This window comes from Xenopus laevis, chromosome 6S (genome assembly GCF_017654675.1).
Source record: "Xenopus laevis strain J_2021 chromosome 6S, Xenopus_laevis_v10.1, whole genome shotgun sequence".
NCBI classification, from domain to species: domain Eukaryota; kingdom Metazoa; phylum Chordata; class Amphibia; order Anura; family Pipidae; genus Xenopus; species Xenopus laevis.
In genome coordinates, this window is record NC_054382.1 from 70,668,983 (window position 1) to 70,741,071 (window position 72,089).

Here is a 72,089-nt window from a genome sequence, read left to right on the forward strand (position 1 = left end):
TTCTATATATATATCCCCTGAGGAAGATCACTGTCATGTGATCGAAACATTACTTTAGTTTTTCTATTAAAATCAGTTACTCTAACTGAGCCTGTTGAGTGTGGTATTTTTTCCGCTATTTTATATATATATATATATATATATATATATATATATATATATATATATATATATATATAGCACCTGGCAGTCCTAAAATTTAATTATTTCCTTTTAAAATACTGCTCCCTTTTGAGAAGCACCTGGCAGTCCTAAAATTAAATTATTTCCCTTTAAAATACTGCTCCCTTTTCTATGGCTACTATGCCTGCAGTAAGACTTGTACTTCCCATAAGTGTGGGTAGCTCTGCAGATTCTCAATAGCCGGAGCGCACGTAACCTAAACATTGAATCATTGACGGAATCTGATCTGCCATCTGGTTGGGTTGATTCCAAAGTCTGACTTGTTTCTTCTATGGCTGGCATGAAGCCCAGAACTGGCTAGCCTGATTTTTCCTGCCAGGTAGATTTTCTTACTCAAAATAGTAACTTACTGTATGTTTCATCATTAGACATGATGTAAAAATATATTATACAGGTAAACTGTATTTCATAATAGGTCTAATCACTAACCAAAATCAGTTTCATTACAAAACTGACAACGTCTGAATCACTGTGTGGGCACATTGCTCTCATGTGTGATATAACCTTTACACGCAAGTCAGAAGGGCTCATTAACACCGGGTTACTATGCCTCAGGTCAATAACCCACAGCAGTCAGCTTTCAGTTTAAATGAGCCTGTTGCATGTAGAATAACAAAAACACATCTTGGATTGGTTTTGGTTATAGAATAGTCCATTGATTCAAATACTCATATGGGAACATGTAGGATTTTTCCTTATAAAGGGATAATAAAGCTTAAAAGTTAAAGCAACACTTTTACATTTATACCCTTCCATTTATAGGTATGATGTACTACCACTCTACTATTTCATTAGGTGTTTAAATAATTCCACTTGCAGGATGCATCTAATAACTGTAGCAGGAATACCAAAATGACACAGATGTGTACTTGGGCACATTGAAAAGCTGTACCAGCACCCTGTCGCTCTCCTACTAGAGGTCTGCAAATAATGCAGAAAGCATATTAATTTTGGGGTTGGATGTTGTATGGAATGCAGAGGGATATTTATGTTTGATTTGCTGAAATAATAAATCAGAATGTTCCCAGAGGCAAGTTCTGTGCTTCTGTAGAAGCACCTGACAGGCTTATTGCTATGTGCTTGTACTGACAGATTGAAACATTCACACAACTGGTGAGTCTGTGGAAACTGCATGACAAAATTACAAATGATCTATATGCACAACACAAGTGATTCTATTCTCAAAACCACAAGTAATAAAAAAAGGAAAACCAATTGCAAATTGTCTCAAAATATCACTCTCTACATCATACTAAAAGATTACCTTTAATAACCCTTAATACAGTATTTACAGTGATGGGTAGATGTTGAACTACAACTCACAAAATATTATTACCAATAGCAGAAGTCTATAAGGTAACATGTAGAGAGTTGTGGGGAGGTATTGCAGGTGGAGATGCACCAGTATCAACAAACAACATAACTACTTAAGCCCCTATTTCTGGAATTCAGCCTGCAACTGCATATAGGAAAAAGGGTTACTAATGATAAATGATAAATAGGTCAGCGTGCAAATTAGGAGTATCCACTCCCTGTCAGAACAATTGATGTGACCACACCCACTGCCAGGGAATCCAAATAGGGCTGCAATGCCGCTCACCTGCAAACTGCTTGTACGGAAGGTGAGAGGAAACTGCTGTTAAGGGGACATCAGTGATGGATTTTTCTACGGTTTCCAGTGTCATACGTAAGTGTAAAAATGTCACTCTTTGTTTGCTTGTGAAGCTCTAGGCTGTTTATAGACAAGTCAGTCAATATGCTGAAAAATCACAATCCAGGTGCAATCGAAAAATGCATACCATAGTCCACAAGCCCATACCCATATTACATTTTTAAAAGTAAACTGGCAAAAAAGGTATGTTTCACAGAGGCAATATTTATTTTAAATAAGTATAAACTGATATTTAAAAAAAAAAAAAAAAAATACTATAGTATATCTGTTCCATTGATATACCTACCAATTGCCAATGTTACCAAAGTACAAGCAGACATAGGTCTCGATTGGTAATAGGGGGTTTATTCCCAAGGCAATTAACTGTTGCTGGGTAGGTAACTTATTTGGCACCATTTATAAATATATGGAGATTGATCATTGAAACCAATAAAAAAATAGGAGAATATACATTTTAATTTAGGGAAGCTGATATTTTTAAATCCACTATTATAACAAGAAAAAGGGAGACTCACAGATATGGTGGGCAAAAGAAAGTTCTTGTCTATTTATTCATTAAGCATGTGGAAATCGCCCACCTCTTTGCAGCTGTTTATAGTGGAACAAACCTCACTTGTTAGTTTTACACTCTAAAAAGTAGTAGGAGTGGTATGTAACAGTTAACATGTTACATTTATTAGCACACCTAAATGCATTGTTGAAAAATGTAACCATGTTTCTGTACAGAGACCTGCAAAAAAATGTGCATTATATCACTAGAATGTGTATCTTCCCATAACTAAATGAATGTAATAAAACAAAAATGTAAAATGCAATAAAAATGGAATCTGCATAGAGTTATATAGTTTAGACTCTCTGTGTTGCTATAAGTCCATATTTCACATAAAGTAGAAAAACTTCTCTACAGATCAACAAATTGAATCTATTGTATAAAGACGCTCTACAATCCTTGTTAAACCCAAAGTGAAAAACAGTTTTCCCAAATTAGCAGGATTATCTGCAACAAAAAGCATTATGTAGTTAAAGTATAAAAATATGCTAAAAGTATACATAGTCTTGTATGTTAAATAATCCTTCCTAGTGATATATAAAACACTTTGTTCTGAGTCTAATGATTATACCAAGGTGTTATTATTATGGTAGTATCCAGCCAATGTGGGATTTAAAGGTGTTGTGTACCTTAAATCTTAAATTTTATTAAATGAAGATTGATTTTCTGAGTATCTGGTTGCTTGGGTCCAAATACCCTAGCAACCAGGCAGTGGTTTGAATGAGAGCCTGGAATTTGGAGAGAGAGAAAAAATGTAGCAATCCATTGGTATTTCACAGAGCAATACTTTCTGACCCCCCATCTGACAGCTGAAAAGAGGAAGAAGAAAAAAGGCAAATAACTGAAAATAAAAACTATAAGAAAAAAATGTCCAGATATTGATTAGGGAGGTTTGATTTTTCTATGTGATAAAGGACCACATTGGCTAGTTGATGTGGTCCTCTTCCCATTGGTGCTATTTCCTTTGTTATAATCCGATCATTAGGGCCAAACGATTTGATTAACCCAACATCACCTTGCCGTTGGTGGGCATATTGGGGGGAAGATCCTCTCATTTTGACCTACCCAAACGAGCAGATCTTATAGTGTATGGCCACCTTAGGCTATGTATGTTTTGTAGCAACACTTGAAAGTGAACTTTTGAATGTAAATCGGTAGTGTTTCTGAAACAGGAAAAACCATTTTCAATTGATCTTACTCATACAACCACAAATATTTTAAATTCAAAACTAAAGCAATAAAGGCAATTTCAATATTGTCTTGGGATACACTGTACAACAAACCAAAAGTTGAGGAGATTAAATATTAAATGAGAAAAGCAGTGTAAAGTTTCACTCACTAGGGGGCCGATTCACTAACTTCGAGTGAAGGATTCGAAGGTAAAAAACGTTGAATTTCGATGGTTTTTTTGGGCTACTTCGACCATCGAATGGGCTACTTCGACCTACGACTTCGAATCGAAGGATTCATAGTAAAAATTATTCGATTCGATAGTCGAAGTACTGTCTTTTTAAAAAAAACTTCGACCCCCTAGTTCGCCATCTAAAAGCTACCGAAGTCAGTGTTAGCCTATGGGGAAGGTCCCCATAGGCTTGGCTAACTTTTTTTGATCGAAGGATATTCCTTCGATCGTTGGATTAAAATTCTTCGAATCATTCGATTCGAAGGATTTTATTGTTCGATCGAAGGAATTATCCTTCGATCGTTCGATCAAACTATCTGTGCTAAATCCTTCGACTTCGATATTCGAAGTCGAAGAATTTTAATTCCTAATCGAATATCGAGGGTTTATTAACCCTCGATATTCGACCCTTAGTGAATCGGCCCCTAGATGTTATATAGAATGGCCTGGAGGACAGCTACTCCTTCTATCCTCCTTGGTGGAGCTTAAAGCTGCTCAGAAGCTCACCAACTCCCTCTCTCTAGAGAGTGCTATAACAGTGGCTATCCTGCATACTAGGTAACCTTGACGTCTCTAAAGGGGTTGTCCATTTAGGGCCTAACGCTTCTGGGGCCTTGACTCTAGGTTCAATGGAATATCCTTAATGGTGCAAAGAGAGATGGCAGCGCACTCTACTAAATATCAATTGAAGATTACTTTACCTTTTAAAGGTGGTGCGTGGGATTAGAATATTTTAATATGTTGAAACGAAAAGTGGTGCCTTATGTCGCACTCTTGTAAATTTCTTAAAAGAAATTTACAAGAGTGCGACCATTTTTCATTTCATCAGTGGAACATCCTCCCAGATAAACTGCTGTGGGCCAAAGAGGACTGACTTCCCCCTGCAAATCACTATATTACAGTGAGGCAGGATATGGTCATCAACCTACTGGCCAATGAACCGGTTATATAAATTAGTGCAAATGGATACATGGGTTTTAACCCAGCAACAAGGAAATGAGGCACTGCTAAGCGCATGAAGCCATAGTGGCCATTAGACCTATGGGTCCCTACAGTTTTTTTTTTTTTTTTTTTTTTTTTTTTGAGATAATGGTAATTGCCTTGCTTCATGTCCAGCACTCTTCATGATTTTCACACCACTTATGCTGTGTGCACAGTTTGTATGTAACTGTATATTGTAGTCTGTATAGTTTTGTATGTGTGCTTTACATTGGGGTGTCTTTGCCTCTGTATAATGTATAGCTGTTTAAATAAATAGCATTCTGCTGTTCTTAGCATGAATATTAATCATGATGCATACTGTAGTCACCTTAAGTAAGAACAGAGGTGTCTTGACCCCATTTTAGAGGGAGATTGTGCTCGACTCAGTCTTTTTTGAGAGTGTATTCCATTTTTCCTTTTTGAATAAATGTGAACTAGGCTTAAATAAACGGCTACTATTAAATCCTGCTTTGAAAAAATCGAATCCATTCTTCTATACCTCTGGAATATAACATGGATTCTAATTTGATGGAACAAAGTAATTTGCTTCCCAGTACCACCTCTAAGGGTTTATTAAAACCAATAGTGTCTTAAAAAAAAAAGCCATAAATATAATTCCAGATAAAGCTTTTCTTTAACTGACTCTTTTTAGAGATCACGTGCAATAGTTTAAAATAAATTTGTAGACCAAACTTGTAATTTGCATGCTGCCAAATGTATTGTTCTAAAACATGAGATTACTAATATATAATGTGACACATGTGAGTGTTATACAGGTATGGGATCCGTTATTCGGAAACCTGTTATCTATAAAGTTCCAAATTACGGAAAGGCCGTCTCCCATAGACTCCATTATAATCAAATAATCCAAAATTTTAAAAATGATTTCCTTTTTCTGTGTAGTAAGAAAACAGTTGCTTGTACTTGATCCCAACTGAGATATAATTAATCCTTATTGGAAGAAGGACCAGCCCATTGAGTTTATTTCATGTTTATATGATTTTCTAGTAGTCTAAAGGTATGAAGATCCAAATTACGGAAAGACCCATTATCCGGAAAGCCCCAGGTCTCGATGATTCCGGATAATAGGTCCAATACCTGTAGTAACCAGAGAGCATGCATATGATCATCTGCAGTATAAATCTGGCCAAAGCCTGTAAAGTAAAATAGCCCTAAAAGGAGAGTTAGAGTTCAAATAGTTTTAATGAAAAAGGCCTAACAATGTTCACCTCCCGTTTAACATCTCTAGTAATAACACCAAAAGCATAATCGGTGACCATTAGAGGTGCTGTTTATGGACCATGCAATATGGCTGTTAAACAAAACATACAGTATAAGAAAACGGCACTGTGTGTGTTTGCACTTGTTTGTGAGTGTTTAAGCTAAACAAGTAAGTTTCCCACTTTCTAGAAATACTAGTTTGCCAACACCTTCAGGAAGCACAGGTAAAGTAGAATGTAACTGGTAATAAATTGATGCCCCCCTGTGGTTCTTGCATAATACTAGTGATGTGTGTGTTGACCTAATACCTACACTCTCGGGGTGTGGTTCAGGTTGGGTGTGAGTAAGACTGGAGAAGTGGGCTCCTCCTGTAAACCAGGTTTTGCGTATGGGTTGTTCCTCCTTTAAAAATGTTGCTCTGGGAGAAAGTTACCTGTAATGATTGTACTAGTAATTGTTACATTCAAGTGTTTTTTTTTTTTTTGTTTTTTTTTCCCTTCCAGTTTGCAAAGGCATATTTATCACTCTGTACACAGGCTGTTCTTTGATATGTAGTCTTTAAAGGAACAGTGACACCAGAAAATGTGTTTTTAAAGGAATGGCCATAAAATCTACAGTTGCTCTGCACTGATAAAACTGGTGTGTTTGCTTCAGAAACACTAACTATAGTTTATATAAACTACTGTAGTTTCTATGTAGCCATGGGGGCAGTCCTTCAAGAACAGGATTCATAGCAGATAACATACGTTCTGAAGAATCCCTTTGTATACTACAGGCCTTATCTGTTATCTGCTGTGTATCCTGTGACTTTTTCCTCCTTTCTCAGCTTTGAAAGTCTGCCCCCATGGCTACACAGCAACTTGTTATATAAACAATAGTAGAGTTTCTGAAGCAAACGTACCAGTGCAGCTCGGCAAAATGTGAACAGTTGCATAGAGTTTGCCTTCTTGCCACAGAGGCCAATTGTAGTGCAGAGTGTTCTATTCTTCCTATTATGACATATTCCAGTGAGGGCTAAACTATACAAATCTGTAGAGAATATGATTTGTTCTGTGGCTATCCTACCGTATTCATATTTCTCTCAGTTGCCATTCAATAAAAAATTAGCTTGTTGGTTCCTGTTATTATTTATTTATTTTTTTTCAACAGACAAAATGGAAAATGTTGGTACACACACAGATGAAGGAAACGGTTCGTCCAAGCTGCTCCGTGAAAAACACATTTGCCAAGAGTCTACCAGTGAAGAGAGACTAAAGAGCAATGACAAATATATTTCTGATTTCTCAAACATTTATTCCTCAGGTAAACTTATCATAGTTGTGAGCCATACCATCTTTTATTTTATTAGCAAGTCAAGCATTTTATCTAATCTAATTGTAAAAGTGACTAATGGGCAAGTGAGCAGATTTCCAAAAGAATTGGAGTGTGTGGCCTTGTAAGATGCAATACACATTAATCTCAACTCAGTATGTGTTTTTTTTTTTTTTTTCTAAACCCAATATGCCAAACTGTTACTCAAAGTATATGCATGTGCTGCAAAATCTGAGCCTGACTCAACTTGCATCTTGTAATACATTGTAACAAACTGCAAGGTCCATCAATGTGGGTATTATGTGTAAGGTTCAGTAGGATAATAGAATATGCAAGTCTCGAACTACTGCCTGCTCAAGGCAAGAGGTCATTACAGGACTGCTGTTGTCTACTAAGAGCACTACATGCATCAATGTATGTACAAGAAACAGATCTGTTTACTGTGCAAGTATTGAGGAGCACTTGAAGAGGAAAAGAATCTTCATAAATGGGATTTATTTGGATGCCATGTGCTTATTTTTTCACCAAATGTTTTGCACATGAGTCTTTTAGCCTTTATTCAGAAGGACTGCAGGAAAAAAATTGCCCTTAACCCATAGGATAAATCAAGTGGTGATTCACTTCTGCATAGCAGGGACTGGCTTAACTTTGTCTTCTGCATAGCAGGGACTGGATTAGCTTTGCCTTTAGGATACTATCTTTCTCTAAAGCACTTAATATCAATGTGTAATTTACCTCCATTGCATCATTATGCAATTTTCCATTAGTATCATTTCAATGCTTCCACACACACACACTTGGCATCATTTTCTACTAGTGCCCTCGTGTAGTTTCTAGATTCTCCCTGGCACTCAAAAATCATCATCCTATAACTGGTCTTCTAACAATGGCTTTAAGATAAAAATGTAAAGCACTATTTTAATGAGTTACTGCTACTGGACAAGTAGTGCTTATGGCTTTGAATAATGTGGCATATGATGCACATAACATGTTAATGTGACTGCTATATTGTTAGTTACCTCTAACAATATCAGGATGTACCACTTACAAGCAGCAGGGGCCACTGTTTCTGCTCCGATTTTTATTTGGCTTTTGGGGAGCAATTGTGACCTGCCTAACAGATAATAGTCATTGACTGAAATCAAGCTATAAGCAATGAGATGGAGATGGCATGCTTAAAAATGGGAAATGTATGTTTGTTAACATTCTAGTCAAGATTATATTTGTTGCTTTACAGACCTGCTCCCTGCAAGAAATGGAGAAAACTGCACAGAACAATTTTTAATTGAAGTTTTACATATTCTCTTGAATCATATTAAAAAGACCTACGATGGGGAAAGCAAAGTTCTTGACTTTCATCATCCACACCAGCTACTAGATGGCTTGGAAGGATTTAATTTGGAGTTACCTGACCAGCCAGAGCCTTTAGAACAAATTCTTGTTGATTGTAGGGATACTCTGAAATACAGCATAAAAACAGGTAAGGGCTTTACATCATTTAAAAAAAAAAAAAAACTAAGCCAAAGCTTTGCAATGTCCCCCCCCCCATTTTTCTGAAACAAAGGTTGTGCGGTAACTGAGTGGTTTAAGTTCTTGTCATTTATGATTATGCCATATTTAAAAAGCTCCAAAACAAAAACAAAAAACAAAACTGAATTATGCCCTCATATTAAAAATACTGGCTTGATGAATATAAACATTCACAGAGCAAATAAGTTCACCATACAAATCCTGCTTCGTGCAAATTTCATGAATGACCCCCCACTGACTTAAAAAAACGCACAACAGGAGTATGTATACCTCTGGTGAGGAATCTCTGTAGCTATACCATTGCTGTTTCATGGCTCTTCAGCAGCTGAACCTCAAGATCTCCTGAGCAGAAAAAGTAGATTCTTAAGTGTATTGTCTTGCTTTCTAAAGGTTTTGTGATGACCTAGCTGGCATTTTACTGGTTAGTGAGTATATAAATGATACTTTATGTTAAAGGGGTGGTTCACTTAAGTTTGTGTTTAATAGAATGGCTAATTCTAAGCAATTTTTCAATTCTTTTTTTTTTCTCTGCTTTTAAATGACCACATCTAAAAATTGAAGGCTACAAATTAATTGCTATGGCTACGTTTATTATGTCTCTTCTTATTCAGTATTCCAGTCTCCAAATCAATGCATGGTTGCTAGGATAATTTTGATTGAAATTGCAAACTGGATAGCTGCTAAATAACTCAAACTTGCAAATTGTCTCCATATAACACTCTACATCATAATAAGTTGCCAGAATAATTCTAAAACTTAGAGGCACATTTATTAAATTTCGAACTTGTTTTTTTTTTTTTTTTTTAAACTCCCATGAAGTGGAAATTCAACCAATCGAGGTTTATCAAAAAAATCCAAATTTTTATACTCTGGTGAATATGATTGACCTAAAAACTCAAATCAAATTTCATTAGAAACTCGATTTGAGTTGTGTGTGTGTGTGTGTGGGTTTTTTTGCCCCTTAGTGTTTAGGACTTCTGGTATAATATGCTGATATCAGTCTTTATTAGATGCCATACATCACAAGTTTTCAGGTAAGCAGAGAGTGAGGAAATTAAATCTCTTTTGAGGCAATTGGTAAATTTAACTGTACAGTTATTCCTTGAGTGAATTCCTAGATGGTCTGCACTTGAAGCTATAGTATTAAAGTTTAAATCAAGTAAATTTTTGTTTGCATTTTATTAAGCTTTGTAGCCTTTTTTTAATGATATATAACAAAGATGTTGTAGTGTGTTTGTTTGTTTTTTTTTTTTTTACTTTAAGCTTCAAATTAGAGTTTTAGATTTTTGTTTTGTTGTTGTGACTAATGAGTTATCCAAACTCAATTTTTTGATATTTATCAAACTCTGGCCCTTTAAGAATTCTACTGTTCACCACCTGAAATTTGACTCTTGATAAATGTACCTCGGGGAGGCCCAGTTATCTCATTATTTTCTGAAAACTACTCCGACCAAATCCACACAGGTTGTGTTTTTTTTTTTTCCCTTATTTATCAATACTGTAGTTTTTTTCACAGGAATATTTTTGAAAAACGTACTCGTACAAATATTTTAGGATTTTCCAACTGGAAAAACTACAAATTATTATTCTCTTTTTTTTTTCTTTTTTTTTTTTTTTACAGATTTTTGCCCGAAAACCACATAATCTAAGTATTATTGCATGAAACCCAGTGCAGATCAAGATATCTTTGGGACTTCTCCCATTGACTTAGAACTGCAACTCAGAACTGCTAAGGTTGGATTTGAGATGCCAGATTTTCAGATTCTGACTTTTTCCATCCTCTGGGTTTAATAAATCCCCCCCCAAAAAAATCATTTTTATTACACAAAAAATTTATATTTTATGGTAAACACAAATTTTTGGCATTCGGACTTTGAATACACCCCCTCTCTCTTTTTTTTTTATGAAGACCGTATGTCTTGTTGCTAGTGCTAAATCTCCTGTTCCAGAATTAACAAAGTGTCTGTAAATACCTTTTTGTAATAGTCTAATTTGGTTGGAGAGAAACTGCTGTTGCCATTCGGTAAAACTTTGAAAAAATTATGGATTTTGAGATTTGTCTGCAAAATTCAGTAGGAGTCAGTCTTGGATGGTTTTGCAGTTGAAATGTTTTTCCAGTGGTGTTTCAGATTACCTTTTTTTGTATTGACATCATTATCAGTTTGTTTGCCCATGTTGGAGGAGATTTAGAGCAGGTGGCAAATGTCCTGCATGCAAGGCATTAGCTTGGACTCCCTAGTGCCCTGAGAGTCATAGGAAAGGACATACTTGATGAATAGCCTAGGTGTGAGTAGAACTTTTAATAAATGAAGTCTACACAAGTAGCCCAGTCTAAATTCACTTCTCCAACCTGAACCTGTGGAAAAACCCGTAAATTTTTTTTTCTTCCCCTTTTATAAGGACATCCACGTTACTTCAATCAACTTTCCAGTGGCCTTGACATAATTGGACTAGCTGGTGAATGGCTGACTGCAACTGCTAACACTAACATGTATGGATATAAAATGGCTGAGCTCTTATGTATGAAAACTGTAATATGCCTTCTTTTACCAAATCCTATTCTCAAACAGTAATTCTAATATTCTTTGGCCTTCTAAAATATTTTGGTTAAATGCATATTAAATATTATTAAATATCGTATTTATATACTGCAATAATAAAGTGGTTGGTAAGCACACTTCTGATGATGGGGGGGGGGGATAATCTGGAACCCCTTTATCTTCCCCAAAAATGTATTTTGCATAGGTTTGTTGCATGTGCAGCAGCACAATGCAAAGTCTGTTTTAATAGAAGAATTGCACAGCATTAGTTTAATCCTAGGTACTTGAGAAATTTAGGTTAACTGCTTGTAATAGATGCTAATCTTGAGTAAGTATCTATTCTAACTTCACCAAAAGTGAACCCAGAGATTTGTTCTAAAAATCCAGTGCGAGGAGTGAAAATTTCACACTTCAATTTTAACACTATTTAACAATTTTTAAAGGTTTACATATGAAATTGCACCAGTGTTCATAACCATGGAGGAGACTGTGCTGAAAAAAATGCAAGAGATTATTGGCTGGGGAGAAAATGAAGCAGATGGTATATTCTCTCCTGGTAAGCAAAAACTATAAACCATTCTATTTAAAATGGACCCAGTACACTTAGGGGGTTATTTATCAAAATCCGATTTTATCTGATTTTTATTTTTAATAAAAAAAAAAAAAAAGAAAAAGAAAAAACAGACCAAACTAGAATACACAATTTGCCCTTATTTATTATTAATAAAAGAACACTTTAATCGGATCGGGGAAAAACTTGAAAAAATCGAGTGAAAACCAGTACTCCTCCCACACTTTTCCACAAAAAGCCTGATTTTTTTTATTTATTTTTTTCGTATTTTTGCCCAAATAGTTATATTTTCAGCTAATTCCAACACAGACCACAGAAACTTCTAAATAGGATAGGGACCACCATTCCCATTGACTTTATATACAACCTCGGCAGGTCTGAGATGGTGGGTTTTTGGATTCTGTTTTTTGTAGCCTCGGGGTATAATAAATCTCAAAAAAAATTCTAGTGAAAAATTAAATTTGAGTTTTTAGCAGATTTTTATTTAATGACCCTCTTAATCTTGAAACAAACTGCATCTAGTACTACAATCCTTGACCTTGTCATCATCAAGGAACTATGCGTAGAACTGTAACTTTTTTCTTTTTTCTTGTACACTCCCAAAAATTAGGTTTCTATATTTAGGTTTTTTAATAAACATTCAAATTTTTTTTTTCTTTTTAACTTGTTAGTTTATTCGAAGTTGAATAATAAACTCTAAAACCTCCCAAATGCAATTTTTGATAAATAAGCCCACTGATGTATAGATGTTTAGTAAATTCCCTCCCCTATTCTTCCCCCTATAGGTGGAACAATCTCCAATCTTTATAGCCTTCAAGCAGCTCGTTACAAATATTTCCCCATAGTTAAAACAAAGGGAATGTCGGCACTTCCACAGATTGTTGTCTTTACATCAGAACAGGTAGGTAATTATTTAAAAACCTTTACTAACCTTTACTTTGCATACGTTTTAAGCTAAAACTTTCAATTTTTCAAAATGATTTTCTTTTTCTCTGTAATAATAAAATAGTGGCTTGTACTTGATGGTAACTAAGTTGCACAAATCCATATTGCTGGCACAAGAATCTTTTTTTAGGGTTTATTTAATGTTTAAGTTTGTCTTAGCAGGCTTAAGGTATGGTGATTCAAATTTTGGGACCTCCTTATCTGGAAAACTAATGTATATTTCCTAACCTATGGGTCTCCATACTGTTTGGGTGGGATTCCATGATCTATGGTTACAGTGAAAATACAATAAAAGGTAACATTCTAATTTATTTGAAGGTTGCCTATATCTTCCTTATGACTGTCAAGCAATATGGCCAGGGTCATTTTTGTGAACTATATAACTTCTAATAATTTTAGACAATTTACAGTAACACTGTCTTTAATTGGATCTTTATTAATTTTCTTATTTCAGAGTCACTACTCTTTTCGAAAAGCATCTTCTGTTCTTGGTATTGGAACAGACAATGTCATTGCAGTAAAGTGTGATGAAAGGTGGGTTTCCTCAAGAAGTGTTGGTGTGTTAATATAGTGTATACTGTCATTAAATCAAATCGACTGGCCTTCCTGAATTTTTTTTTTTTTTTTCTCTTGGAAGACCTTCCGCTCAAGTCCAGTTGACTTATTACTATAGATATACCATGACATGGATGAATGAGAACCGTTGGACTCCATTATATTTAAATAAACAAGATTACCCGAAGTGATGTAAAACACTTTGTTTAAAAGGTCAATTGATGCCTAAAATGGTGTGGGGGGGGGGCTGCAGCAGTGGATTACATGTTAACTTAGCTACCGTACTCACTGAACACCTGTGAGGAATGAAGTATAGGTTTTTTAGTTCACTATATCGCTCACAGGTGCTCAATGGATGCTTTTAACAGCCCTGGATGGTTTATACATTTGTATAGCATCTGATATAATAACGTAGAGAACCACAATGAAGTGAGTGTTAGAATAATATAGTTTCTAGGGGATAAAAAATGTAAAGGGATACTGTCATGGGAAAACATGTCGTCTTTTTGTTTTTCAGATTGCATCATTTAATAGTGCTGCTCCAGCAGGCTTCTGCACTGAAATTCATTTTTCAAAAGAACAAATTGAGTTTTTTGTATGGAATTTTTAAATCTGACATGGGGCTAGACATATTGTCAGTTTCCCAGGTGCCCAAAGTCATGTGATTTGTGAAAAACTTCAGTTACTGCTACACTGTAAGTTGGACTGATATCACCCCCAGTCCTCGCCCCCCTCCCTCAGCAGCCCATCAGCAGAAGGTAACCAGATAACAGCTCCCTCAATAGTAAAAATCAATGTCCCACTGCAACTCTTCAGTTACAAACAATAGCCTGTCTGAAAGCCGTTCCATCCTGAAGTGCTGGCTCTTTCTGAAGGCACATGACCGGGTAAAATGGCCTGAGATGGCTGCCTTCACAATATTACAACTAAAAAAAAAAAAATGCTCATTTGATTATTTTTTTTTTTTTTTATCGGTTAATAAAGGATAAGATACTGGACTTCATAGCAAATCATAATACTATGGGTTTGTGCCAGCGTTTTTATGCATAATAGATCTTGCCAGACAAACTTAATTTCTTTTTATGAGAAGGTAAGCAGGGACTTCAATTCTGGGATGGCAGTGGATGTGATTTACTTAGACTTTGCTAAAGAATTTGATACAGTGCCACACAGAAGGTTATTGGTTAAATTAAGGAATGTTGGTCTGGAACATAGTATTTGTACCTGGAAAATTCAGGTTCATTGTTGATAAATGCAAGGTTATGCACTTTGGCAAAAATAATAAAAATGCAAGTTATACACTAAATGGCAGTGTGTTGGGAGTTTTCTTAACTGAAAAGAATCTAGGGGTTTTTGTAGATAACAAGTTGTCTGATTCTGGGCAGTGTCTTTTTGTGGCCACTAAAGCAAATTAAGTTCTGTCTTGTACAATAAAAAAAAAGGAACTCAAGGAAAACATAATTATTCCTCTTTATAGGTCCCTGGTAAGGCCACACCTGGAGTATGCAGTGTGGCTTTGGACTCCAGTCCAGAGGGATATAAATGAGCTGGAGAGAGCAGAGACGTGCAACTAAACTGGTTAGACGGTAGACTGTCAAGGTTGGGTATTGCTTTCTCTGGGGGAAAAAAGGCGCTTGCGAGGGGACATGTTCTCTACTTGTAAAGTGTAATCAAGTAGAGGACATTATAGACAAATGGCAAGAGACCTTTTTTACCCATAAATAGGATCACCGCACCAGAGGACACCCCTTCAGACTAGAAGAAGCAGCATAGATGGTTCTTCAAAATTAGGTTGTGGAATACACTGCCGAGTGACGTTGTGATGGCTGATTCTGTTCATGCTTTTAAGAGTGGCTTGCATGATTTCTTGGACAGACCTAATATCAAAGGCTATTGTGATACTAAACTCTATAGTTTAATTTACATACACCCATATCTATGTGAGGGGTATGTGTATGAATGCAGGGTTTCATTTGGAGGGGCTGAACTTATTCTTCAACCCGATTTTTAACTATGTAACTGTAAAATAATACTAGGTCCATTCTCCAATAACTTACAGGCAGGTTAATTGGCTGCTGATGAAGGGCCAATATTGAGTGTGTACACATTCATGTGTGAATGTGACGGGTACTTTAGATTGCAAGCTCCACTAGGACAATGGAATGATGTAATGGAACACACACTGCAGAATGTTTCTGCTATGTAAATAAAGGATAAACTTAACAGTAACACTTGATAATTCAATAATCCATTGTTTGATCAAGTGTGACATAGATGTATTTCCTCCCAACAGGGGTAAAATGATTCCATCTGACCTGGAGGATAAAGTTCAGAAAGCAAAAAGACACGTAAGTTGGATGAACTCTTAATCTTTTGGGGGTAGTGTATAAATGCATGTTTTGTATCTGATTTGGCTCTAAAAAATGGGGGGGGGGAGGGAAGTAGCCTGTTGTGCACATGCACCATTTATTCTGTGCATACAGTACGTTCTCTTAAAGAGATACTGACACATGAAATTAAACTTTTTTTTTATATCTATTATAATATTGGCATTGCAAGCTACTTCTAACTTTGCCATAAAGTATTTGCATGATGCTTTTACATTACCTGTCTGATCCCCCATGTTCCTGTATGAGGGGGCTGCCATATTTGTGCAGCAGGAGTCCGTTAGCATTAGAAACTGTAACTAACAGGCTGAGATGGGACAGTCAGGTTGGCAAAGTCAGGGTGTCAGAGAGTCAGGCTTAGGAACTTCAACTAACAATTATATACAAAAACAAACCTCTCAGCAAAAAATGATCAACATGACCTATAGGTAACAATCAATGTACATTCATATGCTAAAATTCATTTTTTTGTGTCAGTATCACTTTAAGACCTGTGGCATTGCTCTTGTAGGACTGCTCATTTGTTGCTTGTGTGTCACCTATGTGGCTTGTGTGTCACGTATAAATACACTTTTGTGCACTGTAAACAAAGCCCTTACATGTTGCTACTGAGCTTTTGAAAATTTTGAAAATGGTATCTAAACATAAAGCAAGTTTACTCAAATACTGACTAGATTTGACTGTAACATAGAGCCTTGAAAATAGACATTGTATGGCAAAACTTTATCACTTGCAAAACAAATATTTAAAAATCATTCTGTTGTCCTTGTGTATAGCTTGAATGCATCATGATTAAGTGCTCTGGTTTATTTTAATGCCTAATTGTGCCAGTTTTAATGTATCCGCTTTATTTATAGGGACACCATCCATTTTATGTCGGTGCCACAGCTGGGACAACAGTATTTGGTGCATTTGATCCTCTCATCGCTATTGCTGATATTTGTAAGAAATATGGACTCTGGATGCATGTTGATGTAAGGAACATAGTCTTCCTCCCCCCCACCATCTAGCGTATAATGTTGACTCTGGATGCATGTTGATGTAAGGAACATAGTCTTCCTCCCCCCCACCATCTAGCGTATAATGTTGACTCTGGATACATGTTGATGTAAGGAACATGGGGGGGAAGATTTATCAAAGAGTGAAGTTAGAGATCTCCACAGTCCGCAAAGTGAAATACCACCTCTCGCCATTCATTTCTATGGAATTTCTAAAGGCGTATTTATCAAAAGGTTATCACCATTTGATAAATATGCCTTTAAAAATCCCAAAGAAATTAATTGAGAGAGGCAGTATTTCCCTCTGCAGACTGTGGAGGTCTCTAACTTCACTCTTTGATAAATCTACCCCCTGGTATTCCTCCATCCCCCCCATCTACTTTATAATGTTGGTGGATGGCATCACCAGTGTATACTTGCATAGCGTGAATATTGTCATAACATCCACTTTTATTATACAGTAGTAACATTAATTTATTTTGTATAGCCCTAAGGGTATAAATGCTGGAAATGTGTAACTGTAGTGTCCCTTTTATTTGTATTTTAATGCTCATTTTAACCAGTGATGTACAACATCTTAGCCAAAAAATTATTTACAGGCTTTGTTTTTATTCCTCTTTCAGGCAGCTTGGGGTGGTGGATTATTGCTGTCCAGAAAGCATCGCTATAAATTGAGTGGAATTGAAAGGTAATGAAGCATAGTTTTCAATCATTCCAAATGGTGTAAATTAATGGCATCATTAATAATTATGCATTTGTTTTTATGTAGAGCTAATTCTGTCACTTGGAATCCTCACAAACTTATGGGAGTCCCTCTGCAATGCTCAGCAATCCTTATTAGGCAAAAGGTAAATGCCAAAGTTAATTTGCAAAAGACTTTGGGTTGAGAATGAAAGGTGCTTTTGTTTTATTTTTCATACGGGTTACATTTTTAATTTTAGAAACTGATAACCTGTTTCTTAAATGTATTTGTTGTTGTTGTTTGTTGTTTCCTGATGGACTCCAATCCAGCAAATAGGTGTGTGAGAGGGCATTCAGTTAAGGAAAGCCCTGGAGCTATAAGAGCAAGGGCTGTATGACGGGATCCGAATGACCAGCAGCCAGATTACACTGGTCTATGTCAGATGGGCAGAATCACATGTAGCTGTATTTAGGTGAGAAGTAATGAGTAAAAGCAGGAGATGGCCAGGCCTAGGGGTGGAGTAAGAGAGGGACATGATGTCAGGGGGAGAAGCAGTTCACTTCCTTATCTTCTGAGCAGGTAGAAACATGAGGCAGAGCTCTCTCTGTAATATATAGTGAATAAAGTACCCCCTCTTGTAAAATATAAGGATATTATAAGTTACCGAGGAGTTTCATGACCATATAAAAACACGAGGCCAATGGCCGAGTGTTTTCATACAGGTCATGGAACTCCGAGGTAACTTCTAATCTCCTCATATTTTGCAACTGGGGGTACTTTATTTATCATAATACACAAATTTCAGTGAGTCATGTGACAGAAATGACATCAGAACTCACCGTTTATAAGGATATAATTTACAAGATATTCATGGCTTTTGTGTATTATAATGTTATTAACTGCAGTAAATACACATTAACTCCTCCATAAACTACTGGCTTTGGGGGTAGAACTATTTGGGAAGCTGTTTGTTAGTTGCTTGCTTAACAGCAGTTAATCTCACGGTAGTCACTGAGACAGCATGGAAGTCAGCCTGGGCCTAGCAGGCACCCTCTGTATTATTTAGAAATCCAGCCTGTGACACTGAGCTGCTGCAACTCAGAGTATACAGAAAGGGCGGTGGGCTGTATTTCTATAGAAACTGTTACTTGGGCAAAGTAGTTCTAATGTGTTAAGATGGTTCCCCCTGTGAGTTTATCATGGAACATGTGGCAGAGCTCTTGCTTTTACATAGTTATTACATACCTCGCAACTGTCCTGTTTTTAGAGGGACAGTCCCTTTTTTGACAGCTCAACCCACAGTCCCTCATTTGTACTGGAAAGTCCAGTTTTTCTCTGCACTGAACAGCCAGAAAAAGAAACAAAGTTTCTAACTTAATTGGCTTTTGGCAGAGAGCCCAGAACAGCCACAGCTGCTTATAAGATACTTTTGTAACAATTTCAAGATAAGGAAATAAGTAATTGTAACAATATAAGATAACGGGTCCCTTGGGAAAAGTTACACTCGCAGCTTAAAGAGCAATTCGCCTTTATTAGTAAAACTAATAATTGGGGGAAAAAAAAACACAGAAATATTTTCAAACTTTCATAATCTGCCAAATTTTGTAAAATGAACATGGTAATTAGGGGGTGTGGCCACAAAAATGGGCATGTTCAAAAAATTCCGCCGCACTACACACGGCAACTTTTTTTTGTCCCTCCTTTTTATTTCCAAAATGTTGGGAGGTATGTTATTAGCTGCAGTATACACACATTCACTCCTCACTATACTGCTAGCTTTGGGGGGTGTTAGTCTCTTACTGTTTATTTGCTGTTTTACAGTAGTCAGTCACACTGTAGTCACTCAAGCAGCATGGAAGTCCGCCTGGGCCCAAAAGGTGTACTTTCTGTTATTTTATAGAAATCCTGGCTGTGACACTGACCTGCTGCTATGACAACCAATTAAAGGATACAGAGAGCTGTAGTTGTAGTATACAGAGATGGTGGTGGGGCTTAGTCAGGAATAGGAAAAACCTGAATACAATCATTTTTCTGGGTGTTGGTTTCAGAAATCTGCATATTTTATGGTATTTCTATAGATAAAGTTACTTGAGTCAGCAGCCTATTATCAGATTCTGATCTTTATTTTACTGGCCTTTATTGAGATACTGATCTCAGCTCAATCTTCTGCTAATGCAGATGGAACCTACATATAGTAGTCCTCTGATACTGAGGGGTAAGTATAAAGCAGCTACCAGGACCATATGTAGATTACTGTGTTTAAGGCCTATATACAGTATATGTAGTTATAGCAGACATCTTTCAACTTACAATATACATACAATCGGTCTTGCAGTGCCTGTAGCTTGCAACTAGAACAATGTCGGGATGCTTGCCTTGGGGGTGCTATGGCCAAAGTTGATTGGGCTGAGTAGCCAGATTGTAGAGAGACAGGCTCTTGATGGGCGGGGGTCCTGCAGTAGTGGGTACAAGTGACTGACATGTTACACTTGCCCAACTGACCCCTAGCGGTTGGGTGGCTAGTAAGGTAGTCCAGGACAGCAGATGGTGTTTGATTATTGGCAAGCATTCTCTCTGGGAAAGTGGTAATTTCAATTCATGTGTTGGTTTGCATGAAATCCATACTCCGCTAACATAACAGTTGGGGGTTAGAGGCAATTTCACTTTCGGGGCAAGTATATAGAATTAACAGCCTCCCAATATATCTTACGAGCCTGCTATTGCAGCTTCCTTTTGTGAGCTGCGGAGAGAGGTAGATTTACTATACTTAAAGGGATACTGTCATGGAAAAACATGTTTTTTTCCAAAACGCATCCGTTAATAGTGCTGCTCCAACAGAATTCTGCACTGAAATCCATTTCTCAAAAGAGCAAACAGATTGTTATATTCAATTTTGAAATCTGACATGGGGCTAGACATTTTGTCAGTTTCCCAGCTGCCCCAGTCATGTGACTTGTGCCTGCACTTTAGGATGGAACTACTTTCTGTCAGGCTGTTATTTCTACTACTGTGAAATTTCTTTCTACTAATGTAACTGAATCAGTCTCAGTGGGACTTGGCTTTTACTATTAAGTGCTATTCTTAGATCTTCCAGGGAGCTGTTATCTTGTGTTAGGGAGCTGCTATCTGGTTACCTTCCCATTGTTCTGTTGTTAGGCTGCTGGGGGGGGAGGGTCGATAACACTCAAACTTGCAGTAAAGAGTGATTGAAGTTTATCAGAGCACAAGTCACATGACGGGGGGGCAGCTGGGAAATGAATATGTCTAGCCCCATGTCAGATTTCAAAATTGAATATAACAATCTGTTTGCTCTTTCGAGAAATGGATTTCAGTGCATAATTCTGCTGGAGCAGCTCTATTAACTGATGCATTTTGAAAAAAACATGTTTTCCCATGACAGGATCCCTTTAAGCTGATCACTTAACTCCTCAGCCTTTTCTTTCAAAGAACCTTGTTTTGATTGTCTGGGCAGAAAGCAGTTGGAGTATGGGTCACCACAATGTGGAAGTGTGGCCTCCACAGCGCGGAAGGGCCGCCGGAGCGTGGGCCTCCACAGCGTGGTTGGGCTGTGTTGGAGAACACAAGGGGCTGGTACAGGGATCCTGCAAGTGTTGCATGGATCATGCATGTGTGGCCCATGGTTGGATGTTTCCTTTCTGGTAGGTGTTAAGTTACATCAAGATACCTGGGGGAGGCCACTACTTAGTGGAGGGGCTTCTAAAGTCACTAACTTGGATTTATAGCTGTCTCTCTTATGTAACTGATCCTTTCGCTAATTGGATTGTACACTGAAGCCAGCAAATCTGTATGGCCAGTTGTACATTTGCTGTTGAGTAGTTTACTATAGTATAGTAGTTTTTTTTTTTTTTTTTTTTTTTTATGGGTATCAATGGAGGATCCTGAATCAATAGGAAATGTTCCTTTGACAAGAAAATCTGGTATTTACTATTTATATTGTTTCTGGTAGTAGATTTTTTTCTTAATGCATAGGTGTAATTTTAGAATATATTTTTTTTTTTGGTTCTCATCTGTAGGGTAGCTGTGGCTTTGAACTCCAAATAAACAGAATCCTCAAACTTTCTGAGTACTTGTATAATAAGTGAAAACTAACTTGTGATATTTCAAATCTATTTCCAAATAGGGGTTTAAGTTTGTGATTTTTTTGGTGTAATGTTAACAAATCACTGTTCAAGGCAAATAACAAGAAAAACTGATATTTCTGTATTTAGCAGATCTCTTTGAAACCAGGCCCATAAAGTTGGCCTGTACTGCAATAGAAATATTTGATTTGGACACATTTTTGCTCTTAACATTGATACTCAGTTACTTGCATATAAAGTCATAATTAAATCTGTCTTTACCCAATAGTTTCTTCTGCAGTCGTGTAATAAGCAATGTGCAGATTATCTCTTTCAAATGGACAAGCATTACGATACATCCTATGACACAGGAGACAAAACAATCCAGTGTGGCCGCCATGTGGATATCTTTAAATTCTGGTTAATGTGGAAGGCAAAGGTAATTCTTAAATGTAGTATAACCTTTTTGTTTTTATAGACTTTTTAGTAAATGTTCAATGGTGGATCTTTTTAAATAGCAAATACAAAAGGGGGGTTGTGGGAGCACTCACATTGCTAAATAGAAATGTATATAAGTATAAGGGAAGTGCTACTGACATAACCAAATGGTTCAGTGCACATTCCCTGGGCCCCTACACACACTTTCTAAGTATGCACTTATATTAATTTTATTTTGTCTTTACCATTTTCATAATATACTTTTTTTTAAAAATGGGCGTTGGTTTTGGGCAATCACTCTCTCTTAAAAGCTGCAAGTTAGCAGCGGGGGAGGATTTAGCCCTCAGACAGAAACCAAGGTTCAGCAGACTTCTACTTCAACTAATGCTATTATGCAGAGAGGCACAGGATCCTCAATACTATGACTGGACGTAAACAAGTTAGGGACCGACATATGGGGTTTACCTTGACGTGGTATGGTGGCTTTTTCAACTTTATGATCATAACTTTGTAACTAAAAAACCCCTGTCTTTGTGAACACATGTATTTGCATATCTACTGAATTACTAAGCTGACCCATTTGGTTATGTCAGTAGCACTTCCCTTATACTTATATACATTTCTACTTAGCAATGTGAGTGCTCCCACAACCCTCTTTTGTATTTGGATCTTTTAAATATCTTGTGTACCAGGTTTGTTTTTTGAATTTAAAAAAAAAAAAAATCAATCCATGGGTAACGGAAAAATATTCGCAATGCGAAAAGTGTTTACGAATAGTTTGAACCAGTGCGCAGTGATAGTAATTTTCAGTAAAATGTTTTATTACATTAATTGCGAGCCGGTGCAATCTATACAATTCTCAAACCTTCTTCCACTGTCAAAGAGGTCGCTTAACAACTTCTGGGTCTGTTATATTAAATTCACGCAAAGGCAATTCTTCATTATGAATATCTTTCAGGTTACCGACTTTTATTACATTCACCAATGTAAAGCTGGCCATAGATGTTGAGATTTTTAAAAGATCCGATCGTCATTGTGAGATGACAATTATCACGGAACGATCGTACGAATTGTCCATCAACTAAAAAGACCAATTTGCCAGGAAAACAAAGGGTAGCTGCCTGCTTGGCCCTGCAAACATACATAGATTGCACTGGGGCCGACAAAGATTTTTTAACTTGGCCGTTCAATTTCCTGACAGATGTGGGCCGAAAAATCATTAGATATTCGATCACTCGAATCCCCCTAACTGCATGATAATTTCGAAGGATTGGTCGGACTTCGCTAAAATCGGTCGTTTGGCAAGAGAAATCTTTGCGTCTATGGGGACCTTAACACCTTCTAGGATGTCTAAAAAGCACACAATCAAAATTCGCAATGCAATAACAATTTAAGAATATTACATTGCAAAATGCTAATTTTAATTATTTGTGCAAATAGTTTTTTCTCTTTTGAGACTTTTTACATTCCCCCCTCAAGTATTTTCTGGTTTGGATTTATAGCCGTCTCTCTTTTATGTAACTGATCCTTTCGCTAATTGGATTGTACACTGAAGCCAGCAAATCTGTATGGCCAGTTGTACATTTGCTGTTGAGTAGTATAGTATAGTACAGTAGTTGTTTTGTTAATGGGTATCAATTGAGGATCCTGAATCAATAGCAAATGTTCCATTGACAAGAAAATCTGGTATTTACTATTTCTATTGTTTCTGGTAGTAGATTTTTTTTTTTTTTTTTTTTTTCATAATGCATAGGTGTAATTTTAGAATATATGTTTTTTTTGTTTTCGTCTGTAGGGTAGCTGTGGCTTTGAACTCCAAATAAACAGAATCCTCGAACTTTCCGAATACTTGTATAATAAGCTCAGATCAAAATCAAACTTTGAACTTGTCTTTAATGATAAGGTAAGTCTCTAGTAAATACAAATATGCGGTTAATAATTAAAAAAAAATCTTGTAGTCTAATCAATACATTGGTCAAGTTCGCATTTTAAATTTATATTTTTATATGTTCCTGAAGTAAATACTGAATTGACCTCGGTGCAAAAATAGTCTCTTGGGCAGACCTCAAAAATGCCAACACTACTGTGAGCTTCAGAAATAGCATTCCCTACAATATAGATGCAATCCATTGCATAAAGCTGAAGGTTCTTAATCTTTAAATGTTTTGCCAGATGCAGAATTAAACATTTGTTATCTTTAACCTCCTTTCTATTTCAATCCAGTCAGTGGCATGGAAAATAATCTGTATAGTAACAGTAGGGGTGGTATGTTTAACAGACTACATTTTAGGTAGGACCTCCAGGAAGTAGGGAAATGTACCCTACTAAAGGCATAAAAAAAATGAACTGTGCAACATAAAGGAAACTTGCAGAGAGCTAATGTGTATATACTTAACTAAAAATATTGGTTGGTTAACTGTAGTTTATAAGCTGCCTAGTGGTGTAACAAGTTACTTGGTTCCATAAAGTCCCTCTTGTGATTTTTGAAATTTAAAGTAGTTTCTAGTAACATAATGCTGCTTGGAGCAGTAGCATGGACATGGTGAGGTTGGAACAGCAGAGACAATCCATTGAAAGCTCAGGTAAACAGAGATTTAAAAAAAAATAAAATACAAGTTGGGTATAAGCGCTTTGTTAAAAATGTTATTGTATAGTTTTTTTTCCCTATGTAAATTCTATGCATCCCAGTTATGAGAACAATTTATTAGAGAGCTAATGGTTCTGATTTTTTTTTTTTCTCATGCGATCCTCTAAATTCCTATAGGGTTTTTACACAGCTTTATATAGGTTTTACTTTTTGCACCCTGGTAAAGTAGGAAAGGTGTATTCTCTTCCCTCCTAGTATAATGTCCATAAGTTAGCTAGCCTACTAACTACAAGATCTGCAAAATGGTATATCATACATACAGTAGTCCATATAAATATTTTTTTTTTCTCTAAAGCCGGAGTGCACAAATGTCTGCTTTTGGTATATTCCACCGAGTCTGGAACATACACCAAGAGATAACGAATGGAAAGCAAAACTGCATAAGGTAAGACTATAATTCTTCTGAGACCAAATAAACAGCTAAAATCTTTATACTGCTAACCAACTTGGTTTTTGCCATGGTTAGGATAGTTATTTATACAAGCTAGAGGGTTTCTGAGGCAAACAAATGTTTTTTTTTTTGTTTTTTTTTTGTTTTGTAACAATTTTTCTTAGAGATTTTTGTCAAATAAAACAAAGGAAAAGAAAGTAGATAAAAAGCAAAAAAAAAAAAAAAAAAAGTATACACTGAGTAAAGAACGCATGCGTGCCAGCTTAAGTCTACATATGCACTGAAAAAATATTAAAATACATAAGTGAGTTAACAGCGTATGGTAAATTGACCATTCAAAAGCAAGATTGAACTTGACCCAAGACTCTTACTCCTGGTTTTACTAATGTCCTACATTGGTTTATCGCCCATCTAAGCTACATTTCGCAGTTCCCATGGAGTCCATATTTCCAGGAATTGTGCTGTAGTGTTTTGAATATAGGCTATTCTAGACTCGAAATTCCTGTTGGATTCTATTAAGGACCTCTGCTAAGGTTGGCGGGTATAACATTTTCGACTTTGCTGCAATTGCCTGTCGAGCCACAGTCAGGATGTGGTTTATACAAATGGTTTTTAAATCCGTGCACTCAACTTCTATGAGGTGGATAACCGTTATACTCAGGGGCGATCCTGGCCCCTCTGCCGCCTGACCCCTCCCCCGGAAATTCGCTCTTAAAGTACCAAGAGCAGCATTTTTGCGGCCCCTAGTACCTAGTGGGGTGCTGCCGCCTGAGGCAACAGCCTCAACTCGCCTCATTGGCGAAGCACCCCTGGTTATACTATATGTACAGATACACTACTGGCTTAAAAGGTACAAATCCATAACTTCATTATTGCCATTATTGCTCTTCATTTCAGGGGCTCCACCTCTTTGTGGCAAGTTAAAATAATTCACTAGCTTTTGTACACAAATGAATTACATATAATGAAATGTTTCCATTTTAAATAACCATAAATAGAAACATCAAAGGATAAACCCTTATTGGTTTTATCTAATAAGAGAACAGAGGGGGGACTGAAGACACTAACCCTGCTCCCCTATTTTGGGTTTTTTTCCTTCTCAATATTTAAGCACTTTTTTAAAAATTTCTCATGAATATGTATCATGTGGCATTGTATAGTATATAATAAACTTTGAGTGTAAAGTAATATTTTTTCCTTTTTGGAAGATCCTGAAACCTCTTCCTGGGCCCTTATTTAAACCTTTTCCTATATCCTATTCCAAAATTGTTCCAGCATATTTATTTACACCAAAATGGAGTCTCTATACACTGCATAAGCCAACATTGTAATTTTTTTTTTTTTTTAATATAGATTGCTCCACAGATTAAAGCTCATATGATGGAAGAAGGGACCACTATGGTCAGTTACCAGCCTCAAGGAGACAAACCTAACTTTTTCAGAATGGTTATTTCAAATCCAGCTTCTAAAAAATCTGATGTTGATTTCCTTCTTGAAGAAATGGAAAGATTAGGGAAAGACTTGTAATATGTTTACACACATTTTAATTTATTAAATACATTTTAATCTGCTTTTATTAGTTGGAGGAACGGAATTGTAATTTTTTTTATTTTTTTTTAATGTGGGGAAAAAACCCTTCCTTGTATTAACCTTTTACAACCAACTGCTTATATAGAATGTATTGTTCTCTTTCATGCTACTACATGCAGCTTTGGCATTTCACAAAATTGAACAATAGATTAAATATTCGGTGACAACTCTAGGCTACAATTCTTATGTGGTTTTAGCTTTCTAGGCTAATGGTACAGTAGGTTTTTATAGCCATGTATCTGAAGACTTGACTATGAAACAAACCTGAGGTATATGGCAATAACAAAAATGAATGCATGTGCGTATACTGTATTACATTAACTGGTAAGCCCCATATTAAGGGCATTATTTCAACCTAAAACAATTTTGTAGAGATAATCACTCAAGTAATTTATAAAATAATCTTTAATATATAAAATTATAAGTTTAGATCTAAAAAGTGCATTTTTTTTTTTTTACTAAAAGTCTTAACATGTACATTTTGGTTTTCCTTTGAAAAGCTAAATAAACACTTTTTTTAATATGTTTTGAGTTAATATTGTTATTGCAATAGATAAAACAATACCAAAACCTAAAACAAATGTCATCCAATACTAGCTTCCAAACTGGTTTAACGGCTCTGAGTCATAGGCTTTCACCTGATTGGTTAGTTTCTTAACTGTCCTTCCTGAACCTGGCAGCCTTGGCCCGAAAATTATAGCAGTGACTAATAAAACTTGTTTGACTGTGATAACCTAAGCAACATGTCCCCTATTTATAATATTCTTGGAAACCAGAATATATTCCTTTTTTAAAGTGAAGCATGAATATAAAGTAAAAACTACCTTCGGAATGAAGTCTTAACCTACAAATTTCTTATTGTGACCAATTAACACATTTTACCAAATGAATATTTAAAAATTGATTGCCTGTGCTATTACAGTAAAAGTATGTGAAAAAGATAAAACCTTTGGCCATTCATTGGCTGATGTAACCTTACATGTATGTGGAACACTGGGTATATGAGGGTTAGGGCCAGAACTAGGGATAGGCAGAAGAGGCAGCTGCCTTGGGGGGGGGGGAGGGGGCAAGCTGGCTGGGCTGTCTAGGGTGCCCGGCCTGCTTGGCCCGACTCTGATGAGGGTGGGCCTCTAGTACTTCAAAATGCCAGTTCTTCTATATGGGATTATGCAATTGCAAATACTAGAAAAAAAAATGAATGGGAGAATATAAAGTCAAACAATTTGCACAAATAAGAATCTGTAGAATTAAGTCCAATCTTGAAGACGTTTCACCAGTCATCCAACTGGCTTTCTCAATTCAGAATGACTTGTAATTAAGATATTTCTGGAATGTTGCACCAATCTGCATAATCTGTTTATCTTAATCCGCAAGAATGTCATGAAGTTAAATATTAGCATGATTGGAGTTTTGCGGTATTAAACCTTTCAGGGAGAGGTGCCAAAACCGTTTTGTATGTGGCAGACACTAGACGTTACACCCCCGGCCTCTATTCAAACTTTTTCAGTTTTTACATATATGGCTTCTTTAACACCTCTTTTGATCCAGTCATAGTCCCGGTCTAGAATCTGGACTTGGCAGTCTTCAAACATGTGTCCTTTTTCATTTAGATGTAGTTAGACCTGACCAGAGGAACTGGCTCTTCTATGCTGCTCCATATGCTGGTGTAACTGTTGTCTGGTTTCTCCTACATACAAATCAGATCACACTGCATACACAATGTTACTTTTCTTGTGCTTTGGGGTTGGGTTTTTTGGGTGAACCAGTTGCTGCCTCAGTGTGTTGCTGGGTTTAAAGCAGACCGAGATGTTGTGTTTATTAAAAATCCTTTTTAAGTTTTTCTGACACCCCAGCTACATATGTGAGGACCAAGTTCTTTTGCCTGTCCTGTTTTCCACCTTCACTGATATTCTTGGTGTTGCTTCTCTTTCTACAGGTTTTAACACAGGCAAAATCTGGATTTATTTTGTATTTCCCCCACAGGTTTTTACATGTGCTGTTTTGTTGTTATTGCTTTCAAAGACAATCCTGTCTTTTTTTGAGACCTGTTGTGGGTAAGTAGTCTTGTGGAACACACAGCTTGCTTGCATATCGGTCTCCCGAAAACTTGGATCTACATTGTGACATAATGTACAGTATTTAAATCTGCTGGGCAAATATATCTAATTTTCTTCACCCTTATTCTGTGTCTGTGCTAGATCTCAAGCAATACAAACTCCCCATGACTACAGATGAGATCAGACGTGTATGAATCAATATCTGAATCAGTACATTTGTTGCTAGTATTTTAAAGATTGTCTCCTGGGTACAAGGATATTGGAAGAAATCTTTGCATCCAGTATGTATTTCTAAGTATCTTTCATGTAATTGCTTATTAGCTTGGTAAAGTACACAACCTACAAGAATTTTGTTGTAAATGAGAACAGAATCCCAAAAGGTGAGGCAGTCAACTTGTGCTGTGTAAAGAACAAGTTCTTGATCTGTTATATGAGAAATGGATGTTTGCAATTCATTAGCCTATTTGACAGAATCTATTGCATGTACCCCATTTCATTGCAGTACATTAGATAAATAGTTTTATCAAAATGACAAAATGATTAAAAATTACTTATTGGATGACAAGAGGGTGAACTGATCGAGAATGGCTTCTGAACTGTAGTTATAAAGTACTGTGGAACATAACTTGCAGGTATGGGATCAAAAGACTCGCTCTTATAAAATGATTTCCTTTTTCTATGTAAACCAGTTACTTATACTTGATCCCAACTAAGATCTAAAAATACTTTAAGACTCAAGGTACAGAAATCCAAATTACCTAGACCCTTTATGCCCCAAGCATTATAGATAACAGGCCCGATATCAAAAGTAGATGGTAAGCCTTGTAAGTACAGTATTTATCAATTTTGTGCCTTACAAACCACAGTTCCCCCTCTTTGGGGCATATTCACTAAGATTCGAAGTTGCGCCAGGCGCAACTTCGCCGCACTTCGCCAGCGCTCCGCAAATTCACTAAAATCCGAAGTTGCGCTCAGGGGTAGCGTAAGTTTGCGAAGTTGCGCTAGCGTTGATTCGCTATGTAAAGCGAAGTTACGCTAGCGAAGTCTAATTTTCATATGGGGCCAAATTCAAATTTCAATGGAGGAATACGTAGGAAGTCTAGCGTAAAAGGTAGCAAGTTAGTGAATTTGCGTAGTTACGTCGCTAGTGAAACTTCGCCAGGCGTAAGGGTGTGAAGTAACACTAGCGAAACTACGCCAGTGTTCGTTAGTGAATTTGCGCAGTAACGAAATTAACAAACGCTAGCGAAGTAACGCTAGCGTTCGGCGCTTAGTGAATTTGCCCCTTTGTGTCATCTCTTCTTTTATTTTTCATCTGTACATAGAATTGAGGGGTTTTTTTTGTGCTCGCTTTTTAAAACCCCAAGTTCACTTTAAAAAATACTGTGTATTCAGAGAAGTGCGTGGGTCAGAATAAGTCCAAAATTATATATTTTCACTTTTCTTTGTGCGCATTAATGATGATCTGGTTGACAAAGTGGATCTGCACCTGACCCTAACCTGCCCAGAACTTCTATTTACAGTATATAGTCCCACACCTTTTTCACCTATCTCCTTGCCATGAAAATGGGCAGTGTTTGCTCAATGCAGCAGTTTGTGGATGTTACATTACCTTTTTTATCTCTATGTTCCTCTATGGGGGGACTGCCATATTTCTATAGCAGGAGTCTGTTAGCATTCAAACTGACATTAAGAAGGGACAGTGGTTTTTAGGAACTTCAATTTACTTTATCTTTCAATTAAGAACTATCCTTTTAATGTAGATTCAAATTTTGAAAAGAGAATTTTTGAGTTTGTATCACTTTAAATGAGAATCTTTCTCTAGGTTTCACAAATCTCTTGCTCCTGTTGGTGCTCCTGTAATGTCCTGCTTAGAAGACCGACCCTGGCGTGTGCACACATGCTGGTCAAGAATATGTGCCCTTGACACAGATTTATATCAAACTGATTTGTGATAAGTGATTTATTTACAGCAGAAAGTGCCTTATGCTATGTCACAATTTGTGGTGGTTTAAATCAAATATTCAACAGATCTTTAATTCAAGACCTTTCTCTCAACCTCAAGCTAGTCCTTGGTCCATGCTGCGGTGTTTGATCAACAGGATTTTATGCTATATTATGTGATTGATAAAATGAAAGATACTTGTGTTTGCGGTGGAGAATATTGATCATCTCACTAAAGCTATTAGATCTTTTATGGACCTTGGAGATGAAGATTCAATTTGCTCAAAGTAAGATCTTATATTTACTGGAAATAGCAAACCCCCTAAGGTTTTTCCAGCACATTTCAATTCTAACGTTATGTATAAGGAATCTAACAGACTTTCTACACCTAAAGATGAATTCTTGGTTAGGCATAACATCTAGGATGGTCTTGAAGGATATCTGGATCGTCCTTCACCGATCTCACACTACCCCCCACCCCTAGCACCCTCATCACGGTCTTGTATAGTATCCCCCATCTCAATGTATTTTATTTTTCTGATTTCCATCTGAAGCAATATAGGTTATTTTCCTAGCTCGTAAAGAGCGCAATTAGCAGCACAATGTATATTCTGCATTTTAAAGGAGAGCTTTCTAGTTTAACCTAAGTGTATGTAGCTGTGTGTAATGCATCAAAACCCAAATTTTTGTTGAACTGACCCCAATATTTTGTGGTCCCACAAAATACTGGTGTTTCCGAATGCTCCATTTTACTGTAATGCACGACATTTTGATGCAGTCGTCTGGTGAACTTCTACTATTTAAAAAAGTGGGTTTTGGTTTTACATATTGGTCAAAACCTTTAAAACCTTTACTTTTGATATACTGTAATGTATAGTTAAGCATTAAAAGTCGTGCTCACTCAAAATGATTTTTTACCAGAAAGGGAAACCATGCAAAGTACTGTAATATAATCAGTTTAAAAATTAGCTGGATTAATCTTTTTATCTTTTAGAACATCAGGGACAGCATACACACGCATTAAGGGCAGTGACACACCAGGAGATTAATCGCTAGCGATAAATCGCTGCTTCTCTGGGCAACTAATCTCCTGCACTCTCCAGTAAAAAGCTTTCCCATAGGCAATAATGTGAATCGCTGGTGGTAAAACCCGTGTTGCTCCAGTCTCCCAAAATGGCTTGAAGTTTCCTTTTGTAGCGATTTCGGGAGACTGGAGCGACACATGGGTTTTGCCACCAGCGATTCATATTGCGGTCTATGCGAAAGCTTTTTACTGGAGAGTGCAGGAGATTAGTTGCCCAGAGAAGCAGCGTTTTATCGCTAGCGATTAATCTCCTGGTGTCATTGCTGTAAAGGTACTGTGCTAAATCAGACTGTCAGCGAGACAAACAATTGCTTTTCCTGTTCTGAGTCCGTGTATAGGCAGATCATGTATTTGTAAAAGTTGTAATGTGTTATTATTTTTCGTACACGCTTGCTGCTGTTCTTCTTGAGAAATCTTTTCTTTCCTGTTTTTAGTTTGATGGGAAAATGCGCATCAGAAAATTTGCTTGCATCGAAACCATTGCGTGTCAACATTATTCTGACGCGAGCATCAGAATTGATGCCGGCATCAAAATTGACACGGGAAAAAAAAAAACAGGACAAAATTGCCTATCACTATTCATTAGATGTATTACTCACACACATGAAGTGTAATTGACCCAGTTTTTTGGGAAAACATTTCAATGTATGCTCATTCCTTAGGCCTAGGGTTCCCTGTGTTGGGTTCTGTAGGGAGTAGATCTGCAAACTACAATATACCCATCCCTAAGCATTTAGCCCCTAGTGCTCCAGAACCCTACACACATGCATTCTCATGGCATCAAATATTGATGATAAACCTATATTCAGTAGTGATACCACATTCAGTTCACTTCAATCCATGTTTGGAGATGTAAATAGAATGACATTCAGATGACATACTATATACAGTATAGAACTGTAGCTTCTCTAAGAGTACCATCTAGTGTTCAGTCTGAGAATTTTTTTTTCAGTGATGTCTTCAAATAAAATAAAGGTGGTAATTATAATGTTGGCTCATCTGCAAGAATACTTAGGTAAATCCTACAATATAGGCTTAAAATACAATGGGTGTCATTTATCAACACTGGGCAAATATGCCCATGGGCAGTAACCCATGGCAAAAAAACAATTGCTGCATTCATTGTTGTACTTGCAGCTGGCTTCAAAAAGCAATCGCTGATTAGTTGCTATAGGTAACTGCCCATGGGCAAATTTGCCCAGTGTTGATAAATGAGCCCAATGTGTATAGAAAGGAATATTGGCCAAATGGTTAGACGCATTCATTCAGATTCTGACAGCAGCAGAATAAAAGCAAGTCCTTTTCTCAAAGTTACAGGTATTTCAGTTATTTTGGTGGATCAGACCTACAGACAGGCCCAGAATGCAGGGTTCTTTGTGTGCCCATGACCTGGGAAAACTAAAGTTAGTTAGCAGTTAGTAGGAGTGGAATGGTGAACTGCTGTTTCTGGAAGCAGCCCAGCAGACCTATGAAATGATACTAATTAAATTTCCTTCTTTTTTACAGGGTCATTTGTTGTTCGTTGCATTCATATTCATTCAGATGCTACTTGGCAAACACACACAATGATGCTGGAATTCTTTAAGAAAAAAACATGGTGATTTGCTTTTGCCATTGCATTTGTAAACAAACCTTATGAAAGCCTTAAATTCCATAAGTACATCTTCATTTCAAATTGGTATTCGCTGTCACCTCTCAGTTGTGTTGTGCAGATTGTGTTTTCAGAACTGCCACCCCTTTGCATGTTGAAATGTATGCACTAAACTGACATGACCCCTGTGCAGACTTCAACCATCTTTTTTATGAGTAAGCGACTCTGAATTTGTCTAAAAGAAATTCTTAAATTTGTGGTCCTAATCCACTGGGATAGTCCTTTCCTTTAGTAATTCTGTCCTTTTTTATTGGTTGTTGGAAACTCATGCATGAAAAATAATGCAGAGATGGGAAATAAACACAAAAAATGAAATAGCCTAAATAATAACCTTATCATACATAAACTATGATCTCTGAGAAATCAGATTGATCCCACAACTATAAAGGGAGCACTGTCCTGATTTATTCATTACTCCCAGAAGACTATATACACTATGCCTTATTATGTATTTTTTACAGGACTGGAAATGGCACACTTTTATAATGGTGTGAGAGAAAAATAAGTAACTACAGTATGTTTAAAAACAAAATCACTGGTATTTCCTTGGAAATACATACAAACAAAAAGAAAATTAATTTCCATTGTGCCATTTTCCTTTCCTAGAGGTGAATTTGTTTGTGATTTTATAGAGGTCAAGCTCAGAAAGGGGACTCAGGAGTCAGCTGCTAACCAGAATGCGGTCTGTGGTAAGCTGCAGAAGCAAGCACTAGTGGTTATCACCAAAGTAGTTATTTAAAGGTTCAAAGCAGGGTTAGTGTGCAGTCATAAAAGTAGCACAGAGACCATGGTAAACAGAAGACATCAATCCGTCCTTTTTTCATAGCATTGCATTGCTTGGCAGTATCAAGAGCAAGATTGCACTTCTTATGTGTATCACTATTGACAACAACACTGGGGTAGGCAGGGGGGTTAAGAATACAGGTGTAGCTACACTTTTCTTCTACATGTGCAAAGAGCACTAGCATTACCTACAGACCAGTGATAGATACACAATCCTGTTCTGTGACCTTAACAATTGGGCATACCATGTTCTTGAAGCACTGTGGTAGTTTAAACAATTAATGACCTTCGCTATCTCTGAGTGCAAAATGGTATAATGTGGCTTCTCTGAAAAATATTCAAAAGGGTAGCAAATAGCAACTACTTATTCCCGCTTTCCAATGTCTTTATTCCCATTGCTGTTATACACAGCAACTACTTATTGCCTTTTCCCTTTTTCTCTTTTTCAATGTCTTTATTTCCATTGCTGTTGTACACAGCCATTAATAAAATCTCTTCATCCCTTTGTTGTGCAGCCTATTTTTTCTGCTAGACAGGTCATCATGCTTTTTTTTTGATTTTCAGCGTCCTGTTTCTATTCAGAATGTGTGTAATTTTTTTTAAAGTTGTATGGTATTGTAGAGTGCAAGCTTTGTAGATTAGTATATGCATTTAGGTATCTATATGCATGGATATTTTTATTTATAAAGCACTACTTATGCATACAGACCTGTAACATTACATTGAGGGAAAAATAGGGGTGAATACAATTATAAAATACAATACACAGTAACTTTGCGTTTCTTTTTGAGAGACTGACAGAATGATAATATACATACTGTATATCTCTGTATATCAACAATCTCTGTTTTTGATTCTGCCTTGATTGGAAATTCTATCTACTTACTATTCTATTCCATTATTAAGTATTTATCCCCATAAAAAAATAGGGAATGACCATGAAATAGGCTAAATATTTAAAAGCAAAAGGCCCACTGATGCCTGGGCCGACTGGGAGTTTTCCTGGTATCCTGGTGGGCCACTCCCGACACTGAGGGGCAGATTTATCAAGGCTCGAATTTCGAAGTGGAAAAAAACTTCGACCATAGAATTGGATTACTTCGACTTCGAATGTCGAAGTTTTTTTGTATTGATTTCGGCTGTTTTCGGTCGAACGAAAATTGTTAGATCGTACGATGAAATCGTTCTAATCGAACGATTTCATCGATCAACCGATTTTCCTTTGACTTCTAAAGGGTTCTAGGAGGTCCCCATAGGCTAACATAGCAATTCGGCAGGTTTAAGATGGCGAAGTGTCGAAGTCAAACTTTTTTAAAGAGACAGTACTTCGATTTTCAAAGTCAAACTTTTTTACTTTGAAACAAAGTCGAAGTCAAATTTAGGCCTATTCCATGGTCGAAGTATCCAAAAAATAGTTCCAAATTTGAAGTTTTTAACTTCCAAAATTCACTTCGACCCTTAGTAAATCTGCCCCTGAATGTCAGTACTCTCAAAAGACTCTCTAGGTCAGGGTTGTTTAATTAGGGGCTTGTGATGGGCAAATAAATTCGCCAGGCGCGAATTTGTGGCAAATTTCCGCGTTTAATGATGCTGTTGGAAAAGTAGCTTGCGTCCAAACTGTTGCGCGTCAACATTATTAGGACACCCATTAACTTTAACGCTGGCATCAAAATTGACGCGAACGTCAGAATTGACGCGGGCATCAAAATTCTCGATTTCGTGAATTTTTCAGCATTTCACTAATTTCTTTGGAGATTTTTGATTTTGCGGTGCAGCAAAACAGGACAAATTCGCCCATCTCTATTAGGGGCTAGATTTTGTCCCTCAAAAGACATGTATGGTTCCCTGCTTTTCAGTACAGATATGGGTCTATATAATTTATGCAAGGGCATGAAGGGGTGTGTGTATGGATGCTGGTTTTCATTTGGACGGGTTGAACTTGATGGTCTTGGTCTTTTTTCAACCCTTTTTAACTATGATTATGGGATGCATAATGTTTGCATATTAAGGAATAACAGAGTCTGTATAGAGCACAGACTCTCTATCAGGCCTGGATTTGTGGTGAAGCTGCAAAGGCCCGGGCCAGGCCTATCACGGCAAAAATTAAAAATTCAAGTTCAACCCCTCCAAATGAAAGCCAGCATCCATACACACACCCCTCCATGCCTTCGCATAAATTATATATATGAGGGAAACTCACATGTCCCCGTCCATAAGGTCACTCCTCCATCGTGCCCTCTCCATGACACATCAGATTTCCTCTTACTGGTCTCCATTCCAGTGATAATCATATGCTTCGGGTTTTAGTGGTTGAGAAAACAATTAGCAGGTGAAGGTTAAAATCAAAAAGATAACTTTATTGAAGTATATAAGTTAGTATAAATTATATATAACCATATCTAGAATTTAGTATCACAATAGCCTTTGATATTATGTCTGTCAAATAAATCATCCAAGCCATTCTTAAAGGCATTAACTGAATCAGCCATCACAACCTCACTGACCTCACTGTGAAGAACCACATTTGCTGCTTCAAATGAAAGTTCTTTTCCTCTAGTCTGAAGGGGCGTCCTCTGGTGCGTTGATCCTCTTTTTGGGTAAAAAGGTTCCCTGACAGAATACCCTCATAATTTAAGTCTTCCATCCCTCTAACCAGTTTAGTTGCATTTCTCTGCACTCTCTCCAGCTCATTTATATCCCTCTTAAGGACTGGAGCCCAAAAGTGCACTGCATACTCCAGGGACCTATAAAGAGGCATAAATATGTTTTGATCCCTTGAGTTTATGCCCTTTTTTATGTAAGACAGTACTTTATTTGCTTTAGTAGCCACAGAATGACACTGACTGGAATTAGACAACTTATCTACAGAAAAACATAGATCCTTTTTAGTTAAAGAAACTCCCAACACACTGCCATTTAGTGTACAATTTGCATTTATATTATTTTTGACATTTATTAAGTGCATAACCTTATATTTATCAACATTAAACCTAATTTTCTAGTTTGCTGCCCCGTTTCCAATTTAGTCAGATAACTCTGCAAAGTGGCAGCATCCTGCATGGAACTTATAGTTCTGCACAATTTTGTATTAGCAAAATTAGAAACGTTACTTTCAATGCCCACCTCAAGGTCTTTAGTAAACAACACTAATCCCATTAGAAAATATTCCATTTACCACCAATCTTTGTAATCTATCTTTTAGCCAGTTCTCTATCCAGGTACAAATACTATGTTCCAGGCCAACATTCCTTAATTTAACCAGTAACCTTCTGTTTGGCACTGTATCAAATGCTTTAGCAAAGTCTAAGTAGATCACATCCACTGCCATTGAAGAGTCAAGGTCACTGCTTACCTTTTTATAAAAATGAATTGTTAGTCTGCAAGTCTATTTCGCATAAAACCATGCTGGCAGATACTCTGAGGGGCCCATTTACTTAGTTCGAGTGAAGGAATAGAGGAAAAAAAGTTTGAATTTCGAATGGTCGAATATGTCTACTTCGACCATCGAATGGGCTACTTCGACTACGACCTTCGACTTTGAATCGAACGTTCGAACTAAAAATCGTTCGACTATTCGACCATTCGATAGTCGAAGTAATGTCTCTTTAAAAATTTCTTCGACCCCCTAGTTTGCCACCTAAAACCTACCGAGGCCAATGCTAGCCAATGGGGAAGGTCCCCATAGGCTTCCTAACAATTTCCTGATCGAAGGAATATCCTTCGATCGGTGGATTAAAATCCTTCGAATCGTTCGATACGAAGGATTTAATCGTACGATCAAACTGTTATTCCTTCGATCGTTCGATCGTAGGAATAGCGGTAAATCGAAGTCAAAGGATTTTACTTCAACAGTCGAATATCGAGGGTTAATTAACCCTTGATATTCGACCCAAGGTAAATGTGCCCCCTAGTATTATTCTTTTTTTTTAATCTCCTTGTGCGAACCATACAGTAAATCATTAATTGTATTACTCGAATTGGGACTATTAAGAAGGAAACCTTCATAAACTAGTTCAGAATCTGTGCTTTTTTTCTGTTCTCATCAACCAGCTGACCCCCTCTGATCTGTTTATTCTCCCACCCCTTCCTGCTTAATTTTACTTAATTTTACTTAATTTAATTTACTATTAACATATTTAAAAAACATATTTTGGTAATTTTTACTGCTTGCTGCAATACACTTTTTCATATTGATTTTAGCTTGTCTTGATGATTTATTGGCCTCCTTGTACCTTATAAACATTTCAGATGTCCCAGCTAACTTGAAAACCTTAAAAGCATGTCTTGTCTTACCCACCTCAACACCAACATTTCTATTGAACCAAAAAGGTTTTTTGTTTGCAATGATGTTCCTTGCTTACAAGGCGAATATACCGACATGTATATTTATCAAGCAGCATTTTAAAGACACCCATTTTTGATCCATGTTTAACCGTATGGAAAGCATTTCCCACCTAATATGTTGCAGAGATGCCCTTATACTGTCAAAAGACCATGTTATGATCACTATTCCCTAAATGCTCGCCCACGCAATTCTAGAGATATCTCAAGTTCAGTATTATTAGTTATTACAAGATCCAAAAGAGAGTCATTCCTGAATAAGTTGAAATAAAAAGTTGTCATTCAGCATATTTACAAACCTGCTAGCTTTTTCTGACTTGGCAATGGAAAATTGAAGGCGCCCATAACTTGACCTAGTTGTGAAGTCGCCTATACTGTATTTGTAAAAGTTGCTTGGCTTTATGCTCGTTACTTATACGAGGGGGTTTGTAACATACACCAATGATAATTTTCTTTGTGACCTTTTGCCAAGTTGAAATCTCTACCCATAGGGATTCCACCCCCTCCCTAGTGCCATATGGTTATTTCTTTAGTACATGTCTTTAATTCAGGATTTACATACAAATAGACTCCATCACCCTTTTTAATCCCTCTATCCCTTCTAAAAAGGGTGTAACCATTTAAATTTACAGCAAAGTCACATGTTTCATCCCACCATGTATCAGTTATACCAATTACTGTATATCATAATTTTTAGAGCATGCAATTATAAATCTAGGTCTCCCATTTTACCTGACAAACTGTGCATTTGCCAGCATACAGTGGAGGTTACTACAATTCCTTTTGAAATTTGCATTACTTAGCAGAGAATTATATCTTGAGTTAGTATCAGCCTGTTTTCCTTGTTACAGAGGGACCTGCTTAACTGGTAAAATGTATGCCCCCTCTCACTCCTCCCCCATGCCCACTTACTAATCCCACTGCCCCGTCTACTCTAGCTTTCCCATCATTTCTTATCTCCCCCTTGCTAAGTTTAAACACTCCTCCGACCTCTTAGCCATTCTTTCCCCTAGCACAGTGGACCCCCTTCCATTGAGGTGCAAGCTGCCATGACTATATAGGCTGTACCCCAAGGAAAAATCAGCGTAGTTCTCTAAGAACCCAAAACCTTCCTTCCTATTCAGAAATTTTATATTATGCATACACTTCCAGCTTTATATTTTTGTTCCTTTCCATTTGGGACAATGTCTCAATGTCTCCATGAAAAAGAAGGAGGGCACATTTTTCTAAGGGTAAGTGAATCTTTCCAGATAAGGTAAAGTGAACCTATCCAGATACTTTAGATCTATGACCAGTAGGTAAGCCTAAAAATCCAAAACTTCATATAGAGATCTATTACTTTACAGACAGGCAAATTCCTTGGAGGTACAGTAGGCATGTCACTGAGTAGACTGTGAATGGTGGAATACTAGCATAATTATATTTGTGTCGCCCCTAAGAGAGGACAGGTATTGTTTGTGCTTGCCAAAGCACCTATCATTGGATTAAGGAAATGCCTTAGAAGTGTGACTGACAGCTTGAAGTTGTACACGGACAAGATCCGTAGTGGGGCAGGGTGAGCACTCTATCCAGGCTCCCAACGTTCCACTCCGGTCACGTGGATAAATCAGACTCTATAATAAAGGCGCACAAGTCGGTGAACTTCTTTGGATAGAGTCATCATGTAAAGAGAACTGTATAAAATATTTTCCTTTATTAGTAAACTTCATTAAAATCACACAATCCAGTTTACTAATAAAGGAAAATATTTTATATTTTCTCTTTACATGATGACTCTATCCAAAGAAGTTCACCGACTTGTGCGCCTTAGAAGTGTCACTACCTTAGATATTGGCTTATATTATATATATATCTCTTGGAAAAGGACTTGATGCTTAGGCTAAATTTGCCATTTCTTAAATGTTGCTGGTCCAAAGTAAGGAACTCTTTAAATTAAACTATCCTGCGCTTTATGTATTTACAACTGTATCATTTCACACCCTGTTTTGCCTTTTTCTTCTGAATTGAGCTTGGTTTATACCAGTGATAATATGATGATTTGATTATAATGATGGTGAAGATACTGTACATTTACCAGATAATATTCGCCAACAGAATTCTCTCAGTATCCGGTATTTTGACATCTATTTTCACTAATCAAAGTGATTCTGTTTCAACACAAGGTGGTGCTAAATGTTAATTTTTAAATCAAATTTCTGTAAGCAAAGTGTGAAATGCCAGATTTAATGAATAAAGCATTATACTGAAGAAAATTAAAAAAAATAGAATCTCAACTTCAGTCTTTTTAGTTAACCATTGCTAAGATGTTTCGTACATAGAATTCGGAGTTCATTTTTAGAACACATACAAAAGCATGCAGTCTTATTTGTATGTACAGTATGCTTTAGCATAAAGTCCATTTGTATATATGCTTTAAAGCATATTGCCCATTTGTAGAGCTGGTAAAGCTGATGGGAATTCAAAATTGAGCTGATACAAATGACTATTTCCAGAGAAGTGCCACTAGCAGCATTCTTGTGTGTCAGCTGACATTGACTTGCATTTATTTTCAGTCTCTGCAATGGATAAACTATTTTAATTCAGCGCACTGCCTTGCAATTACTTGGGATCTTTAGAAAGATGGTTAATAAGAAGTATGTTCTTGTATTATATACCATATGTATATACAGTAAGTTTCAGGCAATAACTGATTCTCTTATTGGTTTATGGGGGAGGAATAACAAACACTTGAAATAGTAGAAAACATATTAAACCTACCCTACCATATAGGTACCTGTGGCCACCTGCCTAAAGCTGCTGCTTCAAGGGTGAATCTATAGTACATAGCCCTGTACAGGGCCGCCATCAGGGGGGGACAGGGGAGAGAGTTGTAGGGGGCTCCGAGGGTCAGGGGGGCCGGCCGCACTGCAGTTACTTGATTAGCCGGGCCCCCTGCTTTCTGAGAGCTGCCGACTTTGGGAAGGCAGGGCGGGAGCACAGGGTGAGGTTTCTTCTGTCCATTACTTTCCCTTATTGGTCACAGAGTTTAAGTCCCAGTTGAGCTGCTCAGGGATTGGATAGCTGAGGTTTGAACTTCCCCTCCAGCTCATCCAATCACCATGCAGCTTTACCGGGACTTGAAATTCTGTGACCAATAAGGGAAGGAAATGTTGTCACTGGAAGAAGATGCAGCCACCTGTGCTCCCCTCCTCCCTTCTGTAGTTGGCAGCTCACTGACAGCAGGTGGGCCACACTAATGAAGTAAGTGTAACATGGCAGGGCCCCCTAAAGGTAACCCTTTGCGGTCCCTGTTGTGTGGTGGGGCCCAAGGACCATGTGGGGTCCTAGCCACCAATGTTTTTTTATGGGTGGCCCTGACCACAAATGTTTTTTTATGGGGGGCCCTAACCACAAATGTTTTTTATGGGGGTCCCTGACCACAAATGTTTTTTTAATGGGGGGCCCTGACCACAAATGTTTTTTATGGTGGTCCCTGACCACAAATGTTTTTTTTAATGGGGGGCCCTTACCGCAAATATTTTTTATTAACATATGGGAACTCTAACCACCAATGTTTTTTTTTTTACTGTGTGGTGGGGGGGTGGACCTGTGGGGTGAGGAGGGCAGACTTGTAGGCGGGGCTTGCGGTGGGCACGGTGGGCCCAGGAAATTTTGTCATATGGGGCCCTGTGATTTCTGATGGCGGCCGTGGCCTGTATACAGTATTTCCTTTATCCCTCTGCCCATCTGAGCCTCTCCTTTACTCTCATTGCTCCCACAATTGTTTGGTCCAGGATAAAGTCCCGATGTCAAAAGGCTGCCACTCTAGTCAAAATATACTGACCTAGCCTTATTCACAATGAGTAGGCCAGTAGAAAGGTGAGTTCAACAAAAGCTGCCTTATCTAAATAATGTTGGATAGAATACTCTCAACTAGGCAGTTATTTGTCTTGGGCTTTGCTTCCTTACATGGACTTCACAGGACACCCCCTCATCCCATTAGCCCTGAGGGACAACTCTATCCAGAACCTTTCATCAAGGGAGTTCCTTGTTCTAAGCAATGTAGTGGCTTCACTATTGGAAAAAGTACTAACAACAAAACACAATTACCAAATGATGTTAACACATTACAATGTTCTCTATATGTAGAGCATTGGGATAACTCGGCAGAAGCTACCCTAACTAGTCAGCCTACCTAAATTATGTTGCATAACAAAACTCTCACCTGGACAAGTTATTAGTCCATCCAACAATGACACCATTATAATACCCCTCCCTATTTATTGACACTGAAGGACAACTCCTTCCAGAACCTTTCACCAAGGAGATTTCCTAGTTTGTATGCATGTCAGGGGTGATCAGCTGAGCCTTATATGAAACCCTTTCTGATTTTAGCTTCATTACTAAAAATTATTGTGGAGTAGCAACAGTTTCATGTTTTATTTTAAGCTAAGCATAAATTATAAACAGAATCAGGACGGTACGCACGAAATTATAAGGAAACAGCATTATTATTAAATAGAAAGGGGAAGCTGGCATGGTAGGGAAAGTCTGTTAAGGGTGGACTCTGCCACGTGAATGATGAAATAAGGATCAGCTAGGTGTAATATGATTAAATATTAATGAGATGATGTGATTAAAACCCAATGAAATGCTACAAATTTTAATAAGAACCGATCAAAAGAATGATCTTAATATGATAATATTGTGATTGTAACAGCTAGGGAAGAGAGCTCTCCTGGCTGCTCAATACAATTGTATTTAAAATTGATCCCACTGCAGGAATTAGACTTGATAAGTATGCTGCAGGTGCAATAATCACAGTATATCTTTCTGTAGGTTACTGCAATGCATACAACTTTTCCAGGATAATAAGCCATGGTGAGCACATAAGCACAAAGAACAGATCACTCACCAGAAAGGTGCTGTGGACAGTGTCCACTTTCCAAACTATTTTTCCTCCTGTCCCCATTCTACCTCTATTCTCCTAGTCTTTTATCTCTACATACTATACTCTATTCTACTCTACTCCTCTTTTTTCGTATAAATAAATAGTGAATGACCATGAAATAGACCAAATGGTTAGAGGCAAGAGGGCCCACTGACACCTGGCCCACCGGGAGATTTGCTGGTATCCCAGTTGGCCAGTCCGGTTGTGGAGGATGCTGAGATGTGAACATTAAATAAGAAATGGTTGTTCATATGAAGATTAGATGAGGATCTGCTACAAAGAGAAGTAGCCAACAATGGTCAGAGGAAGATGGTGGGAAACAATGAAACTGGTGAAAGTCTGAAAGAATGGAAAAGAGTTTGGAAAAGGATAGGGAAAGAACAAGGACACATTTTAAAACAGCCAGTAGGAAAAAGGATATCAGGAGATGTGCTATCTTTGTATCCTGTTCCTAGATCTGGTTTCTCAGAATGGATACAGCTAGAAACACTCAATGATCAGGGTAAGAAAAAGAATGGTTTAAGTGGGTAAGGGTTTCATTAGAACAGGCTGCATCTGCAATGCTTAACTGTATTGCTACTTCTTTATGTGTTGCACAAATCCCAAAATAGTTTATAAAGATTCCCCTGTGCCCAGTTTATACTAATATAAGTAATGCTGCCTGCTTGCACCCATATAGCAGGCAGACTTTCTAATGTTACTATGATTTTAAAATAGTTTTTCTTTAGGGTACAGGTGAGTGGGCTTCTTCAGTTTGCAGACACCCAGCACAATCAGTTAATGTTCAGAGTAAATGTTTAAAGAATAAGAAACATAAAATCAAACTAACTACAGTTTGATGTTTAGCAGAACACAAAAGCAAACTATAATTATAATAATCAATATTTTTGAGAAGAAATTATTTTTAGACAAATGCTTATACTTTGTTTTAGAACTTCTACTTCTATCTTCTGCTCAAGAATCAGGATGAGTTTATCTTCTATAGAAAGCTAGTACTGTATCAAATGCTCTGACATATTACCTTTCCACCTTAAGGTGCCAGCTTAGGCTTCTTTCCCAGTACTCGGTTATATATAATGTTGAATTCCATGTGGTTTCTTCAGTGACATTTTTTGATTGTGATCCAGCTTTTGCTAAAAATAAATTACCATGGTAAAAGGGACATTGCAATAGTTTATAGCACTTCAAATTTATTGCAGCCACAAAATACAAGTATATATCATATTCACACAGGTTTTATTGGAGCTTAAGGGTTTAAAAATGGTCTGACCTCTCTGAAATTTTGGTTTGATTGTACTGCTGTTCTAGACTTAATAGTCTCTCCAGCTTAACACACTGCAATTAGTTTGACTGATATGACAACTACAAATTCTTTTCCTAAAACCTTTTGAAAAGACACATTTATTAGCAGCTCTGTTTTCCAAAAGGCCATAACACTAGAAAAGTAAGTTCATACAGAAATAAGGGCAAAGAAAAGAAATCGAAATGCTCAAAGATTTCCATCATGTTTAAGTATAAAATGAATCATTGTAAGCAAAACCGTTTCTCATTACGAATTGCTTCTACTGTTCTGTGTTCTATGGAAACCAGTACATTGAAAATAATGTCTTTTCAGCTTTTACTATGTCCTTAAAATAAGAAAGGGCTTTTAAAACCATTATGTATATAAAGTAAATGTAATCACCTGTATATTGTTGAAATGTTCCAAGTTAAGTTAAGAACCTCTATGATATTTATGAAATTTGTGTACATTATTGACTCTCTTATATCGGGGGCATCTGTTTATAAACCTATTTTATACTATTTATACGGTTATATCATGTTTTAGCTGGGCACAATTATATATACTTTTATGGATTATAAAAAAAATGTATATGCCCTGCCAAAGTGTTGCTATATAGATTGATCTATGACAGTAATTGTAAGCCTGAAGTCATGATATGTGATACTGTATTGGTAATCTTGGTCATGTGATTAGATTTTTAGTTTGTTAGAACTATTTGAACTTAAATAGGAACGGTTAACCTGTTAACTAATCCCTTACTCTCTTCTATCCTGTCAATCGAGCAAAATGAATTTAACAATTACTAAACAAATTAGTCAGACCTTGTTTACTTCGTTGTTTTGGATTTCACGATCACAGTATGCAGGCAGGCATAATTTTACAAGAAGTTGTCATCAAGGCAAGCTTAGCACCATCTTTAAAGGAGAAGTCAACCCTTTAAGAAAAAAACCAGGATGTTGCCATTCTACTTAAGAGATGGGATAACCGGTATCTCAATCTCACGTGAGCCTGTAGCTTTCTTTTAGACAGAGGAGAAACTGCACACAGACACCATGCTTCTCTTGATTCAAGAAGACATAACTTTATTAACACTTCTGCATTAGCAGACGAAGTTCATGACACATGCCAATGTATCAGTATCAGATCAGTGTGGTATCTTAACACAGAAACAGCTAAGGGATTGAACTACTGGGATCCTTTAAATAACTTAATTTTTTATTTCTAACTCTCTTTTTTAAAAATGACTTTTTTCTGTAGGTACCAGTAAGCTAGAGATTTTTTTCTGAGGTCTTAGAGACCCCAGATTGAAATACATCTATGTCTAGAAGGTCAGAAGAGTTTAGTTATCTTTCAATAAAAAAATCTGTACGACAGAAGCTCAGTGGCAGCTTAAAAGAGCATCTCACTAGCTATTCTCACTATGAAGACTGAATATCAGATCTCTGAATGAGAAATGCTGTGTTCTTGATGTAAGTTTAATGTACTTGACTCAGATACAAATAGGAATTTGTGCAACTTAGCTAGCATCTATATATCTTCTGACAACTAGCTGCGGGAAGGACTGATAATAAAATTAAACATTGCAATTAAAATATTATTTATCTATCCATGGGACATAAATGCAACTGGTTAACTATGATACAATAACTTGGTCTATTGCAAATAAGGGAAATGACCTGCTAAAAGAGGTATCGGATTAATATAATAATACAAAGACAGATGATGGATGCTTCTTACACTTTTTGCCAATTAAACAGGCTTATTAAAGCAATGTTATATAAGCCCATTAACCTTAAGGGACTAAAGTTAAGGGATGTGAGAAGACATGTTAATGCCTCATTACCATGAAATTGTTATATCCCTGACAGTACAGCTATGTAACTGCAATTAGATGTATGTGAGCAAGTTATAATTCTAATCCATTCCTAGACAACCATGGACATAAAATAATTTTTGTGAATAAAATCAGTAGAGATGGTAATATATGTAGACAGTCCTCTACATTTACTGGATATATTGGTATATAAGCGTATTGTCTTTACATATATATGATGTATGTTTGTCATACAGGTGTATGATCTATTATCCAGACTGCTTGGCACCTGGGGTTTTCCAGATAAGGAAAATAAGGTTATCTTTCCTAATTTGGATCACCATACTTTAATGTCAGGCTCTGCTGGATTTTGATTCTGGGATCTCCTGGTTGCTGGCTGCTCTCGCAACCCACCAGGCCAGGAGACCAACTCTCATTTTCTTTTCTCTTGGGTCCCTAGTTTAACAATTTTACCCCAGCTGCTTTATTGGTTGTTTGAGGTCAGTCAGTAAGCACTGATCTTGCACCTGTTGGCACTATTGGCAGTCCTTGTCTGAAGGATTCACTCCTTCCCCACCTTCTGCCCTTTAACACCCCCTACCTTTCCCATACACTTAAAGGAATACTGACATGGGAAAAAATTATATTTTCAAAACGCATCAGTTAATAGTGCTGCTCCAGGAGAATTCTGCACTCAATCTGTTTCTCAAAGGAACAGATTTTTTTACAGACCTACAGAGCCGAAATGTCAATAAATAAATTTTGTTTTTTTTGACACAATATAAAGACCTGTTTGGTGCAGTTTTTCCTTTGAGCTATTATATATACAGTACATATATATATATATATATATATATATATACGCTGAAGAGTATTCCGTTCTCACAAATGATCCGGATGGTTAGAAACAACACTGATCGCACCATACTAAGTGAACAACTAGAGGATCTGACCGAACGTTTCCTTCAAAGGGGCTACAATAGACAGGCTCTACTTGAGTGCAAGGATCAGGCCCTGGAACGCACTCAAGATGATGCGTTGCAGAAAGTAACTAGTGAGGTGGACAAAGATACTGAGAGACGACTGACCTTTATAACCACCTACACCCCGGATAACAAACCGCTGGTGGATGCCATACATTCACATTGGTCCGTTTTAGAGAAAGATAGAACCTTACCACCTATCTTTAGGTGCAAACCACGGATCTCGTATGAAAGGGAACGAAATTTACGAGCTCTCCTGGTCAAAACCGACCCCACACATTGTTATCAGAGTGGGGCAACAAACACGTGGCTAACGGCGGCCAAGAATGGATGTTATAGGTGTCCTTCATGCATCACTTGCAGTCACCTGATAGTAGGATCGTCCTTCAATCATCCACACACAGGGAAGAAAATTGAAATTAAGTACAGGCTTACTTGTACATCTAAATTTCTGATTTACTTTATCAAATGTCCCTGTGGACTGTTTTATGTGGGGAAAACGATCACTAACTTACGAGATCGGATGGCTAACCATCGAAGTTCAATACGACAGGCATTGGAGACTGGCAAGGCAGAAACCCCGGTGGCATCTCATTTCTTGAAGTATAAACATACCCTAGCGAGTTTTCGATACATGATTATTGATCATATTCCAAGACCGGCGCGAGGCGGTGATCGTGAAAGACTACTGCTGCAGGCTGAATTGAGTTGGATCCATAGGTTAAATACGATCAGCCCGGGTGGACTTAATGAGATGGTGTCTTATTCTCCTTTTTATTAGGGGATGTTTACAATATATGAGTGAAGTTTAATTGTCCTATTCCCTTCTATTAGGAGGTACTCAGAACCTGGGATTGAAGTTTAGTTATGAGGGTTGGTAGTGATCATTTAAGATTGAGCTGATAGTGGATATCGGATTACTTTAAGCTATTTGTCTAGATTCACACATTCCTTTACTAACTTGATAGAATGGCAACTATAACAGAGGTATGCGGGGTGATTAGTACCATAGGAATGTAGTTTTTGTTTTTAATATAGAAATTGATGTAGTCCCACGTACAGATGTACTTTTGTGTAAATTTCCCACACCGAGTGGTTAACTCAGGTCCATATGGGGGGGCAGTATTAAACCGGACAGAGGGATGTCATTAATACCAACTTGGATCACTGTTCCTTGACTTGATTTGGTTAGTGGAGTAGTGAGGGAGCATGATGACCCGCTGATTTAGCTATGACAACATGGCCTGGGGTGTCCAATATGACCCTGGTTACAATAAGCATTTAGGTTTTTTAATATTGATTGAGTATACATACACTTTAGATATTGGGTATTAAGGATATTTTTGTCAATTTTTTATTATTTTGTTCTCAGGTTGTGTTTTTGTTTGTTTTTTATTATTTTGTGCTTGTTTTTTTATTATTTTGTGCTTATTTTTTAGTGACCACTCCTGATGGGGTTTGATGGGGACACGTCTATACGAGTGATCTTGAACAACCACACAAATGGCCCTGATAGACCTATTACCTATGAGCGTTACGTGATTTCCTGCCCGATGACTTGGCATGATGGGAGACGTGATGTCTCCGCAACTTGAGTGGATTTCCACATGAGTTTGTTTGACAGATTGTGAATGTCAGCTGATATATCTACTACGGCATTTACTATGGTGACTACGCTCATACAGACGCAGAGGGATGAATGAACGGGAAACCCTAGTGTACGCGAACACGGAACTGACGCACTAATAGTGCGCATAATGACTCTCTCCATAGGTCTAACAAAGGGCTCACGGGGTGATGTAATTTGACACCGGGTGATCGGTTTAATGTGGGGTGAATGGGGAGCGCAGGATCGGAGAGATCCTTTTTTTGCATATAGTGGTTTTTAATGGGGTGATCATGAGGCTGATAACATACAGGCTTGTCACACGGTCACGGCGGCTGACACTACACAGCAGCGGTAAGCTGGCTCTGATTCAATTGTTTATCTAATCATTAGCGTTTTAGTCTCTTTAATGATGTGCACTTTAACTGTGTTTTATCAATATTTTGCAACACTTTTTACGATGGGTATCTTTGATCACTGGTGTATAGACACTTGTCCTCTTTACAACCATGTATCGGATGGGTAGTAGATATTGAAACAATTTTGTTTTTTTTACTTTTTTATCATACAGGGCTGACTTCACTAACTGAAACGGTATGTATGTTACAATTGTTGATTGAAGTTTTATGCAGTTTTCTTGGTAGGGGCAGTATTCTGTCAGTACAATTACAGGTATACACGTCAGAGTGGGAGGGTTTGTGATATTTTCGCGCCACTGGTGGGGTATTTATGGGCAAATGTTTTAACATTGTTTTACTTTGACAAAGGCTGGTGTGACAGCCGAAACGTTAGTGTGTCTTAATAAATTCATCACTTTTTTGTAAGTCCTGAGTTGTGCGGCTTCTTTGGAGGAGGATTGTATGCAGTACTGCGAGGCATGCACCCAGGCCCTGAGCGAACATTTGTCGTGAGTGCTGGGATTACGGGGGAGTATATATATATATATATATATATATATATATATATATATATACTGTATATAGTTTCCCAGCTGGCCCAAGTCACGTGACTTGTGCTCTGATAAACTTGTGCTCAGTCACTCTTTACTGCTGTACCAGGCCCGGACTGGCAATTGGCCTGTTCGGGCATTTTCCCGACGGGCCGCTCTTTATTTAGTGTAAGTGGGCTGCTGCTCCTGATTGATCCAGCGGGCTCTAGGACCGCTCCTCCATCCTTTTTCACACTGTGGCTCTGCCCCTCCCACTCCTCTCTGCTCGGACGCTGCTGCCTCTGCCGGCTGTTTGTATGTCCCAGCATGCTCAGCATGAGCATGGAAGCCGGATGAATAGGCTGCTGTCCTGCCTGCCTGTGCTGAGCCTGCACATAATGCTCCCTGCCTGTGAACACACCACATCAGTTACAGTAACATCAGGTTGGTGTGGATTTCTGTAGAGCAGGCAAAATCACTATGGGGTAGGAAGAGTCAACTGTGCTGAAAGTATCAGGTACTGACTAAATCTGTCTTTTTTAAAAATTTAACCTGGACTGTCTGTTTGTTTTCAACACTTTTTCACTTCAATTTTATTTTTTATAAGAATGAATAAAATAGTAAAAAAAATGTTTTGTTGTCCAATGTATCCGTGTTACTAGGGTGGCCCTGCTGGCCCAGACCCAGTCCGTGCACTTCCCCCTTACCTCCCAGACCCTGGTCGCACCGGCAAAAGGTAGGTACTCCCGGTGGGGCCCCTGCCAGCCCAGACCCACTCCCTGTACTTACTCCTAACCTCCCGGACCCCAGTCGCGCAAGGAAAAGGTGTGCACACTCACAGAGGTGGTTTCCCGGCAGATTGGACTTAGCGGCTGGGGAGCCCCTCAGTCCAACGCTGCTTGGCCCAGTCATGGTTCTTGTGCAGTACAGTAGACAGCCCACTATATTTATCAAGGAATATAAAGGAACAAGGCTGCAGAATCTTAAACATATTTTACAAGGCAGCTCTTTACGCACATATTTTTTTTGCAGTTTTACCCCAATATATGAGTGGATGTGTACAAAAGCCCGGGCTGCTTTTTACCCCCAGTCCGGCCCTGTGCTGTACTGCATGTTGGAGTGATAGCATCCCCCTCCCCCCCCCCAGCAGCCTAAAAACAGAACAATGTGAAGGTAAGTACAAGGTACTATTTTATAATTACTGGAAATTTTTTAAAAATTAGAAGATTAGATTAAAGTGCAGTGTATGGGAGATGGTCTTCCAATAAGTCAAAACTGACCAACCCATTGCAACAAATTCACAATTATTAGTAACTGATTTACAGCAATTATTATTGTACTTTGAACAATGAAAGCATCTGATTGGGTGCTATTAATTAATAGCCCTGGCTAGAATTTAGCCATTATCTGCATTTGATTTTATAGATCATAAAGTCTGTTTTATGAAGGAAATGAGAAAATTAACCTTTTTAAACATTGCATTCAATCTTCTTGATTTTTGGCATTAGCAGCTTCCTAAACTTTTCACACACACAACATTATTATAGCAGCATGTCCTTGGAAACCTGCTAGTATTCAGAAAATGTACTTGTATTTCTATGCAACCTTCCACTGATGTGTATATATAAACCTTTGTAAAGATTTGAAGTGCCAGTGCAGGTGTTCTTTTTTTTAATGCAGAGAATAATTATGACTTATTTGTATGTCCAAATAACTTGGATGCGTTACACATTATAATGTTCAGGCAATAAACTCTCTCTATTTGTATGTACATTATTCAGTTTACCACTGTATTTCAGGTCATTAGTTACAAGGTACAGTATGAAAGGCTTTTTAAAATGAGATCAAATGAAATGTGAAAATTCACATTTCTATGAAAAATGCAAGGGGCAGGTTTTTATAATATATGCAATGCAGAGTAGAGGTGATGTGTTAAGAACTCATTAAAGGATTCATAATATAAGTATATCATTTCATTCAATAATTGAAAATGCATTATCAACATGCACTGTCCAAGTAAAGTCTCTTCTTCTAGTATAATAACATATAGTGCTAGCCAACTCATTGGCATTGTTCAACATGAACAGCATAGTTGGAACAAGGGGATCCTCTGCTCATTTGTATGCAAAACAGAAGCAATGATGGAAAGGAAAGTCAATTTTGCTACTAAAATTACAGAAAATCTGAGATAGCTATGGCTTTGCATTATTTATCAATTGAAATAGCTCTGGGCTGAATTAATGGAACTCAATTCACACATCAAACTCTTACATGTGCAATTTGCAGAGATCAGCACAAATAATTGTTGTCCCCTGTAAGAAATGAACCACAGTTGGCGTTCAGTACATCTCCTTTACAAGTGCCAAAGTAGTCAAACAAGAAAAATGCCTGCCCCTCCACAAATCCAATGGCTGGAAGGTGAAAATTTGAGATGAGGCTAAATGAGCAGAACAAAAACCTGTCAGAACAGGTGTATTTGCAAGAGCAGGACATACTGCACCTGAGGTTAAAAATTAACATAAGAAAGATGTACAGACCGAGACTGAGAACGCCCCAGACCCTGAACAAGATGTGAATCATGTCAATGACAGAGCATAAAAAGGCAACATCCCATTAAATGTGCAAGACTTGCCAGAAAACATTCAGCAATAGACAGGAGAAATAGAAATATCTGTAAATACATTTGAAAAAGAGATATTTTATTGTTGGTTGTTTTTTTTTTACTCCATTTGACACTGTTCCACACAAACCTGTTACTTGACAATATGCAAGAAAATGAATATCTATAGTAATAAGTCAGATCAGCTGGACTTGCTGTATTTTCTTTTTCCTTGAAAACGATATGCTAGTCACCCGACTGGCTTTCTAAATTCAGAATACCTATACAAAAATATTTGTGGTTATACTGTATAGCCTGGATTTTTACTGCAATCAGCATAATCTGTTGGGTGTTGATTATTTAAGCATGATTGGAGCTACAGTACGCAGTGTTATTAAACTGTTCATAGAGAGGTGCTAAAATAGCATTGTATGTAGCAGACAATAAGTGGCAGATTTATCAAAATTTAAGAGTTTGATTTTACCATTTGATAAATACGCTTCTATAAATTCCATGTAATGCCCTTTAATAATATATAATAAAGTAACATTTACATATGTATAGAAAAACTCTATTTTTAGCAATATTTGAATTTATCTTATCAATTTTAATTGTTGCATTAGCTGCCATTCAATTACCACACTGCAATTTACTGTCTGGTTGTTAGGGTCACTGACTCCAAAAACAGAGAGCTGTTTGACTGTGTCATGCCAAAATACTTTTGCTTACCCTTGCAAGGGTTCAACTAGAGAAATTATTCAATAAACATTTCTGCCAGTACCAAAAACAGATACTTAACAGGCCTCTCTTCTTTAAGGTCTGAATTAGCCATGTGTAAAGGGGTCACAGCAGTTGATGTCCTGCTCCAAGCTCTGGCTGATAACAGACCTGTAAGGCCACTCTCCTGGCTGTCCAGACAGACCCCTGGGTTCCTGCATTCACAATGTTCGGGGCCTTGCTGGGCTCTTTATCAAGCTTCATCAAGCCTGAGGCTTGATGAAGGGTCCAACAAGGCCTGAAACATTGCCTTCCTTTTGTCTACTTTATGTTTGAGCCAATAAAGCCACTATTATGCAAAGCTGATTCACAGTGTGCTGCTGGTCTTTGGACTTGATGTAGAATATTCAGACCTAAGGCAGGTCGGGTAATATGCTGCCTACTAAAGGATAATACACAGAGGTTGAGCATTGCATTATTGTGGGAAGTATAAAAGTAGTGGCAGCAAGTTTTGAATGAGTTTTGTGGGTGTTGGTTGGTCTTTTGGTGGGCTGGTGTAATAGTGTAATCTGTGGGCAAGTTGAGGGAGAGAGTGACTCCTGATAGCCAGCCCTAACATCACATGCAGCTGGAAGTGTCACAATCATGACAGACTGGCTTCACGATCTCTATACGGACTGTGTCTGTTCAACATTTTCTCGTACCCATATCATTCAGAGGCTGCATCGGTTCAATTTATAGTACCCTCAAGCCAACTTTTTTACAAAAATAGTGAGATAAATTCAGATTATGATAAATAAACCTCAACATGTAGGTAAACACACTTGTTTTTATGGTGATGTGTAATTATATGGGTATGAAACTGTTTTGAGAAATTCTGATGAAGGAAATTGTGGTAAAGAAGATTTCCTTCATATCACAATTCTTCATAAACACCCTTTAAGGGGTCATTTACAACAACATGTCAATATATTGTATTATATTTAAGATGCTTTACTATCTCAAAATTAACCCCAGTCTTAACAGTACTACATTTGCTTTCATCTGATTTATTACGAATTCCATCATTTTGCTATGTGCAGGCTCTCATTCTATGTAAGTTATGCTGTGTGTCTGTTTAATTCAACTCCTGCAGTTTCCACCACTTGTCAAGGAAGGGGTCATTTAATGGACTGTCCTATATGGGAGAGAACAACAACAAACAGTTCTTGCTTTTTAGATAGCTTTGCAGAATAACTATCATACGCTGATGTATGGGTATCAATATGATACCATAAAGCTACTCATACAATTAGAGGGTGCTAAAGTTAATTACAGCAACTGGAAATGTATCTGTTTAGAAAAAGACAGCCTAGCAAACAAAGTGAAATTCATTTAATTTTGTAATAACTGATTGAATTCAATTTCAGGTCTGTTTTGCATTAATGATGTGCTTATGGCAGAACCCATTTATATTAATGAATGCATTGTCTTGAGGCATACACTTTAATGCAACAGATAAATATGTTAGAAAAAAAAAAAGATCCCACTAACATCCTACTTTCTGTTTGATATACAATCATGTTCTTATGTTTTATTACCACACTTACATTGGATGACAGATTTTATTGTCTATATTAGAAGCTGTATATCAAAAGATTCATGGTGGCTACAAAGCTTTATGAGACACTGACAGAAATTTTCTTTTTTGACAGTTTTTAATTACAGAGCATACTGAGACTTTAGTCAGGACAGGAGACTGGGGTTTGTTTACTAATGATCATTATGGAATGATCAAATCTGGTAAACCTATTACATATACTGGTATTAATTACCAAAAGATAGATCAACAACTATTTGGACAATTTAGCAACATTCCTGGAAAGCTTGTTTAAAGTACAAGCACCCGTCCTTTACAAATTGACCATAGTCTTTTGTGGAATTCAGTTAACCAGTTGTTTTTTGGCTCGTTTGGGATAATAAATCCCAAAGGCTTAGGAAATGTTAAATATAAGAATAGAATCTCTTATCCAGAATGCATGGGACCAGGGGTTTTGCAGAAATGGGACCTTTCTGTAATTTGGATCGCCATACCTTAAGTCTGCTAACAATCGTTTAAACGTGATATAAATGCAATAGGATTGTTTTCCCACCAATATGAGTTAATGCAGCTTAGTTAGGATCAAGGTACAGTTTTGATGAGAAAAGGGAAATTATTTTAAAAAAGTTCGAATTTTTTTCATACTATGGACTAAATAATGGGTTTCCCAATAAGGAATCTCCTACGATCTCCTACCAACATCAATATTGGTGAATGGAATGATTGGCTAGTTGGACTGACTTAGGAAACATGCAGGTTTTCCCAGTTTGAAATTTGATAAATAAGCCCCTATATATCCAGAAGATGATGATCTGGTGAATGAATTAGTGGCTGCAGACTAGTGATGTGTTGGTTGAAGGTTTTTCACTGAACTGCCCCTAACCTGCTATAACCCAAACTAAGACCAACCTAACCCACCATGCTGATTTATATACCTGACACTGCCTCATTCTATCTCTGACATCATGGGGACACAAGTGTATGCATGGGGCTGGGACAGTATGGAGTGGTTTGGTTGGCAACGAAAATGACCCACTACCCCACCCTTAACTTTTAGGTTGTTAGAGGTTAACTTGTGGCTTACAGGGTGTCTCTCTCATCACAATTTTATGTTTATAAATGGGCCCCAGTCATAACAATAAATTTTTTCATACAGCATTTATATGCTGTAATGGAAAAATATAGTTTGATATGACTGATTATTCTCACTGAATGTTGCTGTCATTGTCCTGGAAGGCATTCCTGTTAATTATTATAAAAATAACTGCATTTTGCTTCTGACAATAATATAACAATTCAGTAAAAATATGCACGTGTTGGTCTTGGTTACTGTTATATGAAATCTGTTTTGCAAATTACTGTGCCTGGGGTTTTGTACGTAATACACTAATTAGTTGGAGCACAGTGGGTGTGTTATTAACAAATTATTTGTTGAGTGGAATGCACTTTGATGCTGAAATTATGTTGTTATTATATTTCCCCCCGTATAACAGATTTTTCCCCAGAATTTAAACATCATTACACTAGATTTTTGTTGCTGCCATATTTTGCACCCATCACTGGACGCAAGTTATAATATATTTTGTGGGCGGTACTTGCACTCACTGATTATGAATATGAAATATTATTTTATTTTTCTCCATAATAATTAAACAGTACCATGTACCAATTAAAATATAATTAATCCTTATTTAGGCAAAACAATCCTATTGGGTTTATTTAATTTATGGAGATGCAAATTATGAAAAGATCCCTTGTACAGAAAACCCCAGGTTCCGAGTATTCTGTATAACAGGCTTTATGCCTGTATTGGCATTCTTTCATTAGACTATTCCTCAATTCATTATTTTATGACACATTAGGGGGCCTATATATTAGCATTAAAATGTCTATGTTTTTCAAGGATCTCTAAAAATATGTGATTTTCTTATATTTCTTTAAAAGCTAAAAATGTAAGATTTATTAAGTGCAAAAAACATAAAAAACATTGTTACAAAAATTTGACAGGTAAAATTTGTCAAGGTCCTATAGAATTCAATGGGACTTCTGATCCTATTGGGCCATTTTTAATAAATTTCAGACTTTAAGATGTTTTCGAATTTTTTTCGTTAGTAATCTCGAATTTTTAGAGGTTTTCAAGTTATTCGTATTTCTTAGCGTATCTTTTAGCGTGTACTTTTTACATCTGAATCTTTTACTACATTTGTGTAGCTTTAAAGTTTGGAGTTTGCAGAGGGTTCAAAAGCATCTAAAACCAATAAAAGGAGACTGATAAACTATTGATAAACACGTCTCCATATTCATATGATAATAAACACGTCTCCATGATTTGCTATAGCAACCAAACATTACCACATCTTATACTGTATTCAAATATTGACATCTCTCTCTTTTAGCGAATACAGTCTCCACAAGAGGGTGCTAATAATCTTTATAAATTCAATGTCTAAACAATTATTAAAGATTACAATACAGTATGTGTGTATATGTATACATACATCTACAAATACACACACATCAAAACTTTTCATTCTGATACATGAAAGCAAGAATTGCAAGGAAAATGTAATATTTTTAATCAACCAATTTATGAAAATATCTATCAAAGCATTGGCAAAAATAGTGAGACATACTCAGAATTTTAAATACTTGATACACTTGACTAATAGAAAAGACTAAACAAAGAGTGAACATTCCCAAGAAGACACAGAATACATATTTATTATGGTTTATTACTGTATTCTCATTTGTCTGAGTCTTGCTCAACTATATGGATTAATAAATGTATATTATTCTTTCTAGCAAGCTATTTATTGAACTTCTGAGCACAAAGTGATTCTTCCAAAGAGCTTCTCTTTCCCTGTTGTTAAAAAAAACAGCAAATAGAATTGTACTATTAAGACATGTACTTGTCAGTATCCTTGAAGCCTACTCACATTCATTTTCACACTACAGAAAAACAATATAAATACAACATGTATTAGTTTCAGAAAATGAAAAGTTGTTACCAAACACATTTTTAAATAATTAAGTGGATTCAAGATGTGGTCCTTGTTATTAACTGTTGGTTAGTACCTCCTTAACCCAATAGTGGGAAGCATCACAGACTGAGGCAACCAAATGGAACCTATTGGGATTATAGAAGTTGTTATCAAGACTTATAAAACATAGAAATGCAGATTGATTGCTAAAATGGGAAAAATATGTTTAAAAAATAAAATATAAAAATAAAAATGTATTTTCTGCCAGTCAATATGTATAGACAGATAGCTGGGCCTTTTTACACATAGAGAAGAATAAAGAACAAAAGACTACACATTTAAACATGAAGTGTGAATTTTCTCCTTGCCGAACATTGCCACGTCAATTCATCGGATATTCAATTTTTACAACACATCTCATATTAAGTTAGAATTGTAACTAGAGGGTTGTAAAAGAAATGTTGTGAACTTTTTCTTGGTGTAAACTTTTTGCGAAATTTCACCACTGTATTTTCACCATATAATTGTATGTATTCCAAAGGGAATTTTCACATTTCAAAGTAAATTTGCCAAAACTTCTCCTACTCTCCTTTTAGCAAGTATATGCTTTGAGGACAGTTTGAAATGCTTGAACTTGACAGACTATTGTCTATTTTTCAACCCAAATTAATTAGGGTTCTCATGTATTGCATTGTGTAAAGTGGTTAATAGTACATAGCTACTTTTGCCCAAGACTTTCCCAGGGGAAAGGAGTCAAGAGTGGAACAGCTCAGGTCTACTAAGTGGAAGGCTACTCACTTTAAAGGATCACTCTAGGAGTGATAGACAGTCAGGGCTATTTATCTGAGCAGTTTTGGGCTCCACCAAGGAGTGAGTGGGATTAGATTCCCAAGTGTATGATAATTTAGAAGTAGGCATTAAGTATGTAGAAGCAGGAATTAGAGAGATACCCTTTTTGAATCCACTTATTATAAAGCCTAAAATCTGGCAGTGCCTCTGTGCAAGCTGCTTTATAATCTTTGCTTGCCATGTGGGGATATATACTGACCATTGGTGCTGTGAGTAAATGCCTATCCTCAAATGTTATGAAAAAAATACACCTTTGTTTGCAAAGAGGGAAACGTTTGGGCCTCTCCGGACTCTTTATCAGATCTGTTGTGTCACACAAAAGGATCACTAAATAACGGGTGGGATTTACAAACCCTTGCCCTTCCCAAAATAATGTCATCCCATACCCAATGTACAAATTACATGTAAAAGTTACAAAAGAGTACATTAATGCTTTATAATTCATTATGGTCTTGGTTAAAGTGTTGAGTTTGCATAGTCTCTGCATAGAATGTCCATTCCAAGTGTGAAAAGTAAAAGAAACAATTAGCAAAACTACAATTTAGACATATAGTAAACACATTCCACACATTGTATTGTGCACATTTTCTGAAACACATAAACATATGCAGAAACCATGAACCACACTCTGGGTTGTCCAATGTTGATCAATTAATATCCTTAGAAGGAGAAAGAAAATGTTAGAAAACACATAACTATAAAAACAATTAGTGACTTCAAACTATACCAATGTATATATGGGTACATATACAGTACATGGCTGGAGTGTATTCCCTGTATTCCCAGGGGCCACAATGTATCCAATTTATTCATCCAGAACAGCACCCTTTGTTTCAATTGGAGGAGTAAGTTTCTCCCTTGTCTAGGTGCCTCTACTGCAGGGATCCCCAACTTTTTTTTATCCGTTAGCAACATTCAGATGTAAAAAGAGTTGGGGAGCAACACAAGCATGAAACATGTTCCTGGGTGGTGCCAAATAAGGGTTGTGATTTGCTATTGATGGCCCCATGGGGACTGGCAGTCTACAGGAGGCTCTGTTTGGCAGTACACCTGGTTTTTATACAACCAAAACTTGCTCCCAAGCCAGGAATTTAAAAATAAGCACCTGCTTTGAGGGGAGCAACATCCAAGGAGTTGGGGAGCAACATGTTGCTCGTGAGTTACTGGTTGGGGATCACTGCTCTACTGTGTCTATTAATATGAAATTTAAATTGATTAATTGAGTGTTTGGCTTGGTAAAAGCATGCTGGTAGTTAGTAGTGATTGGCGAATTCGCCACGAAATTTGAGAATTTCCAGTGAAATTCGCAAAATGGGTGTAAAATCAGCGAAATGCGAATTTTGACGCCGGCATCAATTTGTTGGCATCAAAATTGGCGCCGGTGACAATTCCAACGTGGTGACATTTGACACACATTAAAGTTAATGGGTGTCCATTAATTGACGCCGGGGTCGTAAAAAAACTGACACCGGCGAATTTTCGCTGCAATTTCACTAATTTATTTGCCGGTGGAGAAACATGCAAATTTGTTGCGAATTCACGCCTGGCGTATACATTTGCCCATCACTAGTAGTTCAATTTTTAAGTATTGTTGATTTATGCTTAGAGAATCATTTGCTGTGTAGTTTCACCTACTGTATGTAAATTGGACTGCAGGGACATTTCAAGAGATAGACAATATATGAGGATTCACATGCAAAAAAAATGCTTAATCTTACACTTGCCGGTATGGGGATGGTGAAAGAAGCTACCCTTAACTACTAAGTTACATTGTTGCCAGGGAAAAGTGCCAAATTTGGGGGTCTGCAAAAAACATTTAGAATCAGCTTCTACCAACTAGTCACGTAGGTTTTTACCTCTTTTATAGGCCATCAAGGGAGGTACCTAAAAGATGGTACCTATGTGAAGAGAGCATGATTATATGCCAATGTTTATTTATGATGTTGGAAACGTATCGACTAGCTGTGGTGAATTTATTTAGTAATACCAGTCTTTTTTCATGGGATACCCTTATGTCCTTATTGACCAACAGTTGTTATCTGTCCATATCACTTACTTTCTTCAGCATAGTGGTCTTTTTTCCCACAATAACCATGCTATAATGTTGGTATTAAAATAACAACAGTTCAATGCTGTTGGCAGAGGATGTAAAAATGCAAAAGACTGTAGCAACTAGTAATACACAGAAAAATATGTGCCTGAAATTATGGGATGAAAGAAAGTGGATTTTAAAAACTAGAGCGTATGAATATATGTGTTACCCACCATTATTTTTTTAAATGCACCATCTGCAAACAAAAATAAGAAGTTTATTGGTAACATATTCTTCCACTTTATGTATGAAATGTTCATTACTGCTTTTTATCCATCACACCTACAATTTGACTTTATTATTCTGATGGAATAAGTAGTAATAACCAGAGAAACACATTCAAACCTGTCAACATATTGTTACAAAGAAAGTGATTTTACAGAAAATGAGTGACTCAAGGGAGCTGTCATACTATTCTGTATTCTAATAAGTTTTAGAAGAATATCTTGGTAAGGCCAAAACATTATTTTCATGAAAAGGGAACAACTGAGAACAACTTCACGTTTACTTCTTAAAGGAGAAGGAAAGGCTAAAATTAAGGAAAGTAAGCTTTATCAGAAAGGTCTATATAAATACACCAGTAAACTAATGCTAAAGTAATGCTGCTCTGAGTCCTCTGACAAAAAAACACTGCATTTCTTTCCTTCTATTAAAGGAGAAGTCAACCTGTACAGGGAAAAAACCCTCCCCCCCTCCTCAAGTAGGCCTCCCTCCATCCTCCCCCCGACCTACTTACCCCCCCAGGCAAATGGCCCTTACTTGTTACTTACCCCTCCTTACCAGCTTACCAGCGTTGCGCCAAAAAGCGCCGGTCAAAGCAGGGAGTAGAGCGCCCAGGAGAAGATGGCGCCCGTGAACTCTGCAGCAGAGGACCTGGAAGGTGGGGTAAGTAACACGTTAGGGGCATTTGACCGGGGCAGCAGGTAGGCCGGGGGGGGGAGGGAGGGGGCCTACACAGGGGAGGGTTTTTTCCCTGTACAGGTTGACTTCTCCTTTAAGTATACATGGGCTTCTGTATCAGACTTCTTTTCAGCATAAAACTCCAGGGCTAGGGCTTGAGCATGCTCAGTTTGCTGTAATCTGAGCCCAGAGCTATGAGTGAGCAGGGGGAGACTCAGACAGGAAGTGATGTCACACCAAGCTAATATGGCAAATGCTATTCTAAACAAACACAGAGAACTTCTAGAGCTGTTTACTCAGGTATGGTAAAGCATTCTGCAGAATAAATAGAGCTTGCACTATTGTGGCTAATCCATTGTTGATAAACTTTTTTGGTAGCTTTCCTTCTCCTTTAAAAGTGACACGATCCTAACTAGTTAAATTCTTGAATATGGTATTTCTCTGCTGTAAATGAATTACCTCTTGGTTAGATTGTTTGACTACTTTATTGTGTATGCTTACATAAACAAAGAAGTACTCAAGGGCTCACATAAAAACTGAAGCAAGAATAATGGAAGAACAGATGTTAGGGTTCCTGCAACCAAGGAATCATTATAATATTATGCAGAATGTTAGTGCACTTATAACATTTTAATAAATATGGACATATCAACATTTTTCCTGGATGTAGCGCAAAAAGTTCAGTAAGCCACAACAACCATTCAAATGCTTGTTTGTCTGGAAAAAACCCAATGTTTTCCTTGCTTATACCCTAAATGTATTGCAGCCTATTTCTTTTCTCTCCCTTATTCTGTCTATCATTTATTCATATTTTCAAAACTCTGTTTTGATTCATTGTCACACAATGGGTTTCTGGCCAAAAATCCAAAATAAAGTGGTCTGTAATTGTTTTTGACAAAAGGAGTGCATTTTTACTTATACAAATAAATTGCAGCTGAAAACTTAGAGGCATTAGAGTTCACATCTGCCATCTCTGCTGTGAGTGTTGACATTTCTTACTTATAAGTTAGGAAAGGTAAAATGAAAAAAAAAAACACTTGTGGATAATCATATGTTACTAAGCAGGCTTCCATGTGTCTTAGCTTCAGACACAACACTTTCCATTGAATAACGTATTTTGTCTCTGTTTTCTGCGAGATAATATTAGCAGTCAAATGATTTATGTACGTTAAGCCTAAATTGTATTAACCATATAAGCATATACTAGGGAAATTTAAAAATACAAGAGAAACAAATACCTCTGGCTGTCATCTCATAATGTCAATAAATAGCCTGTCAAATTATAGGTCCTAGGTGGAGTAAGCATTTGTTTTCAAAAATATATGAAGTTATCCATTGAGTTCCAGCATTCCAACGCTGACCATATTACAAACTCAGGTGCTGCTGTTACATTAATTTTACAATATGTTTCTATAATATAACTCATCCTGGGGCAGAAATTACCACTATGCACCCTTGGTTACCAGGAAAATGTGATCAAAAACCCAGCTCCCCAGATGAAGCAGCTGTAAAATTCTGTAGCAGCCTAAAGTACACTAAGGTACACTCTGCCATCGATCTGTCAATGGTGGATGGAAAGTACACAAGGGACCAAACAATTTATGTTCTGATCAAACAACAAGAAGTGAAAATGAGCTATGACTCTCCATAAACCAATAGGTAATACTAGGAAATGTTTGCAAGCTCAGCTTAAGAAGTCAAAGGATAAAAAAATAATACCAGAAAATGCATTGATAAAAATCCCCCATGTCCATCTTAAAAATATTGAAAGAAATTGGCATACAATAAACAGATAGACCGATAAAATAAACAGATAGACCGAGGAATGCGACTCTTTATACAGAAACAGGAAGAAAATCATATCTCTATAATACACAGTATATTTCATATAACTAACATTTACTCGAAAAAATTTAAGTAATTGATCATTTAAGCACGACAGGACCAAAATATTGTGTAATAGCATATTTTCTCACAGATATGGGGGCAAATTCACTAACCTCCGAAAATTCGCTAGCGATGGTTTTGCTCACAGCGCAACACTTCGCCAGTGGTAGATTTGCCAGGACAATGATAATTCACTAAAATTCAAAGTTGCGTCGGGAAGTTAAAGTTCAATGGACGTATACAGTATGTTGTAGCAAATACATTACACTACACAAGTCCGGGAAACCTTAAAGGGATACTGTCATGGGAAAAACATTTTTTTTCAAAATGAATCAGTTAATAGTGCTGCTCCAGCAGAATTCTACACTGAAATCCATTTCTCAAAAGAGCAAACTGATTTTTTTATATTCAATTTTGAAATCTGATATGGGGCTAGACATATTGTCAATTTCCCAGCTGCCCCAAGTCATGTGACTTGTGCTCTGATAAACTTCAATCACTCTTTACTGCTGTACTGCAAGTTGGAGTGGTAAAGCCCCCCTCCCTCCCCCCCCCCCCCCCGCAGCCAAACAAAAGAACAATGGGAAGGTAACCAGATAACAGCTCCCTAACACAAGATAACAACTGCCTGGTAGATCTAAGAACAACACTCAAAAGTAAAAACCCATGTCTCACTGAGACACATTCAGTTACATTGAGAAGGAAAAACAGCAGCCTGCCAGAAAGCATTTCTCTCCTAAAGTGCAGGCACAAGTCACATGACCAGGGGCAGCTGGGAAATTGACAAAATGTCTAGCCCCATGTCAGATTTCAAAATTGAATATAAAAAAAATCTGTTTGCTCTTTTGAGAAATGGATTTCAGTGCAGAATTCTGCTGGAGTAGCACTATTAACTGATGCATTTTGAAAAAAAACATGTTTTCCGATGACAGGATCCCTTTAATAAAATAAAATAAAGTTGTTATATTACCCTATACATGAGCCCAATGTATAGTTTATGGGCCTTATGTTAGGAAATGTAGGGGGAAGCCAGTTACCCACAAAAAAATGTAAGCTCTTTTTCAGCCTATCTGTAAGGAGCGCAGCCCATCGCGTCCCTTCCCGCCGGCGTTCCGTCCAAAATGGCGGCGCCCAGGGTGGACCACGTGGGAAGTCGGCAATGGCGCCTCGTCTGGACGCATGACGTCACTACGCACGTGTTGGCGCCAAAAATCAGTTTAAAAGGATGTTTGATACCTACTGCCTTTGCCCGTGAATAGGTTCTACTTCATTGTCTTCCTGGGTGTGACTATTGTGTTTTGGATTCTTGATATCGACCTCTGCCTGTTCCTGTTTACGACTACTTGCTGCCTGAACTGATCTTCTGCCCGTCTGACTACCGTTACTCTTGACCCCATCTTGTACTGCGAACTGTGTTTGGAAACCTGCAAGCTTCCTCCTTGGTCCGTTACTTCAAACTGAGCCTTCGGGCCTGACACTATCACCTTGAAAAAGGAAAGGCCAATAGCGTTTTTTGGGACTTTGTTTTTTTTTTTTTTTAAGGAACTCCTATGCAATCTATTGCACTTCGCCTGGTCTGAGGTGGTGAAGGCAAGTCTGGCACAAGTAGGTAAAGTTCAGTAAAATCTGCATCTTAGCAAATTTGCGTAGTTACGTCCATTCGCCAGAGCGCAAATTCGCCAGGCATTAGGGAGCGAAGTACCGCTAGAGTCTATCTCCTTTGCTAGCTAGTTACGCCAGCGACTTTAGTACATCAGCGAAGTACCGAAATGTTGCCGCGCTGGCAAATTTGCCTTTTTTTTGTAAAACTGCAGCAAAACAGGACATATTCTCTCATCCCTCATATCATAAATATATATAGGGAGTTGCTGTCTCTTTTCCAGAAAGTGTTTAGTAACTGGTTTTGGCATCTTGTTATGCATAAATGCAGAACAAACCAAAAGCTTACCTAAGCATAAGACCAGTCTTCCTTTTATATATTAAGTGACATCAGAGGGTTCTTCCTGAAGGTCAAGCTACTAATAACAAAGGCTATCTTGAGAACAGAATCCATTCAAATCAGAGGGGCTCCTGGGGGAATCTGCATACACAGAATTTTATTCTTTCTCACCTACTATCATCCTGGCCACCAATAAACATTATAATTTGTTATTTCTTGACCAATACATTTTTGATTTATAATATCATATCAGGGAATCTGCCTTCAACGATAGATCATGAAAAGCAGTTCCCCTTTTGATATCCCACCATTTACAGTATTTGTTCTAATGAACTTTTTTTGCAATCTGATATAGCATAAATATTCCAGGCGTCTCAGATACACTGTTGATAAACTACCCACTTAATTCGTAAATGCCACATAATCCTTTAAATATTGTGTTATGTTTTAGAGCTGTTGCATTTGCGTTCATAGCCCAATCTTCGAAAATAATTTGAGTTTAGAGATTAAATTGTCAGTTCTAAAGAACTGAATACATATGAGTTTTACCTAAGTGCTAATAATTCATACAGCAAAAATGCTATGTGCTAACTCTTTATCCTAATGGCACACTATTAAGTACTGATAGGAACAGGGGAATGTCTGTTCATCTTAATGTAAGGAGTGTCCTATAAAATATTGCTCAAAGAGAAAATTCCAGCTGATTGATCGAGGGCTGCTCGGCAGGGGATAAAGTGAGAGATTTATTAGTATCTTCCAACAAAATAATAATAGCTTTGCTTTTATTATATTGACTGCACTAGACATATAAAATGGGACTGCTGATTGGTGGCTATACGGTAGATCCTATAAAAATTGTGCCTATGTTACTGTAAAATCTCTCATGGGGTCTGTGTATTATTGTGCCTATGTTACTGTAAAATCTCTCATGGGGTCTGTTCTGCTCGCAGTTGGCTTTAAAAAGCTCATCAATGATTAGTTGCTGTTGGTAACTGTGTGTGGACAAATTTGCCCATTGTTGATAAATGTGCCCCAGTAATTTCGAAAATTAACCCAAATCTAAAACTGTAGTTGGCCTGTCACTTTTTAACCTTTGCACCCTATTAGTTATATTACTATTCTGGCCATTATACTATTACACAAACCTTGCTGGTGTATCTATAGCTGTTTTTACCTTTTATGTAAAGTATGTATCATTCTTATTAGTGATGGGCGAATTTGCGGCATTTTACGGCGAAAATTGTGCGAAACAGCGCCGGCGCCTCATTTTTGATGCCGGTGTCTGCTTTTGATGGCGGCATCTGTTTTTATTTACACCGGCGCCTGTTTTCAATGCCGGCGAATTTTCGCAATTTATTCGCCGGCGAAAAATTGCGCAAATTCGCCGTGAATTTGCGTCTGGCGAATAGATTCGCCCATCACTAATTCTTATTTATAATTAAAAAAAAAAGTTGTAAGTTTGTTGTAAGTGGAGCACAATCATGTATCAAAATGTAATGGCTTCTCATTCTCATGATCATACTTCACTATAATTTCACAGTTTGGCATCTAGAGCATTATGAGTGTCACTTGACCTAAAGTGGCATCAGGTTACAGGGAACAATTTGTTCAAGCACCTCTAGTTTAATTAAGCTTTAAAATTTTGGAATTAATGGCTTTCTTGTAAAAAAAAAATATCTATTTTTTATTCAGTCTGCAATCTATGTAAAATTATCTTCATTATCATATCAGTCATTTATTATTGTAAAAATTTACATATGCATTTAAGGTAGTCACAAATGGCTGTTGCAGGCATTGCAGTTTTACTAAAGTTTTGCTAAAAATGCTGCTCTTTAGTGCTAAAAAAATCCCCCCCCCCAAAGACTAACACTGAAATCTGACATGAGCTTATCAGGCAATATTGGCTAAATTAGCATAAGCAAAAAATGCAGTGCTCAAAGCATTCCAATAAGCTCTAAAAAGCAGGTAGGGAACTGAATAAGGAACTAAACGCAGAGAGCCACTGCTTCGTTCTGTGCACCTGAATATGCTCAAGTAAGGGGACAGGTAGGGGACTTTATAAGGAACATCTATAAACTGTCCCCAGCCAAATGCAGGCAGAGCTGCATTGATAGGAGAAGCTCTGTTTGAAGTGTGGGGCAGGGGGAAAAGGGAAAAATACATAGTGGTTAGCCTCCTGCTTGCACCTAAATATCTCATAGTGCAATGACACCTACAATTTCTGTTTGAACCTAAGCAACATCACATTCCTATACCCAATTCCAATCAGTGTTACCTTTGTACCATTTAGGGCAGAGACACATGGGAAGATTCAGGGGAGATTAGTCGCCTGGCGACAAATCTCCTCTTCTTTGGGGCGACTAATCTCCCCGTACTGCCGGCGGGATGGCACTCGGAGTGCTTTATTTTCCGAAATCGCCTGAAGTCGACTCACAAGGAAATTTCGGGTGACTTTGGGAAACTAAGCACTTCAAGTGCCACCCCGACGTCGATTTTCATTCTAGCTGGCGGGAAGGCAGTTCGGGGAGATTAGTCGCCCCAGAGTAGTGGAGATTTGACGCCGGGTGAGTAATCTCCCCTAATCTGCCTGTGTGTCTCTGCCCATAGTAAACTAGCACTGATTTTTGGGATGTAGTACTGGACCATGCTATCAGATTCTCTGAAAATTGTGACTTAGTCTTAAAAGACCAGTAACATACATATATATATTTTTTATTTAATTTCTACTTAACGAAAAAAAAAACACCAAGGCAGTTTTAACTTTCAATTCGCAAAGTCTTTATTAAGAAATAACTTACTGATTCTCTGCTTGTGCTCCTCTTCAGAAATGGCGACAGGGCGACGATCCATCGTGCGGCGCTCGATTTCTCCTCCCTGCCTTCTATAGGAGATATCCAGGGAGGAGAAATCGGGCGATGCATAATGGTTTGTTGCCCTGTCGCCGTTTCTGAAGAGGAGCACAAGCAGAGAATCGGTAAGTGATTTCTTAATAAAGACTTTGCGAATTAAAAGTTAAAACTGCCTTGGTGTTTTTTTTCGTTAAGCAGAAACAATTTTTTTTTCAAAAAAAAAATTTATGTTACTGGTCCTTTAAGATTTAGATAAATCACTCGCTTAACTCTAATTAATATACTATCACCAAAATGTTACCACCCCATAAATAAATGGCTGTAAAATTTCAAAATCTGCAATGCTGAAGAATGGCAATGATTCATCTAATCTTTATCAGCTAATTCCATATATGTCACATATTACTACACATAAGAAATTACAAACTAAAAACTTGTTTGTCAGGTTTTTTTCCTATATTTTGTTGTCTTCTTTTCTGAGTAAGTCATGTGCAATAATTCTGTCTCCTGCATCTCATCCAACTTTTTGCAACATAATATCTTTAATAGGAAAATCCCATTAAGCCAATGTCTTTGGCTCAGCCTCAACCAACATAAGAACACTTCTGTAATTTCCATTTTCAGACAGCTTTTTGGCTTTTTTTTTCTTTTTACCATTTTAACAATTTTCACAGAAATGCTGGGAAGTTTTCCAAAATCATAGCATTTACAGGATATTCTGTTTACCACACTGAAACAAAAAGTAGAGCTCATATAAAAGATTAATATCTGTCTAATTAAGAAACATTCCCAGCTGCAGTAATTGATGATGTTCTATCAGATCTTAATAAATCTCTTAAGTTTTCTATTGAGCAGCAGGCTTCTGTGATATGGAACAAAAATTTCCCAACTTCTTCTGAAAATGTAGCCAAGTAGTATTCATTTTGCACGCTAGTATATTACTTTGAAGAAATTGTAATTATTTATATATATAATATTTCATCTTGTGGAAAAAATAATCTAGATTCTTGCTATGCCTTATGCACGTGGTTAACTAATCTCCGAAAAATTGGTCTTTCCTGTTGTTCATAAATAGCAAGCAAAACATGAAAACAGTATTCAGTTCAGTTTAGTAACTGGTGTTCAGTGCAGAATGATGTTATTTCACTATTTCCTAAAATGCCATTTCTCTTATGTAGTCTTTAGGAATGATAGAAATGATAGAAATTATTCGAGCTGCATTTTTGTTCACTTATTTAAGTGATATTTCAAAAAGGTCAAGTATGTCCTTTATCCAGGCAAATCAAATATTATTTTCCTTGAGTTTGTCAACTCCACCAGTAAATGTTTATATTGCAAAAAACAAAATTATTATCTTTACTTATATAGTGCTGACATATTCTGCAATACTTTACAGAGATTATACATAATTCACATCAGTCCCTGCCCCAATTTATTTGGCAATCTAAGGTCACTGTAACATATATATGGCTGAGGTTGCCTTGGGCTGGTACAGAAGCCCAAAACATAATGTACAACATTTCTAGCTACTTCTTTAGTTAGGCTTTAGTTCTCCTTTAAGTGCAGCAAATACACCACTGCTCGGGTGCTTGGACATACTGAATACACATTGATAATATGTGATGAAAAGCATATGCAAAGCTACAGCAGCTGCAAAACTGCATGGGCATATATTCACTCACATCAGATGGCATGCAAAATGTCCTCACTCCAGCCCCAAAAACTTCAGCAAAACCCCACACTGAGATGCATTTACTAGCAATGGGCAAATCGGCACAAGTGCATTAAACCAACCAGCAAGCAGCAATGGAAGCACATCTCTTATTGGTTGCTATGAGTTATTAAACAAGAACTTATTTGCCCAAAACAAAGCAGAACTTACAATAAAATACAATAAAATCTCTCAAAAAATTGTTATTGGGATCTAATGACAAAACACACAAAGTTAAAAGAGGAAAAATAGAGTCTGTGTGTGCCTTGATTGAAAACAGTGAATACAATTGTGTCCAATCCACAGCTGAAACTTAATACCCATGCAGCTACCTCACTCAGAACCCATGAAATCTGAAGTGTCTTATTGGAATAGGGGACTTGTCTCCTCTCTTCACTCTAGGGGCAATGAACACCAGCTTTTTTAAGCTACTTCATTACCTACCCCCTGACAATTTTCTCAGTGGCCACAGACATCTGCAGATACCAGCAATCCCATGCATATCCAACTGTTCAGAAGACCCCTGGCTTTCATATTCATGATGTTTTATATCTATAGCTAATGACTGGGTTTTCACACACATGTGGCAAATGTGCTATAAAATTTAAGCTGTTAGAGGATTTTTGAATTTTCATAGACAGCTGAATTATGCAAAGACTTGCAGAATGTTTTCTTAATGATATGGTTTTCTGGATGCAACTTACTCATAAGCGGGGTTTTTACTAAAACTCAACCTTTTCTTAATATGTTTAAAAGAAAAAAAAGTCTATACTCCCCTTAATATAATCCCCTTAATTTACCAATAATTATTCTCAAAAATTGGTGTGACAAAAAGTCACAACAAAATTGTGAATGCTTCGATTTGATACTCCATTTGTGTCACATTTTATAATTGTTGCTCAACAAACTCAAATTTTTGACTGAAAGCCATTGTCAAACACCCCAAAACACCTGAAAATTGTGAAGGCAAAACACGTCTACAAATGGTGAAAGGGACCTCTGCTGTAGTATTTTCAGATTCAGATGTTTTTACTACATTGGGGCATAATACATGTCTACAAATCTATTTTTTTTTCTCTAAAAATCTGATTTTTTTTCCACTAAAAATACTTGACCAGAGAAACTGTAATAAAATAAAAAAAAACTCGACCAGAGAAACGCTTGCAAGTCTCAACCAAATAAACATTGGCAAGCACAAGGGTATATATTGGGGTCACTACATGCCAGATAGTTTGGTAATCGTATGCATTGTGGTCATCGTTTTCTTTAGAAGACCCCTATCATTCATATTTAGGAAGTTTTACCTTTAATATATGGGAATAATATTTATAATTTCAAGGAGATTTTCAGAAATGTAAAATAAAATAATGCAACAAACAGCTGCCCGAGTGTAAAAAAAAATGCTAGAGCAAAAAAGGTCTGTGCTCAAATGTTTGTCAAATAAATAAAACTATTTATTTAATCACATGAAAAACCCAAAATATATATATATATATATATAAATATATATATATATTCATTTTGGTGAAAGTATTTCTTTAATTTCAAAAATGGTTTCACTTTTAGTTTAAAACGGGTTCTTAAGTGTTAAAACAGTACATTTATTGTCCAGTTTGAGTAATGGAAAGCATAACAGGAATGATTTAAACACTGCTGAATAAGCTATCCCTTAAATGAATTTGAAAACCATTATGTGTCAGGCTCTGATTTCACACATACATAATTACTTTATGTTGGACTAATTAAATTTCCTTGTTGCCAATACAAAAATATCAGCCTAATGTGTTATATTTATATAAACAATTCATTATAGTTTAGGATTTTAAGTAATTAATTATAATAAACAGGAGGACTCATTTTCTTATGGAAGACAAATGGTATTTTGCCTGTTGTGACTTAGTGAGGCAT

At 37.1% G+C, this 72,089-nt stretch overlaps 1 protein-coding gene across 1 annotated transcript; it reads left to right on the forward strand.

The window, feature by feature from the left end:
• Positions 1-1,711: 1,711 nt before the first annotated feature.
• Positions 1,712-27,196, forward strand: gad1.2.S (glutamate decarboxylase 1 (brain, 67kDa), gene 2 S homeolog). Its single transcript, XM_018269489.2, has 15 exons — positions 1,712-1,870; positions 7,159-7,311; positions 8,558-8,800; positions 11,251-11,341; positions 11,834-11,946; positions 12,747-12,862; positions 13,361-13,440; positions 15,755-15,809; positions 16,706-16,822; positions 17,470-17,534; positions 17,616-17,694; positions 21,897-22,046; positions 23,841-23,948; positions 24,988-25,077; positions 26,437-27,196. The coding sequence occupies exons 1-15, from the start codon at positions 1,840-1,842 to the stop codon at positions 26,608-26,610; spliced, it is 1,665 nt and encodes a 554-aa protein (XP_018124978.1). The 5' UTR covers positions 1,712-1,839; the 3' UTR covers positions 26,611-27,196.
• The last annotated feature ends 44,893 nt before the right edge of the window (positions 27,197-72,089 follow it).

What these genes read in the sequence shown, in the direction of transcription:
- gad1.2.S (XM_018269489.2), top strand. Translation starts at nt 1,840, where the DNA reads ATGGATTTTTCTACGGTTTCCAGTGTCATAC. An exon ending in AAATTGAGTGGAATTGAAAG is followed by an intron (nt 17,535 to 17,615) that starts GTAATGAAGCAT and finishes GTTTTTATGTAG; the next exon opens with AGCTAATTCTGTCACTTGGA. An exon ending in GGTTAATGTGGAAGGCAAAG is followed by an intron (nt 22,047 to 23,840) that starts GTAATTCTTAAA and finishes TTTCGTCTGTAG; the next exon opens with GGTAGCTGTGGCTTTGAACT.